Source organism: Ammospiza nelsoni, chromosome 4 (assembly GCF_027579445.1).
Source record: "Ammospiza nelsoni isolate bAmmNel1 chromosome 4, bAmmNel1.pri, whole genome shotgun sequence".
In the NCBI taxonomy this organism is placed as follows: Eukaryota; Metazoa; Chordata; class Aves; order Passeriformes; family Passerellidae; genus Ammospiza; species Ammospiza nelsoni.
Window position 1 is genome coordinate 1,644,261 of NC_080636.1, and position 50,713 is coordinate 1,694,973.

Genomic DNA, 50,713 nt, shown 5'->3' on the forward strand with positions numbered 1-50,713 from the left:
TTGTTCTGTAACTATATGCCCTTGTCAAAAGTCCTGCCCCATCCTTCCTATTAAGATACTGAAGGGATTTAGGTCCTGAAGCTTCTCTTTTCCAGGCTGGACAATCCCAATTCTCTAAACCTTTCCTCACTGGAGAGCTGCTCCATCCCTCTGATCACCTTGGTGCCTCCTCTGGATTGACTCCAGCAGCTCCACATCCTCCCTGTGCTGGTCCCGAGCTGGACACAGCCCTGCAGGTGGGGTCTCACCTGAGTGGGGCAGAGGGGCAGACCCCCCTCACCCTGCCCACGCTGCCTTGGATGCAGCCCAGGACAGGACAGGGCTGGTGTCCGGGCTCCCTGTGCACGTGTCCAGCTCGTGTCCAGCTCTCCATCCACCTGCACCCCCAAGGCCTTCTTGGCAAGGCTGGATTGGGTCTGTTCCTCCCCCAGCCTGGATTGATACCAGGAATTGCCCTGACTCAGGTGTGGCACGAGTACCTGGCCTTGTTAAACTGCATTAGATTCCCATGGACTGAGGGTGTGCAGAGGGCCTGGGGAGGTTCCTCTGGATAGCACCCCGTCTTTCAGGTGTGTCAGCAGCACCACACTGAGGTCGCATCAGAGTGTCCCTGTTTGGAAATGTAGATAAGGGTAAAAAGCCCACCAAATATTTTTCCATGAGTTTGGCCATTTTTGTAACCAATTTGTGCTCATGGCCACCAGGACTCTGTTGCAAAGAGATTGCAGAGGTAGATTTGTGCTTGTACATGATGCATAAACATATATGAAACACAGTTTCCCTGATATCCTTAAACCATACCCAGGTTAACTCAGGTGCTGTAACTCAAATTAATTCTGTAAACACTTCTAGGCTAGATTATCTTTCACATCTACTCCAGCTGTATTATCCCAGTCATCCCAAATGAGGGCAAACAAACCCTTCCCACTACACCCCCTATCACATTTTTCCATACTTTTAGGTTCAGTCTTGGGGATGCTGTTACCAAGTATAGCATTCATTACATGTATTTGTTCAATAAAAATCCGTGGCCATTCTCACATGCACAGAATCATTTTACATAAAACACCACCAGTTCTTCTCCCATTCCATGATCCACAAGTCTTTTTAGGATCTTTTTGACCATTGGAGACTGGAAATGTGAGGAGTTGTATCAGATTTAAGAGAGGGTGAACGTGGAACCATCAGAGAGAAACTGTTTTGTGTCATTCTCCTGATTCCAAAAGAGCCAAAAAAAGCTCCACTGCATCTACAAACGCATCTAAACGAAAATATCTGAATTTTATTTACTTTAACAACATAGAGCAATGCACTCTTGCAGCAGTGCAATAATCCACCATGCAACAGTCTAACTAGCTTAATATTTATTCCAAAAACACTTTCCCCTCACATGTGCTCGGTTTGCAGGCTCCAGGAACGTGCTCCCACTCCTCTCAAGAAAGATGAAGGCATGGAATATTTGAAAGTCCTCTCCCTTCTGGGTTACCCAAAGACATTCTCCTCCTCATGGTGTGCCCTGGAGAAAACAATGTGTGAGGCCAGGAGCTAACCCCACACTTGTGAATTGAGACAATTTTCCCATTCCAGCACATGGCTCTTGCACATTTTGTTTCAAAATGAAATGGTGTTAAGGAGACCTTTGGGAAGGGAAATAAAAAAATGGCATTTTATTTCCTTTTTTGGTTTCCTTTTTTTTTTTTTTTTCTGTTTTTTGCCTCATCCATCAATTCTTCTCAAGACCTCAAGTCCCAGGACATCCTGCCTGACACAATCCAGAGCTGGCCCCTTCAGGCTCTAAACAAAGTCACAGCTTTGGGGGTTCCAGGCAGAAAGTTCACTGGAAGGGCCATAGGAGGGGTTTTGTCCTTCCTAAGGAGGATGAGTAATTACAAGAGAAACCTAGAGGCTGGTTGCAAAGGTAGGAAATAAACTCTTTGAGGAGCAGGAAAAACTCATTAATTTTTTTCTGCTTGTGCCCGTGTTGATGGTGTTTTAACAAAGTCTAATTTAATTTGAGAGTGTTCACAGCAGCTCACAATAGTGACAAGAATAAATGAGCCACGACTTTTCATTCCAAGAACTGTAGATGGGGAATTCATAGATGGGATACTGTGGAAACTCTGAGCTCCCTGCAGGTTCCTCCTCTCTCAGTATTCATCTGAAACACTCATTTTTCAGCTCCCTGTTCTAGCACAGGAACTGCCTCCCCTCACTCACCAGAGAGCCGCAAGATCCTCAAATATTCCTGCATGGGAGCATCTCCTGTGCACCCAAAGGACATCCCTTTCTCCAGACCCTCCCAGAGAGGACAGCAAGCCCCAAATCTGCCTAAGGACATCTCAAAAGGAGGAATGGAGGTGATGCCTCCATGCTTTTCACATTCTGTGAGTAAAGGAGCATGGGAGAAGAACACACTGCAGCTAAAGGTGCTTCTATTTCTGGAGATGTTTCTCCACTTTATGATCGTGTGCCACGTTGCTGTCACTGTGCTGCCACCTCAGTGGTTAGAACTGCTGTGTCTCCAAGCACAACTCTTTAAAGCTTCATGGTGACCCAAAAATCCCTGAAATTCAAAGCCAATTTCTTTGCTCTGCTTGTCTTTCAGATGCAGTGAGAAGGAGGGATCCACCTTGGAGCCCAGTGACAGCAAATTGGCCCATTTCATCCCCACTCACATGCAATCGGGAAATCATTGTCACCTTATAAAAGTGGCCACTTATTCTGAGGACCCAGTAAGTCAGAGCCTGCTTCATACGTGGAGCTTGGCACAGCTTTCCTCCCAACTTTCCTATATGAAATTTTAGGCTTAACACCTTTTTTTCTGCAAAATTTGCTTTTGAGTGTTGAGCTATTTTCCTGCTAAAGTTTGCCTCATGCTGAAATCTAAAAAACAGAGCTTTTTTGGCTAAAAACTAATCGCTGAGGTCAGAAAGTTTCTGCAGACCTCATAAACTCCATGGTCCTAAGTGATTTAAGGCTACAGCCCTAGGATTGCTTTTGGGACAGTCTTTGAACCAGAAATTTGGTTGGCCACTGGTCAGTTCCCTGTGAGACTGTCACTTTAGGAGGAATTTTACAATATGAGGTGTATTTCAAGATGGTGGCTCTGACAGGAGCATCTACTGTGTTGTATGGACTTTAGAGACAAAGGTGACTGCAGCAGGGCAAGAAGGGAGGAGGGATTCCTTCCTGGGCCTCCCTCCTCCATCTCTGGCCCTCAGCATCCTAAATCACTGACTTCCCAAGCCATGCTCACATTGCTCCTCAACAGAGCACTGCAAATCCATTTTTACAAATATTTGCCTCTAATCCCCCTCCTCTCCCACCTGGAGGGTGACTTGCTCACCTCCCACACTAGGATGCTCCCAGTGCAGCCAGCTGGGAGCCAGCAGCCACTCAGAATGCCAGGGCTGTGGTTTCCAGCACAACAAAAATAACATCAGGGCTATCAGCCTATTTCAGGACCCTTCCCTCACGCAGGGCTACCCAGCCAAACTATTCCAGGCTGCTACTGTACTGTACTGGCTGCTGGGCACTGCTGCCTGTGCCCTGCATACTGTACATTCCCTTGTAAGGGCTTGCCCCGTTCCCTGCTCTGCTCTGAGGTGCCATCTGGCCTTTTGCCCCATGGAAGAGCTTAAATGAGAGATGTGGGACTCCAGGTAGCTCTCTAAAATGCAGTTTATTCTGTCTAAGAGGTTACAGCAGTGCAGGGTGGTGGGTGACAGAGCTGTGCCCACAGCTGTCAGCTCCAGCTGCAGGCAGCCCTGCACACCCTGAGTTTAGGTTACAATGCATTATAGACTTTTCTTTTGGTTACAGTGCATTATAGACTTTTCTCTGCTGAGCATCTTCATACAGTAGAACCAATCTATGCCTTAACTTTTATCTCTAGCCTATCATAACTACTGTAATTACCATATTCATGTTACTGTTCTTCAATCACTAAAAGTCAGTACATTACAGTTTAAGCTAGAAGATGTTTTTCAGTTTTCTTGCAGTGGAAAATTCTGAGACCTTTTTTCTACTTGCCACATTTGCTGACTTGTTTTCCTGTGCTCTCTTTCTGCTTGGTAAAAACATCTTGTTTGGGGTGGGTTTATCCTTTGCTCTAAGCCATAAAAACCCCTTCTAACTAACACAGCCTTTGCCTCCTTGGTTATCCAGTGAGCCTGGCTCAGCAATTATTTTCATCTACATCAAAATTTGCTTCCATCTCTGTTCCTTCATGAGACTCTACATTCAAAAATCTTTGTGCTAAGCACACATATCTGTGAGAGTTTCTTGTCAAACTTTCATCCTTCCCAACAGCCCCACACCTGCTGGCAGAAAGGTCCCTTCAACACCCAAAATCCCACTCCCAAGGCTTTCCTGGGAGCTCCCTGGCAGGATACAATGGCTTTGAACAAAGGAAGGAGCTGCCAGGGCAGAGCTGAGGTGCTGGGCTGTGGTCCTGAGGTGCAGGCTGTGGTTCTCTGTCATGCAGAAGTCATGCTTCTCTGTAGGATGTGTTTTAAAACCCATTTTTCTGTACTAGGTCCTCTGCAGTGAGCCAGGGCCTGGAATTAGGGTGAGGGAGGAGGAGGGTGACATGAAACCCAGGTCCAGCACAGGTCCCCAGCTCAGCTATCCATCAGAGATCCTAGAGCTGGAGCTTCTCTCAGGGTTTATCATCATTGATATCAGCAATCCATGACAGCAAACCCAAACCTTTACAAGATTCACGGGAGCACTTTGATCATTGCTGAAGAACAGGATGACAACAAGCTGTGTTGGTGTGAGATGGGATTCTGGGCCTCACCAAGGCCTGCAGGGATGAGCATTGTTAATGATGTTGTCTTGAAAGAGAAATGGGCAAAGATGATGAATAGCAGGCTTTACAAGCGTCAAAGAGTGCTGAGGACTGGGGACTGGAGTCATTCTATCCCTCTGTATTTTTAGTAAGATGTCTCACTGTTCTCACTGTGTTTTCTTACAGTCTGTGGCAACAATTCAAACCTTAGGTCTACAGCAACTCATCTGTTGACTTCAGAGGGAACTTAGGTGCTGCTTCAGAGTTAAGGACCTGATTTAGTGTGTGAACTTAAGCTGAAACCTTCAGTTTAGCACCAGAGATCTCCTCTACGAACATCCCTGTGACACAAAGATGTCTGAGAGTGCTGACCTGTGGAAAACACCTCGAGACCAGGGAAGAACTGCAACCTCCACAGTGAACCAATTGCAGGAAATCTCTGTTGGACTGGGAGGTCATATCCAAAATTCCTGCCATGGCAGAACCATGGAATAATAGAGTACACTGAGTTGGAAGGAACCCACGAGGATCATTGGATCCAGTGCCTGGTTCTGCACAGGACAGTCACCCCCTGTGCCCAGAGCATTGACCAAACACCCCCTGAGCTCTGCCAGGCTGGTGCTGTGCCCACGGCCCTGGGGAGCCTGGGCAGGGCCCAGCCACCCTCTGGGGCAGAACCTTTTCCTGATATCGCACACAAACCTCCCCTGGCACGGCTTCAGGCCGTTCCCTCAGTGCTGGCACTGTCACCACAGAGCAGGGATCAGCGTCTGTCCCTCCCGTTCCCCTCAGGAGGAATTTGTGACTGCACTGAGGTCTCCTCTCTGTCCCTCCAGGCTGAACAGCCCCAGTGCCCTCAGCCTCTCCTCACACGGCTTCCCCTCAGGGCCCTGCACCCTCTCTCCCAGTTGAGCTTTCCAAGGGAACATCTCCTCCCACAGTCTGCACCCATTAAAGATACTGAGCACCTGACAGACACACCAGGAACTTTCAGTGCTTAATTCAAAATTCACATCCCTCAAATCCACCCAGCTGCTGTTTACTCCTGGAGATAGCTGAGATTTGTACAGACATGGCTCCCACCAGCAAGGCGCCTTCCTGCCTGTTAGTGGGCAGTGTCTTCCTTTGTATCACTGTTTTTTTACTTCCCTTTTACTCCTGCTTTAATGGAATAAAATATTTAAATATCCAATTTAGAAATGAGCGTGGTTCTCACCATGTGAGGCCCACCAAGAGCAGCATGAGCAGGAAGAAAAGCACACTAGAAATGCCTGCTTTGCCTATTCACAGCCACAGTCCTTGTGAAAGACTCAAGACACATTTTCACATTGCTCATTTTGGCATTGCTCATTTCTCACACTGCACTCAGAGAAAGTCACGGTGGTGGAAAGTGCTTGGGTTTTGTTCTGGAAACGGATCCCTCATCCATGGCTCAGCAGCCATGACAATACGTGTCACAGGAGGCACTAAACACCTGCCAAGAGCCACAGGAACAGACGGGGCAGTGTGTGGGGCAGCCTTGCAGCAGGAGATGCTTCGTGCTGCCCCAGCCAGCACCCATATCTGAGGAGCTGACTGTGTGACTAACCAACACTGAAGGATGAGATTTTCTGTCTAAGCAGCACCATTTGCTGCAGAACCTCCTTCCCTTTTTCAATGGAATCATAGATTGGCTTGAGTCAAAATGGACCTTAAGGATCACCAGGTCCAACACCCCTGCCATGGACAGGGATGACACCCACCAGACCAGGTTGCTCCAAGCCCCATCCAACCTGAGCCTGAACACTTCCAGGGATGGGGCAGCCACAACTTCTTTGGAAAACCAGTCCCAGTGCCTCATAAACCCCATCCATGGGGTTGAACCAATGAGGATAGTTCAGCTTTCAAACCCAGCAGAAGCTCTGCAGATTTTAAGCAGTACTGTGTGTCTGCTGTCTCTGCAATGTTCCTTCAGACAGGCACAACCTTCAGTCAAAGCACTGCTCACACTGGGCACCTTCAAAATCTCACACAGCAATCCCAAGCCAGCTCACTGCCCCACTGCCTCACACTGAGAGGAGCCACTTTGCAAAATCTGGAAGCTGTTTTCCCTTGACCCATCAGATAAGGCTGCTGCAGGATCCAATTTCCCAGCAACACTCCTGGCCAGCAACTAAAGCAATTCCTGCAGTAGCCCAGCCTGATAAAAATGCTGCTAGATTCCTCCCTTTTTGGCTGAAGATTTAATTTGAGATCTAGCATCCCACTGTGCACTCCCCCAGACTTCCAAAATGTTCTTCTCTAAACAGCCTTCTGTCTTGCTCTGCCAGGCTTTGCACATCTGGACTCCAGACCTCATTGTCACTGACCCAGGACTCACCATAGCTCTCCTCCTCCAGCTCAAAATTAAACACACACAGCCACCCTGATCTGAGCACAGCCCTTCTGCCAGGTGGTGTCAGCACCCCACAGGGCCAGCTCCAAGAGCTCACGTTTGCTTTTTAAACAAAACAGCCCTGGCTGAAGGCGCCCACGCCGAATTCCTGGGAACCCCACAGAACGTCAGCTGTGTCCCCAGTAATTCATACAGCCACATCAGTCTGAGGATGGAATCAGGGAAAATCTCTTATTTGGCTCCTTGCTTCTGCTGAACGTGGAAAACCCTGCAAATAGCCCATGGAAATGGTTTGAAATTGCATCCCCTCAGAAGGACCAGCCAGTCACCAGGTGAATCCCCACCAGTGGGAAGCTTCTGCAGGTGAACATCTGGTGAGTGTAATTTCTGTTCCATGCACTATTTTGGAGCACAGAGCAGTTAGGATCAGGCCACAGGAGCCAGGCTGTCCCCAGCCCCTCAGGAAGCACCAGAATCACCCTCTCCTCCCCTCTGCTTTATGTATTTCAGATAAAGGTACCCAGCTCCATCCCTGCTGTATGCAGCGTGTCTCCTGCCTGCGTGTCACCCTGCCCAGAGCCAGCACACTGACATCTTGGAGCTGTAAGCCCTGAGGATGGCACAGGACCACAGGAAGAAAAGAAAGATCCCTGTCATACAGCTGCTTTGCTCTAAAATAATAACCTACCCTTGCTCCATACTGTTCCCTGCAACCAGTTGTGAATTTGTGTGAAGCTTCTGGTGACCTTCAGGGTGTCTCTGGAAAGATTCCATACAATAAACTTCTGGCAATAAAACACTTTCTTTTGTCTCATCAAGACGAATCCCTTCGCTTATGGAGCTTGGCCCCTTCCAGACATCCAGCTCGTTCCAGCACAGAAACTCTCCAGGTGCAGTTTGTCCTGCTCCTGTTTGAGGAGAACATCCTCATCCTCTCCATCTTCTGCTCTGAATTATCAGGTGTAAATCAGCACTAATGATTCCCACCTGGAAGAGTCTGGTGGAAACACAGACTGGACAGATGTTCTGCTTTCAGAAGACAGCAAGTGATACATCTGTAGGAGCAACTGGCAGGGTGAGAGAAGTGAGGCTGCTATTAGCAACCCTTGGAGGGAAGGGTCAGGACCAGCCACTGTCAATTTGATGCTATCAAGCAACAGGGAGAAGCACAGGGAGATCTGAATCCCTCCTTCAAAAGTTCTTTCCTCTGGTATCACCTAACCCGACCCTTGCTGTATTCAAAACGTAATTTTTGCTCAATTCCTGAATCCCAAGGTCCCATCCATCTCTGAACACTGTGCTGGGTGCCAGGACCATGTCCTGCACATGTGTCTCTCCTCTTTAGCAAACACCCAGAGTTATCTCAGTGCATCTGGTGTTGACAAGATGGGCTTTAACTCTGGAGAGCTCTTGGGTGCCAGAATGACAGCACTGAAGAATGAGATCTTCTGCTGCTGGAACGGGCGCGTGTTCAACAATGACTCAGGACAGGAAAATGCCACTTACTGAAACTCCAGTGCTTGTTTCTCAACCAGCCAAAGCTCTTGGAGGTCTCCCATCTAAATGCTAACCAGGCCTGGAGCTGCATGTCTTTTGAGACCTCACAAGAGCAGCTGCAGTACAAGGAGGACACTGTCCTATTCAGGGCAAACTGGGAGACAGTCAATTTGTAGAAAGACCCTCCTGGAATTTTTAATAGATTAATATTGAACATTTTATTTCAGCTCTCCTGCTTCAAATTTCACTGATCAGTGGGTTGCTGGGCAAAACACACAGGTTTTGTTGGTGCATGAGTGCAATGCTATGAGGCACAGAGTCTGTGACCAGGGAATCTAAAGGAAGAAGGAGGCTAGTCAAAGAAAAAAAATGCTATTACATTAATGAATATGGTAGGGTGGCAGTTTTCTCCTGGCATCATCTCCCAAGGTCTCAGCCTGCAATCTGCCCGCAGTGTGCTTGTTCAGGCAGAAATCTACAATCAGAACATGGGATTTCATCCGTGCTCTCCCTCAGCCCACTCCGAAACACTAATTCAAAATAAATTACGCCAAAAAGAGAAACCCTCCCTAAGAATCGTGCAAGGATTAGCATCGTGCAGGGATCTCTTTAAACCCTTCCCCCAGCCCCACACCCCATCCTCGCAAAGACCCGGACCGAGCTCAGGTTTTAGGGGCCGGAGCTGCCGCCAGCCGGGGAAACGGAGCCGGAGCCGGCGCGGCCTCCTCCGCCCCGCACGGGGCTGGGGCTGCAGCTCGAACCGGCCGCGATCCCGCCTGGAGAGCCGGGAGGAGAGCGGAACCCCCTTCCATCCGCCGGTCCGTCCGTCCGTCCGTCTGTCCGGCACTGCCCTCTGCCGGCAGCGCCGCGGGTCCCCGCGCAGAGCCGAGACTGAGCGGCGGCAGGGCCGGGCTGCGGGCCGGGGGTGCTCGGGGAGGATGGGGGGGTGCAGACCTGGAGGCCTGGGGGTGCTCGGGGAGGATGGGGGGGTGCAGACCTGGGGGTGCTCGGGGAGGATGGGGGGGTGCGAACCTGGGGGTGCTCGGGGAGGATGGGGGGGTGCAGACCTGGGGGCTGGGGGTGCTCGGGGAGGATGGGGGGGTACGAACCTGGGGGCTGGGGGTGCTCGGGGAGGATGGGAGGATGCAGACCTGGAGGTGCACGGGTGTCACAGACACATTTTATGAAAAATCCTTCCCTTAGGATTTTTCCTCCTGAGAAGCTGAGAGGCCTCAGGAACAAAATGCAAACAATGATTATCTGCTGCTGTGGGATGCAACAGGTGCATCTGGGATTGGTCTCATGGGGTTGTTTCTAATTAATGGCCAATCACAGTCAGCTGGCTCGGACTCTCTGTCTGAGACACAAACCTTTGTTATCATTCCATTCCTTTTCTATTCTTAGTTAGCCTACTGATGAAATCCTTTCTTCTATTCTTTTAGTACAATATTAATATAATATATATTATAAAATAATAAATCAAGCCTTCTGAAACATGGAGTCAACATTCTCGTCTCTTCCCTCATCCTAAGACCCCTGTGAACACTGTCACACACAGGGGAGGATGGGAGGATGGGAGGATGCAAACCTGGGGTGCTGGGGATGCCCGGGGAGGATGGGAGGATGCAAACCTGCTGCTGCTGTTCCCGGCTGGGCTTTGGGCCCCTCCCGCAGCACGCAGAGATGCTGAAACCCGACCCCGAGCAGCGAGAGATGCCGCGGTGCACCCACACACAAACACCCGCTGGGATGGTGCAGACACCTATGGCATCCGTAAATTATAAACACACTGGGCACTGTAAAACTAGGAATAACCTCTCTTGAACCACAGTATAAGATCATTTAAACAGCACATTTAAACCATAAGAGCATGTGGATGCTTTCTAGCACTCCTGACACAGTCAGACACAATTTCACATTTATCAGTGCTGGGATTACCAAAAAGGCAGACAGAGATGATGTAGGTGCGCTTAGGAGGCACCCTGGTAACAAATGTTGCTAGAGGGAAGCCAAGATAAACACAAGGGGCTGCAAAAAGGCAGAGCATCCCCTCAAAACACAAGGAAGATGGCTGGTAAAGAAATAAAATTATATAAAAGCAGAGGAGCACACCACCATCATCACCCTTCCCCTTTATGGGAGTCAGCAGTAGCAAATCAGGCATAAATTGGAAAATAGAAGAAGAAAGAGAATGAGCAGATTGGCTCTGATTTTCTCCCTCAAGCCTGGCTATCCTGAGCTGGGTGACTGGGAGGCACCAGCACTCACTGCACAGCACTCACCAGTGTCACTGTGATATTCTCTGAAAAATCCTCTTTGCCCAGGATTTCCTCTCCTGGGAAGCTGAGAAGCCTCAGAGAGGAATGAAAGCAATAATGATCTGATTGCTGCTCCTGTGTTTGCTGCTTTGGAATGTGGCTGGGACATTGCTTACCAACAGGTGAATGTTTGATTGGTTCATGTGAATTGTTTTTAATTAATGACCAATCACAGCCAGCTGTGTCGGACTCTGAGGAGTCAGTCACGAGCTTTCATTATCATTCTTGTGAAGCCTTCTGATGTATCCTTTCTCTTTCTTTAGTATAGTTTTAGTATAGCATGATATGATATGATATGATATGATATGATATATGATATGATGATATGATATGATATGATGATATGATATGATAATAAATTTGCTTTCTGAGAACTTGGGGACAGATTCTCATCTCTCACCTCATCCTGGGGACCCTCACAAACACCACACACCCGCTGTGTGTTTTTACCCTGATGTGTATGGGATTGCTGGAGACTGACCGATGGATGGATGGATGGATGGATGGATGGATGATGGATGGATGGATGGATGGATGATGGAGGGATGGATAGATGGATAGATGATGGATGGATGGATGGATGGATGGATGGATGGATGGATGGATGGATGGATGGATGATGGATGGATGGATAGATGATGGATGGATGATGGATGGATGGATGGATGGATGGATGGATGGATGATGGATGGATGGATGGATGGATGGATGGATGGATGGATGGATGGATGGATGATGGATGGATGATGGATGGATGGATGGATGGATGGATGGATGGATGGATGGACTGGTTCATATGCAACACAAAGCTCTGCTGGGGAAGGACTACAACCTCTTGAACAGGAGGGCCTCCTCCTAAACTTTAAGCACAAGAGAGCAGCTAAGGGCTGAAAGCAGTGCTCAGATCTGCTCCAAAACCTGTTAGCATAATCCCTTATGGATCCAGACTAGTGTTGTGATCCATACAAATATCCTACCTCCCTCTGAATTTTGCTAAGTGCCTGGATTCAGCAATACCCCTCAGCAACACGTTCTAGAAAATGATTGCACTTTCCATGAGAAAACTCTGTGCAGATGCCCCTTGAATGAGGTGTGTGACATTAAAAGAAAACGCAATACAATCACATAAAACAGTGGGAGATCCTCACTTTGGAGAGCAGAGCAACAGCTCATCTCAGAAAGGAAATCCTTGATACTGGGGCCAGGTCCTCAGCCTGGATTTTTCCTAAGCTCTGCACTTCTCTAACCACATAGGCTGGGAAGCACTGTAATTGATAAAAAAGTGAAACCCACTCTGTTGTAGCTCCTCACCCCTCCTTTTCATATGGAAGGAGGCTATTTCGGAGCTGAGCTCCAGGATCTAAAGGCCACAAACTTGGGCAGCGATCAATGGAAAGTCTATCTGAGGGTGTGAAGGAAAAGAAATGCATTCACACAGGGAAATCTGGCATCAGTAGAGGCAGCAAATGAGACAGAGAAAAAGGTTTCCTCTCTCTTGGGGGAAAATGAACCAGAGCTATCCCCACAGCTTTTATGGACCATAGTGCTGTAGCCAAACCTGGAATCTCCTGGCTGCTGCAAAGGACTTTCTGACATTCCCCCAACACACACAGTGAAGTAGCCTGTTTCACACTTGTTCCTTTTGATTTATGTCCACCAAGCTCTGTCTGTTGGAAGACAAACAGAGCCAGTGACAAGCGAGGCTCTCCAAGGAGAGTGCGGCTGTCCTCAGGATTTCCCTGCAGGAAGGGCTTTGGAGCAGAAGCAGCACAAGCTGGATAACCCAGCAGCGAGAGCATTAGTGAGCACACAGCCACTCCTGCTGATCCTTCCATTCCTGCCAGCTCAGCCCAGGGATGGGGCTGGGCTGTGTTTTCTAACCCCAACGTGATTCCTTGCTCGTTGCTACCAAGGAAGCCTTCAAATCCATTAGTTCTGCCTGGTGAGGATGGAACTCTTGCCTGCAAAGACTCCCTGTGGAAATTTCAAGCATCCTCTTTTCTGGCAAATTGAAAAACCCCATGGATCATGCTTCTGTAACCCTAAATTCACTCCTAAAACTGCAAAAGCCAAAGTTAGAAGGTCTGTGAACAGCAGGATTAAACAAGACTGGATTCCCACCAAGCAATGCAGCTAGAGCTGGCTGGCTGAAACTGGGTGGGAAATTATTTACCTTTATTTCTTCCCTGCTCAGAGATCTTTAATTGTTTATGAACTTGTAATACCTTCAACAACTCTCCCCATATGTAAAGTTTATTTCAAAATGGCCATGACCTAGTTGGGGGACCAGCAGGTAGAGGTCACAGTACATAATCTTAGTTTCTTCAGTAAACCTAATGAAAAAAAAAGGAAATAAACAAAGTAAACCTAATGAAAAAAAAAAAATAAATAAATACTTGTTATTCAACTTACCAGTGAGTTGTTCAAGGAGAAAGTGAAAGCCAGGTGCAGGTTACAGCAAAGGCAGCAGCTGAGGGGCAGCCACATCCCCTCTGCCCTGCCCTGCCTGCTGTGGGCATCCCTGCCTGCAGGAGCATCAAAACTGCTCTCATGTTAGAACTGGAACCCAGCCCAAGAGTCCCAACTCAGCCTGAGCTCAGAGATGTCAAAAACCAAACAAATAAACAAACAAACAAACCAACAACAAATAACCCCAAAAATAATAATTAAAAAAAAAAAAAAACAACAAAAAAAAACATAAAACAAAAACAAAAAAAAATAAAACACAAAATACCAAAACCAGAAACCAGCAAATTTTGACCTGCTAAAAGATCCATCAGTTTAAAGCTTCCCCTGGTGTTCTCCAAAGGTTGGAGGTATTCCAGCATGGTTCTCCAACAGGAATGCAGTGCTGGACCTGCAGCTCCTCCTGGAGCAATGTCTGTACACAGCAGATGGATAAAGGGCCTCACCACTCAGCTGCCTCCTTTTTTTCTGGGTAAGAACACACTTTCTTGTGTGCTTCCCTCTTTCCAGGGAGCTGGGAGCACTGGAGGGACTGCAGGCTTGGGGTAATGTGCATTTTACATCTCCCTGTGATGTTCCCATTCCTTTCTTCCCCACCGCCCTTTTATGAGATGATGGATTGAGCACCATTCAGTTCTTGCCTAACAGCTGGTACAGATGGGGAGAAACAGAACCAGAATCAAACCACTCCAGGTGCATTTGCTTCACTCCCAGATTTTGCAGTCATGTTCCTAGCACCATTGGTTGAGAAATATGTTTTTGGCTCACATTTTCACGGCAGCTTTACACTGGGAAATATCTCTGTCAGAGGGCTGAGAGCTGCACAGGAATGTGTTTCATTTGGAGCTCTGCAGGTTGATGGTTGCCAGTTGCTGGGCCCAGCATCAGTATCTCCTCACAGATCCATCAGGGAGTTGTACTACCAGGCGTGACCATTTTATGGCAACTCTGTCTTTTTTTGGACTGCAGAGGGAATTGACAGCAAAGCTCTGATGTGGAAATGCTGTGTGGACAGAGAGAGTGGTGTTCTCCCTGTCTGGCCCACATGTGTTTGGCGTTAAAAAGGATGAGACCTCCAAGCAATGTCAGCTGCAGTGGGGGCCCAAAAGATGTCATTGCACTGCCTTAACCCTGCAGCCAGCAAAGCAGCCCAGAATGGGGCAGGAGGCTTCACTGTCACGTGGGCTGGATCAGGGACAGGCTGCATCCCCTAAGAAGAGTCAGAACAGGCTCACAAGACAAGCTAAAGGGGCCAAGAACAAGTCATGATTGCAAGTATATCCCAAAACAAGAGCAGGAGTGGTATGCATACAATCCCTTCAGAGTCAAGGATTGGGCTGGAGGCCAGAGATAAGCAGAGCTTGGGAAAAATGCTTGGGATTTCCAGGCCAGTGTCCTAACCAGTTGTGTTCTACTTTTCTTTCTCTCTTCACTGATACAGTGATCAGAAAACTCAGAGAGACAAAGCAGAGGCTCCTCAAACGCAGGGAAGAGATTGCTCAGGGACATCAGCCATGGCAGAAGCAGCTGCAGTGCATGGTGATGGGTGAGCTCACACCCTGCTGGGGCATCCATCAGTGCAGCTCCCAGCTGTGCAGGTTTGTGCCTGCAAGGAACCCACCCCTGCCCTCACCTGGGGGGCTTCCCCAGGTCTGTGTGTTGAAGATTGCAATGCAAGTTGTTTTCCCTTACCATCTGTATGGCAGATTACCTTTGTCAAGTGGGCAGTTTGCCTTATCTCTCTCTTTGAGTGACCACATTCACACCTCCCTCCTGATAACAGCTATTGAATGTCCCTGCATGGCTGATAAGAACTGCAGCATCCCATTGGGAGATGTGAGCCCAGAGGGAGGAGCCAAGCATTCCTACCCAGATATAATCCAGAGGTTTTGAGACACCAGCACGGCTTCTCCACGGGATTCCCCAGAGGAACAGCAGCTGCCTCTTCTCCCACTGGATCTTCAGAGGAAGAATCCATCCTTCTCTACAGGATCCTGCTGCAGCAGAACCAGCCCTGACACTGCAGGAGGGCTGAGCCACAATTCCAATGGCACTGCCACCAACAGCCTGACCCACAGGGTGTCAGGTTGGGTTCTGACTCTGTCAGTGTTGTTCCAGTGTACTGCATTGGTTATTTTATCCTTTATTTGTTTTTCTTTTCCCTATTAAAGAACTGTTATTTCCTGCTCCCATATTTTTGCCTGAGAGCCCCTTAATTTAAAATGTATAGCAATTTAGCAATTCAGAGGGCTGGGGAGGGTTTGCATTCTCCATTTCGGGGAGGCTCCTGCCTTCCTTAGCAGACTCCTGTCTTTGCAAACCAAGACAGTGTGTTGTACCAGACTGAAACACATTTCCCCTGTGCCACCCACCCCACCGTGCTGCAGGTTTCACTGGCAGCTCTCCCTCTGCCAGCCCGGTGCAGGTGCAAGGAGCAGCTGAAGCAAAATGCCAGCTGAGAGTGCAATGAGCCACGGAGCAAATCCTCCCTGGCCAGGCTGCAGGCAGGATTTCACAGGGAAGTGTTTTACAGTGTCAGGGTCGATTACATCCTTTGGCTCCAACTGGCTTCTCCACATTTCGCACATTATTTTCACAGGGGGAGAGAGAGATTAAATGGAAGTGCAGAGAGCAGGTTTCCTGCAATTTTTGAGCCTTCTCTTTATTTCTGCACAATGGGGAACCTCTTTTGTCCCCAGACCTCCTCTCCCAAGCTGACATTCCCAATCACCACTCAATGAGATAGGGAAGTTCTAGCCCCAGTGCTCAAACATACCTGAAGACACATCTCCAACTAAATAACAACCTCTTTAAGCTGATAATGCACTTTTCCCAAGATGGAAAAAGTAATTTTTATAATTTTAAATCAGTCCAGAAGATGCTGTAATTTCAGCCATGGTGGGGTTCAGCTTGCAGCTCCTTCTGAATCAAGGACTTGCATTCCCTCCCCTCTGCCCCAGCATCAGCTTTAGCCACAGGGAAGAGTCTGTCCCCAATTCTATGACTTTTTCAAGGCATGCCCTACAAGGAGAGATCCAAAAAAGCCTCAGGAGCAAGGGTGAGTAACCACTGCCCCAGTATCAGTGTCTAATATCATGCAGTAACTAAATTGAAAGGGCAAAATAGAGGCTGGAAAGAACACTCCCTTCCTCCCCCAGGGCAGCTAAATCCATGCCCTGCCCACAGTGGGATCAGCTGCAGCTGAAAACGTCCTGGCTGGAGCTTATCCAGTGCAGCCTTCAAACTTTCCAGTGCTGGAAGGCCTCCCTGCACAATTCACACTAATGGTTCTCTAATCTCACGTTAGAAAAACCTCCTTATTGAACCTAAACCTCCCAGGATGCTTTTTTGTCTGTTACTTTTTGTCTTTTCCCCAGAATGATGCAGAAGGAAGAAGGTAATCACTGTCTCTGCTATTGACCCTTTGCATGCTCTTCTCTGGACTAGCTGGTCTCTGCTTGTCCAAATGTCCTTGTCAGCCACAATTTCAGAGATCTCGGGGGATTTTTTTGCCCTCCAGATTTCTCTGGTGACACAGAGGATTGAGTCAGGCTGGACAGACCTCCCTGCATCAGCCCAGCTCCCTGGGGAATGGAAGGACCAACAACCCGTGTAGCATTGCTCCCTCTAGGGCTGAAAACTGCTCCCTTCCACAGAGCTGCATAACCATGGGATAAAATCCCTTATCTTGAGCTTATCTGAGTCCCTCATCTGAGTCAGAACCCAGGAAATTCCTTTGGCTGCCCTGGAGGGCTCGAGCTCCTGCCCAGGGGGCTCAGAGACCTTGGCACAGAGCCCAACACCCCTGTGCCTTTGGTTTAGCCTTTGGAAAAAACAATCACCAACCTTTGTATAAAGGATTACAAGTCAAAAGAGTTTAAGCAGAATAATAGTTAGATTGTGGCGGGGTGAAAAATAGATTTTTGAAGGTTTTAGAATGGGAGTTCAGGGTCCCAAGATGGAGGAATCTGGGTGTGTCCAGCCTTTCTCCTTCTTCTTCTTGGCCCCACTCCTTCCACTGCCACCCCTGCACATCTTCTTGGTGATGGTGGCACTTTTAGATTGGTTTAGAGTAGAAGCTCACTGTCTAACATAGGTGATAGGTATTGAGAAGTTATGGTAAATAATGCACATGAAGTTTTTAGTATGAAAAGATAACACCAGTGTGCCTCAACCAGACCTGACAGGCAGACCTTGGGGGGTTGGAGAAAGGATGTTATAGATAAGAAACAATAAACAACCTTGAGAATGAGAACAGAAAAATCCTGACTCCTTCTTCAATGGCTGGGCTGGGAAGAAGAGGCTTGTGCGTGTGTCAGAGTCACTGTGACAGCAGAGTGAGATTGAGCTCCACTCGTGTGTTCAGCAAGGAGAGCGGCTCGGTGCCGTGCCCTTCCCTTCAGGCATCCATCCATCCATCCATCCATCCATCCATCCATCCATCCATCCATCCATCCATCATCCATCCATCCATCCATCCATCCATCCATCCATCCATCCATCCCTCCATCCATCCATCCATCCATCCATCCATCCATCCATCATCCATCCATCCATCCATCCATCCATCCATCCATCCATCCATCCATCATCCATCCATCCATCCATCCATCCATCCATCCATCCATCATCCATCCATCCATCCATCATCCATCCGTCCATCCATCCATCCATCCCTCCATCCATCCATCCATCCATCCCTCCATCCATCCATCCATCCATCCATCCATCCATCCATCCATCCCTCCATCCATCATCCATCCCTCCATCCATCCATCCATCCATCCATCCATCCATCCATCCATCCATCCCTCCCCAGCCGAGGTGCTCCGCGCTGTTTGTGAGGATTTTCCCCGTTTCGGTGCCGCAGCGGCGCTAGATGGGGCTGCGCGCCCGCTCCTCGCTGCCGTTCCTGCCGACGGGAAACTCCTCCAGAGCTCCAGCTGGGAGCAGAGCCCGGGCTGCCTGCGGTAACCCGGGGGAGCCCTCCTCGGGCTGCTGCCACGGGCATTTCCCCTCAGCCGCTTCTATAGCACCGCGCAAAATCCAGCGTCTCTTATCTGCCAGCACGGGGGCAGCGTCTGGTACCCAGGTGATGCTGTTGAGTCAGGGATGGAGAGACAGACTCCAGCCTTCAGGTGGATCAGAAGGCTCAAGAAGAATCTTTATTAGCACAAAGTACTGAGCTTTTGTGGTCTCACTTGCTAAGTGGGACAGGATGGGTCTCAAAGTAGAAAACATCTCACATTATTGGTAGCTGTGAATAGTAGGCTGTGAAGAACCATATCTACAAACAAGGGTTACAGAAAGAGAGATAATAATTGCTTGAAATCCTTCATCTAACATTCCTAGGCTCAGCCTGGAGAAATTGTCTCTGTTCTCTCTTTGACTGAACTGAGAATATCCACACCCAGGTATTTGAAATAATTGGAATTTCTAATGCAGCCTGAACTGTTAGAAGCAGTGGCTGGGGATATCCCATTGCAGCAGGAAGTTTCAGCTGCAGAGCTACAAACTCACATTCAGTTCCTTTCATCTGTGAAAGTGGCTTCATAGCAAAACCTGTATCTAATAATAGTCCTAAATTCCCCTTCTTCTGAGCCAAAGTCTCCCTTGATGGTCTGAGAGATGGACCAAGGTACCTGAGAGCTGCTGAGGGACTCACCTGGGTGTCCAACTGCACCTGTGTCCCTTGCCTAGACAAATCAGTCTAAATCAGGTTTCCGAGAAGAGTGAAGCACATTTTAGGTGCCAGATGGGTCACAGAGTAGGCTTAGAAACTGAGCCTGACAAAACCAGGCAGCAGAAATGGTGACACGGTTCAGACTCTCATGACCACGCAGAGGAAAATTCCTTGGGGTTTTGAGCTAAGCCATGATCTGACCCAATTATCTGCTTCTATAAATAGGAATGGGCTTGCTTAAAAATCACCCCAGACCACTCTACCCAGCCATAGAAACTGAAAATGCTCATGGTAATCTTGTTACTTGATGATAGAACAAACCAGCCCTTCTTTGTGAATATTTGCCATTAAAAAGGCAAAATATGAACAACTGTGGCAACCTGTACACTTCTTTCTTGGAGCAGTACAGTGTGGTAAAGCTGCCCAGGACAAATATCCTGATCTTTTCCTACAGGTACAGTAACACCAAGCCCTGAAAAGCCACACCAGCTGCTTTAAATGAGTTTCTGCTCTCCTCAGTGGAAAGGAAAAGCTGGTCAGGAATTTTTGTTGAGCTATTTTGTGGTCATTTTGTTACAGCAGCAAGAGAGGCCCAAGCACACAGTGACACAGAGGGGTGATCCTGGCAGCTACAAAATGCTGCAAACATTCCTAGGGCTGCACTCAGGTGGCCAAATGAGATGTGTGTGTACATTCCTGCCCCTCCACACCTGTTTACCCCAAACCTGCTCCCCACCATATCCCTTGTCCCCCCAAGTCCTGAGAAACCTCTCAGGTTTCTCTGCTGCAGCCACTGAGCCCAGCAGCCAATGCCTTCACACCACCTGACCACAAAACTGCTTTGCAGATTCTCTGTCTGCTCCACCAGCCCCTCACATCTCCTCATCCTTAACTCAGCCTAAAGCAGTGGGAAAGTAATTCCAGCTTCTGCAAAATGGGGTTTTTTTTGGGTTTTGTAAGCTCAGATCAGATAGAAAAGGGCTGGGAAAAGGGGGAAGTTTGCAAATAGCAATGTTTCTGCTTCCCTCCAGACTGGCTTATATGCTGAAGGCCCAAGCTAGGGCTCAAGACTTCCTTGAGCTACAGAATAATTTTATCTACATGGCAGGAACACAAAGATCACTGGGAAGGAAGTGTCTGATGCTCAGCACTGCCACGGCTGCTTGGATTTCCAAGTCTCCTTTCTCAGAGAGATCACCCCAGCTTGTGGAAAATGATTATTTTCTGTAACTTGCCCACCACATTCTATCTGAGGCTTGGCAGCCCCAGTGCCTGGCCACTGCCAAGCCATGTCCTGCAAGTGGAAATGCCTCCTTGCAAAGGCCAGGGCTCCTTGCTGCCCATGAGGAGGGAGCAGGAGTGGCTGCACTGAACAAGGAGCCTTTGTTCTCCTCCATGGCAGAGGCAGGAACTTGGGAAGAAGTTGGTTTTGGCCCAAGCACAGGAGAGGGAGGCTGTGAAAACAAATGATCAGGCAGATGACCCCAAAGGGAGGTGAAGTACGGATGTTCAGCCCTGCTCAACTCTCCAAGTGAGCAGCTTCAGCTCCAGTTCACAGCACAGAAAACACAAGTGTTGACAGGCATGAGAATTTCAGTCACGATTCAGTCACAGGTGTGTTTGGGTTTTTTGTTAAACCACAAAGAGGCGATGCACAAGTGCCTGGAGAAGGAGAAAAGGGTAAATCTGCTGGAACAAGCACTCCTCCACTTGAAAACCCAGCGCTGGCGATTCCTGGCTTTTCACATCCACATGAACCACAGGAGCAGTCACTGCAAAGCTGATTTAACTCCTGCCTCCCACCTTGGCCATCAGAGCAGCCACTGGTGCTGTCATGTCCTCGAGAAAGTCAATCCCATGTGATAGTTTAGAGTGCAGCTTGAGAGGAACATACACTAGCAACCCCCCACAAAAGATCCCTTGTCATCAAGGAAGACATTGTATTGTACTCTTTTAAAAAAATTAAGGGGTTTGTTGCTTTGAGCACACAGGTGGAATAAGCTGTACAGAGAGGAGTAAGGAATACAGGTAGAGCTGGAGCAGAAGGATCCCCTCATGGCAATGTACATGGTCCAACACCAGCACAGAGCTTTGAGCCACTGCAGCTCCTTCCCAGGGAGTGGTGGGGAGGATTGTACATCTACAGAATGTAGGAAGTTTTGCAGCAACCCCCATTTTGGCTGGGAACATGCTGAGGTGCAACTCTCCATGCCCATTTGTAATTCACATCACCTGTGGGACATGGGTGGCTGCTTCAGCCCCTGCTCACAGGGGTGTTTTAGGAATACAATGGTCAGAGAGGCAGAGAAAGGTTTGTGACAAGAAAAGCACCATTTGAGTAGCTCAAAAGGACAATTAGAGACCTAAGGCATTAGGGGCATTAGCCCCTTAGGGACTCTAGGGTGGGTTATCTCCCAGCACCTCAGGAGATGTGGGACAACGGTGATGCCAAATGGCTCAAAACTCTTTTGACCAGGATGTACAAACGTTTCACAGAATCACAGAACAAGCTGAGTTGGAAGGGACCCCCAAGGATCATCCAGTGCAGCTCCTGGCCCTGCACAGCCCCATCCCCATCCCCTGGTCAGTGCCCAGCCACCCTCTGGGGCAGAACCTTTTCCTAAGCTGCTAAAATCAAACATTTGTACAAAACCTGCTGCTGGCAGGCTGGAGGAAGGAAAGCACAGCATCAGCATCCCCTCTGAGCTGTTCTTAACAGAGATGCTCTCCCTCATCTTCCCTTGCACAGGTAAGGGATCAGACTCACGCTACACAGCTGCCTCCCCTGGTGCCCTCCCATTGCCTGCAGGAATTCCAAGAGCACAAGAGCTGGAGCTATCCACACACACCCATGCAGGGAGAGGATGAACTCTCTTCAGCTCCCCATCAGCATCTCAACAGTCCTCATGAGTTTAGCACCCAGTTTTGATACCAACCCAGGACAGACTGCAGTCACCCTTTTTGGCACTTCCCCTTTATGTCTCCTTGTGCAGCTTCCTGCACAGGAACCATGAAAACATTCAGCACCAGAATAGATAAGGCATATCCCTGCCTGGGACAGTTCCTACAAAGAGAGTGACACAGAGGATTTCAATGCAGAGCATGTGGCTTTATCACAGCTCCCAAAATCTTTGTGACTTTTTAACCAAACACTAGTAAGGATGCAGATTCTTTGCAAAGCATAAATCTGTGAAACAGTAACAGAACACACAGAGCTTTGTTCTTATCTCACTTCCAGCAAGGCTGAGGCACAGAGCAGAAGCTGCAGTGTTTATGCCATTGTAGGAAACACACCCCTGATTTTAAGGCCAATGCTATAACCCAGTCCAAAATATTCTCATCCACATTAACTTCAAAATCTTGTAAGCCCACAATTTGGTCAGTGTTGAGAGGGTTTCTCTTTTCCAAGCACCCGACAGATAATTCCACTGACAGGCATTAAAAAGGCATAAACAAACAGAGAAAAAGTTAAAAAGTTCCCAGCTACCATCTCCCCTGTTTTGGGGTATGTGGGATTGCATCAAGACTTCCAACTGGATCAGCAAGACATGAAACTTCCTTAAAAGAGGAGGGAGAACAAATGGCAAATACATAAATAGTGACAAATACATAAATAGAAAGTGGTTTCATCAGTTTATTGCTTTTTGCTGCCATTTCATGGAGTGCCAAGTCTGCACAGACTACCATGGAGAACAAGTTTTTATCACAAGCCATAAAACAGGTAGGAAATCTAATCCTACATCCACACAATTTGCAAATTTGACAGTAAATACAGCATCTCCAAAAAGCTATTGGCATTTACACTAATCAACTGATTATTTTTAAGTTGCTGAACAAAATGAAGTGGCGAGGGACCATGTGCTCAGAAATACAGACTTCTGGTGTATTCAAGTCATCCTCCCAGTACACACATTCTGAAATCTTCCAACATTTCATTAATACTAAATGAAATAATTGTATTCTGCTTCCAGTTTAAATACCAGGAGAAAATAGTTACCACATTTTAATATATTAACTAAAGGACTATTTGTATAAAACTCTTCACACATGAAATATTTTTAAATTAAATAATATAATATACTTACAAAAAAAGAAAAAACAGACTATAAATTTATTGCTAATATAAACATTAATGCTTTTCATGGAAGAGAAGGCTAGATTAACATTATTGCTATGAACATAGTGCCAGAAACAAGAATTCCTGATTTTCAAATTTGTTCAGCCCCCACAATTGACTTTAAAGGACCTGTAGACATGTGGGACTTAGGAAAGATGAGGTCCACAGCTTTACTCAGCTATGGTTCATGATCTGATGTCCTTTTATTGCCTCTCAGTACAACAGGGAGCATCAGTCTGCTGCTTCTGCATGCTAACATTATCATTCATTGGATCTGCTCTCCACAGAATAAAAACCCAGAACACAACCACCCTAATCTTGCATTTCCACATGAGTATTTTTGAAACGTGCAACTACCCCTTCATTCATCTCTATGTCCATAACAAAGAAAAGTGGGAACATTCACCAGGTGAAGAGTCCATGATAAGAACAATGTTTCTAGGCCAACCCTTGATTGAATTGCTGACAAGCTTCCACTGCCAAAGGAAGCTTTTTGCTCATGGTGTAGATTGAGTAACACAACTCCTCAGTGCAAACAGTCACACCTGATACTCTACCAATAACAAAAATATAAACATAAAAACTTAATTACACATCTGCACAGCCCAGTGCCTTTGCAGTGCACTGATTTCCACCCCCAAGAACACACACCTATAGCTTTCCTTTCTCTTTTTGTTTTTTAAATTTGCTGTTTTCAGCAGTTATCTACCTTGTTACTAGATTATGCTACTTTCTTAAAGTGACTTTCTTCTAAACTTATACACTCACCCAATTACTGACTTGGGGAAAACCAACTCTACCTATCCAATTAAATAGACAAAACTGGACTTCAGAAGGGTTATCAGCATTGCAAACTATTAAGGTGACAATATCTATAATTAATTACTTCAGGATCATAAAATTAACCAGTGGAAATTGTAACCTAGTCACAAGTCACAGATTTTTGCTAAATGATTGATACAAACGAGTGTTTTATAGAACCAGCACTTCTCAATCACTCAAAATATAAATTTTTAAAAAGTGGCAGATTTTGTATTAATGCCACTTCTTTAATTAGTGTAACTGAACTCTGCTGGACATCATCCAGTTAGAAACATTTAGGCAGGTCTTCAGGAATGGAAATGACCTGGACTGGGTTAAAGCCTCCTCCTGGCTAAATCCTCTTCTAGAGTGCCCTGGGCCTGAATGTGCTTCACAAAGCAGGATTCTAACCCAAAACATTCATATATCAATGGTTTTAATATCAATCATGAACATCAAAGTACTTACTACTCAGTTGTTGCCACAACAATTCCTTTTCCTTCACTCCTACATTTGTCCTTCACCCCCCAAAAAATGTATGAGCAAAAGAATATAAATATTTGAGGAGTAAATGCAATGCTCAAGTTCAGGACATGCAAGACTTGAGAAGCATATGCCTTTCTTTTCATGGATGCATGAAAAGGAGTCAATATACCAGGAACTGGATCAACAAAGACAGCAGATCAGGAGAAAATAACTCTTGCACATTCTGTTAGACAATTCAGGCCAGCCACGTGTGTTCCATATACATTTGAAAACAAAAAACCTGATTTTATTCAGACAACTTAAAATATTAAATAATTTCAATGGATGTCTTTCAACTCCAAGTTGAATTGATGAGATATTTACACAGCTATTCACAGAAATGTGCAAAGTAAAGTCTCACAGGAAAATTAATTTAGAAGCCTGACAGCTTGAATGGGACATTAAAAAAGGCAGCAGGGATCCCACGTCCATTTCATGTACACTTTAAAGAACTAAAGAGAGGGAAAGGTTTGATCCAGCTGAGCCTCTGGAAGTGGAACAAATCCTGTCCATGGTCACTAGCTGTGTTTGCTGCAGAATTCACAGTGTATCCCTCCAGTGAGGTCTTTGACAACTTGTTCTTTGATCAGTTTTCGCAGGAATTTTGTTTCACCCGTCACATTGTGCATGAATTGTTCTTTCATGGCAGCCATGCAGAGGTTGTTGTAATAGTGCAAAGGTGTGCTGGGCTGATCCAGGTCATATCCAAATCCTGCCAGGCTCACTTCATCACACAGATGTGTGGCCAGAACAACTGCTGTGACCCCAATTGTAGGTACATTCTAAAAAGGGAAAAAAGTGAAATTTGCTCAGTTCAAACATATTGTCCTTTACTTTAGGTTTATAAACACTTTACACAACTTAATGACTTTGTCTATTCCTTCTCCTCACTTAAAACTGAAATCAGTTATAACTACAACTAAAAATCAATTCAATGATCAAGTAAAACTAAAAACTCCAGGACAAAATACCAATACAATTTAAGTAGTTGGCTTTTGGCTGTCAACACTAAATTTTTTTTTTTCCTGTGGAAGCAAGATGCCCTATCACTGTATAGTTAAACTGGAAGTGATCCTTCACTTCAAACAGTCAAACAGCCCCTGACACAGAGTTAAACTTGAAATTTCTTAATGTACACTTATCTAAGTCTTTAGCAACGACAGGCTCTCTAACAGTATTCTTCACAATATGACTTTTCACTGAACAACCTGTGGAAGAGACAAATATACTACAACACCATTAAGATACTCAGCTTGGTATATGTTATTTTGATAAAAGAAATGTGAGAAGATCTTTCAAATATTTGTGCAATAATCTTAAGTGCTTTCACATTTTGGTAAAGAGATGGTGGTTAGTGTTTTTGTAGTTCAAGAGAACTAGTGACATTCAATTCCTCAAACATGCAATTAAAGTAACAAAAATGCAGTGTATAATTAAACCAGGCAATTCATCACTCTGTGCCACTGCTGGAGCAAGGACAAGGAGGGGGGAAATGCCCATCAGCTGCTACTGAGCATTCTCTGGCACACACAGCAACTCCAGCAGCTGGAGGCTGCTTCACACTGCCCTGGCTTCCAGGCTCCTCTGCTTTCCCTGCAGCTGGAGACATCTGGCTACAGCTGATGGCTGCTTTAGCTCAACAGGGCTGGTTTTAACAGGCTTAACATACATCAAATGCATGTTTTTAAATACTGGAATGAGTTCATGTCTCACTGCATCTGAATGCCATTTCATGTCAGTATACAGGCAAAATATCTCATCTAAAAAGGTGAGCTGAAATCTTACCTTGATTTTGCACAAGAAAATACAAGAGTCTTTTGAAAGCACAATAATTTCCTTATTACCTGAAACCAGCTCTGAAACTGCACAGAGAAAGTAAAAAGCCCAAAACATTTTTCAGTTTCTTATTTTATTTACTTGGCATTTTACTGCCTCTTTTTGTTTAAAGGAAACTTCTTACCTTATCCCAACCCCAGAACTTTGATCGAGGCTCAGGGAACTGTAAAATGTCCAAAGCTGTCTCTTTGACAATGACTGGATTCAGAATCCTAAACTGCTTTGATGTGAAAGGAATTTTCTCAGCAACCTCCCTCCAAAAGAAGAGCCGCATCCACAGAGGCTAAGAGAAATAAAAAATCTAGTTCAGAGGGAAACTGAGACAAACACAGCATAGAAGTCACAAAATTCACCAGTAACCCTGAAAAATTTAGCAGTTTACAGCTAAGGTGGTTTGGAAATATCATTGTACAGACCAAATGAGTGACCCAAAAGAGGAAAAACCTTGAAAGCAACAGGAATTGCAGAGAGGACAGCAGAGGGAATAGTTGTTTATTCTGAATATCTGACTGCACTTTGTGTTTATCAGTCAGCATATTCACCAGCACCCATGGGTTCTTCATTTCTTTAAATACTGCAGCCTGTCCCAGCACAGTTTCCCACAAACATTAACCAGGCATTCTGAAGCAAGCACCAGATTTAAAACAATTGTGCTCAAACTCTGAAGTGAAGGGCTGTTGTTTGACAGCATCCATCTAGTGATAAATGCAATCCTTCAGAAGAAGATTTACACAGGACTCAGAAACCCAGACTCTGATCTCACTGCAGTCAGTCAGATGCCTGCTAATGGAAGAAGAAATACTCCATCACACTAATTCTGCAAGTCCTTCCATGAAATGGGCAACATTAAGCAAATTAATTTAATTAAAACATTAAACTGATCCAGCTCCAACACAGACCTGTATTTTTTTAAGTATGCTTTAAGGAACAACAGCTTGAACTGATCAAATGCAGGTTGCAGTGCTCCTGCTCTCCCAGCCATGCTCTGGATCAGTTTACTTCAGTGCCAGTGCCTGCACAGAGAGCTGAGCCAACTGACAGCTGAGTATTTGAAGGAAGTAGGGCTGCAGCTCACAGAATCACAGAGCCATGAAGTCAGACAGGGCCTCTGGAGATCACAGGGCCCAACTCCCCTGGCCCAAGCAGACACCTCAAGCCAGATGCTCAAGATCATGTCTGGATGATTTTAAGAAAGACGTCCATGGATATTCAACCTGACAAATTCCCTCTTGTCCTATCACTGGGCACCACCAAAAAGAGCCTGGCTCCATCCCCTCTGCGCCCTCCCCTCAGATATTTATTTATGTGCATTAATAAGATCCCCTCCAAGCCTTTTCTTCTCCAGGCTAAACACTCCCAGCTCTATCAGTCTTTCCTCATGGTAGAGAAGCTCCAGTCCCTTAAGCATCTTCCTGACTCTCCAATGTAGCAGTAGACAGCCATGGTCAAGATTAAACACACCTTCTCATACTGTAAAAATCACAGAACTGAGAAAGGAATTTGGAGTACCCAAACTAGCAGAGATCAAACTGTTGAATGACTTGACAGGCTGCCTTCTAAATCTCTCTCAGTAACTTTTACTTGTTGAAATTATCTGCCTGCAGATTAAAAGAAGTGGAAGCCACCAGCTCACATCAATTTGGAAACATCAAGCCTTTCCATCAGCTCCTTAGAAATTTCAGCACTTCTATAAATGTTTAGTAAAAAATAAGGAACCTCATAACAAATGTTCAATTACACATTAATTCCTTGTATGCCCATTGTAGCAGTACAGACTTTAGCAGCTAAAAAAAATGGACTAGCATTCAGAAATCTCATTTCTATTTTAAGCTCTGCAGACTTGGTCAAGTCACTTAAACCAAATGTGAAATGAATTCCACTTCAGCAAATGCTCAGTCTGTCACGTAGCCTGGTGCAAACCACCAATATCTCCACAAAAAAAAAAAAGTGTTACTGTCAGCATGGGGCTGCAACACAAATGCTGGTCCAACTGTAACTAGGAGACAGAGCTAAAAAACCCACAAGGTTGTATAAAGATCCTCAGCACAATAAGCCAGGAAGTAACAGATCAATCAGCTTCTTTAAGCATTAGAAAACAAAACAAACAAATACAGGTACATGAGACTGTCACATTACATACCAAGGTTTCATTTTTTACCATGGCTTGAAGCCAGCTGAAATCAACTCCTTTAAAGAGGACAGCCACAAACAAGCTTGCAGGAGGATACTCATGCTCAGAAAGGGGGGCTCCTTCGGGGTACGTCATCCGTATTGTTGTTTTGTTACCAACATGATCCGTGTAGCCTTGAACTGGTGCATCGTTTAACCTGGGGAAACAAAGCCACAATGGAGGGTATTAAATAAACAGGTTACAATCTCATTAGAGTATCAAACACTAAGCAAAACCTTGTTATTTGGCCCACAGATTTTTAACAGAGCAGACCATGGTGTTTTCTCACAGCCCACATGTTCTTGCCTCACGCACTCTTGCAGCCCATTTATCTTTGGGAGGAAGCCAATTCTATTTCTAGATTAAATGGCACAAATGCAGAACTTGGGAAATAAACCTTGAAGAGTAAAGTGACTTAAGACATTGCAGAACTTCCTATCTCTTGCTTTGTGTCAACTCAAAGAGGCTTAAAAGTGGAAGAGGAAGAAAGCACACAGTTGCCTGTGTGATAAGTTTTCACACATATATATTTATACATACACACACACTCATGAGTGTTCCACACAAAAAAATCATTCAAATTATCCCTCCAGTGCAATGCATCCTGTGGGTTTATATAATTTCCAGTTCACCAAAAAATTCAGATGCTGGCACACAGCTGACAAGAACAGAATCATCACTCTCCATGAGTTCTGCAGAATAGCTCAAGCCCTGCAGACTTTTCTGCATCAACAGAAAAATCACCTTCATCCTGCCATCCCTAATTTCAGAGGACACCTAATGCAAGTTCTCTGCCCCTCCACATGCTAACAAGGTTTGTATACCTTTGAATAAGGGCTATTGATTCAATGAAATATTTCCTTAATAAGATGAGCAAGCCTCAGTTTACAAAACAAGTTGAGAAAATGCTGGTATTAATTTTATTTGTGACTTCACATGATTCCAAATCAGGTGGTTCAAACTGTAATGTTCAGAAGGCACAAATACAGAGCATATAATTCAGATATCAGAGATTGTGGCAATCAAAGAAAACGGTCACTGACCTCATAAAGATAAGGGAAGATAAGTGTGCTATAAAGTGGGTAAGCAAACTGTGTACTGAAACACCAATTAATGTTTATAGTGTTTGAAATAGCTGTCATAAAAAAATCTTTCAAATAAGCAGCCAAACTAGCCATGGGGAAAAAAGCAGAGGTGAGTCCTTAAGTCCTGAAGTTTAAGATTTGAAAGCTTTGAAATGTGAAGGGATAAACCCAGTACTGTCTACTTGTCACTAGTTTCCGTCTAGTTTCTGCCCATGTGATTTTTGTACCTGAAGTCCACAAATAATTACACTAAATTCCTTTCCTGTAAACATGACATTTTATTTTGCTCCTAAGACTTCAAATTCCACCAAGTGACAAATAAATTTCTCAAATGCACTTTCAGAAACAGTGTTATGAGTTGCATCAGTGTTGGAGATATTTTCCCCTAAAAAACAATGCTGGCTCATAAAGTAATGAACAAGTTGGAGTCCTTAAGTGGAAAGGACATACCTGATAACAATGTCAAACTGATTCAATAAGTGACCCAGCTCTGATCCATGGAGAATTCCACCACTGCCAACAACAACACAGCGCTTACAGTGCTTAGACTTCAAATCTTCTGGTAAATCATGCTCAGGTAAGAGCTCAAGGAGATCTTTAAGTTTATCAGAGAACTTGTGAAATCCAAATGGAGGTTCATATTTAAATAAAGCTTCATCTTCATTCATATTTTTCCTTGCAAAGGGAGGTATGTCCATGCTGTATTTCTCTGCAAACAACTTCTTCATCTCTTTCCTGGCATAAGAAGGTCGGCACTGCTCCTGCAGCACAGTGCTGGCAAACTGCTGTGACCTCTGAAACAAAACACACAGGATTCAGCCAGGAAAGCCAGCTGCAGGAAGGCAGCAAGTCCCCAAACTGTGGGCCACCAGCTAACCACCAGCAGTTTAGCAAACCCAGAAAGCTTCAGCGTGGAAGTACAACAAATTTGAAGCATTTACTCAGAGGTAGATATGAGCCAGTGCACGGTGAAAACCTGCAGAGGAATTCCTCTCCACTTTATCACTTAAATTTGGATGTGAGGTTTTCTGAAGAATATATTAGGTAGTAGAAGTGCTAAGTGAAAATGAGCTGTTTGTACCACCATTTGCAACACCAAATAAAAAAAACCTAGACATACTTCTACCTGTCTAATTTAGCAGCAAGTGGAATTCCACTCTGCTCAACTGCATGACCTGAGTTCTGCTCTGAGATTCCATCAGAGACACATCCATTGGGTAAAAGTTCTGTGCAACAGCAGCTGGACTTGTTACTCATCAGAATGAAGCAACACTTCTTCCATAAATATTGCTAAAGTGCTAACGACTAAAAGGAGTGCTAGGTGGGGGTGTTATGGGCCTTCTCTCAAAGACTAGTCACCAAAATAAGAGACTAGAGTTCTGTATTGCATAAAAGATTAAAGTGACAGACAGAACTACACATTGATCCATCTCATATTAAAAACAAAACACTATTAGTGCACGCGTTTAGGAATCTGTAGTGGCAAGCTGGTGTCTGATGTAAAAAGAGAAAAGCAAAGGTTCCTCCAGTGTAATTTAAAAAAACCCATGAGAAAACACAGGAGTCAAAGACACAAGATTCAAATCTACTGCTAATTTAGTCCTCCTCTACTGTTAAGGAACAATAGCCTGTATTTGAAGGAGCAGGGAGGGAAGTTCTGCTGCTGGTTTTTTTTGGGTTTTTTTTTCCAACCAAGATTAACCTACAGAACTTCCTCTCCCACCATTATGAAGGTTTCTGCATGAACACCACTCTGGGCAAAGCATGACTGAACAACTTCCCAATGTACTTTTTGAGATAGCAATAAACACAGTCCATGAAGCCTTCAGGTTTGCTTGGTTTAATGTGGTTGTTCTTCAGAATCAGAAGTTTTATTGAAAAAATAAATAAGTCAAATGAGAAAAAAGGGAAGGCAAAGAGGTTTAGAAGGGGAAAGATAAGCACTGAGGATGATGGCAAGTGGGGGAGGATGCACATGCAGAAATGCTAAGATTAGACTGTCTTAATCCAGGGTTTCTGCTAGAAGTTGCCTGTTAGCATTGAGACATTCAAAGACAGAAATGTAACAGCCCTAGGGCAGGTAAGTTCTGTTGTAAAGTGCAAATAGGATAAGTAGCAAAGGCTTCAACCTCTTTAAAAACTAAAGAAAGTAGCTGCTACCTTGAATGAACAAATGGAATAATAGTTGTACTCTCTTGGACATTTGCCCTGTGATTCCAAAAACATCTGAGCAACTACAAGGCAAAGCAGACTGGGAAACTGGCTTAGGTAAAAAAAAAAAAAAAAAAAAAAAGCCCTTTGGTTTAATATATTACTTTTGGGTGTTTTTAATATGTGACTTTTCATTTGCATCAATGTTCTGCTCACCAGTGTCATCTGCACTGACAAAATGGGATGATGACATGTTCTTTCAAATTTTAAAGTCACACTTATCTAATTTTACCCCCAAAAACTCAGTTCCTCTATGTGCTTCTGCTGTCATTTTACAAGAACAAAAAACAATGTTTACAGCATGAGTTGAAGCAAAATATACTTCTGCTCAACACATAATTCCAGCATTTTAGTTCTTTGTTGTAGAGCCCTCTAAGTCTTGTATTGTCAATTAATAACATTTTTTAAAGTGAAATGAAAAAAAAAAAAAAAGGCCAAAAAATACCAACCTTTACACGATCAAGGTCCACATATGGCATTTTTGTTCTGTCACATTCCTCAGGGTCAAGACGCAATTTGAGTATATAAAGGAAGCACCCTCCAACCACAAACAGTGCAAGAATTCTAAAAAGCAGGACAGTGGGAGGTAGGAGAGAAAAACAAAAAAAAATTTTTTCTGAAGTTCAATCAACTATTAAATCAATATTTTTAAGCAAATTTAAGACAGTTGAATTTATGTGAATACTTGCATTTGAATTTAAAAACAACTCTTTTGCTTTGTTTACTTCAAGTTTTGTGTAACTCTTCAAAGTTATCTGAACAAAAGTATGAACACATATAGATGCCTAGATAAGCAAAATGCCTGCCTTATATATTTTAAATGCATCTCTGATGAGTCAAACAATTCTCCTCACATAATGAAACCAACAGTGACCTTTTTTCCTTTAGAGGTCATATCTTAGAAAACATATTTCCATGCAAGCTGAGAAAAAGGCTGGAACTTCAAATTGGATGATTTTGGGCCAATGGCCACCACTGAAACAAAACTTTCAACTCAGTGGCAGGCCAGAATGCAGAACTTAGATGGTCAGGCTGAAAAGCCTTAGTTACTCACAGCCCCAAAACATGCAGCAGAAAAAGTCCAACCAACTTTGAAGAACACAGACTGTTCATATTTTTGATCTACTAATTTCTCATTCCTGAAGAATGCCACTGCTGATATCCAAAAAGTCACTTAGCTCATTTCATGTTTAAACTCATCTGTAGAATATTTACATCATTATTTGGTTAAAGCTGTGGTTCCTGCTCAAGTGTGTAGTTTGAGCTTTCTTATTGATTTTCATTTCCTATTGTTTCCTAAGCACTGGACATTTGTTTAAATGTCTTTTAAAAATGTACAAGTTATTAAGTGCCCAATGCTTCTTGAAACTCTTTCAGATAAAGTTAATACAAATTTCCAAATTTTTTTTAAAAGCTTGCACTATATGCACTAACAGATGCAATTCCAGCACTCAGTGTACAGTAGAGGATGCAAACAAGGTGACCACTGGAAAAGCAGGACTGTTCTCATATCTCACTTAACTAAATTACATTTTCCACTGAGAGGTGATCTAAGAGCTTCATTAGCATGTTAGGCAGCAGCGCCTGGAGATCAGCCAACAGGCAGAGAGCAGGAGATTCACAGCTGACAAATGAGGCTGGTTTTCCTCCAGAAGTTTATCAAATATCCCCAGATCCAGCTGGGGTTGCACCATTCAGGTTATATTCTCCTGTGCATGTAACACTTTATTTGGGTTTTCTAGCTTTAAGACCTAAAAATTCAAATGGCATCACAGTAGTGAACGTTTTAGGTATAAAATATGGTCCTGGATCAATGTGTGCACACATCCTTTAATTCTAACTTGATGTCAAGCTATAAACAAAGGAGTAAGGTTTTTGATATAGCATTCCAGAAGCCTTCATAACAAAATAACTACATGAAAATACCTCCCCAGGACACCCACTCAACATCCTCTGGCCTTCCATTCCCTCAGTTACCAGACTGTACAGAAGTCTCAGCATTGTTATTTATCTGCATGCAAAAAAGATTGGAAATACTTGTGAGTGAAGTACTAGGATCTCACTTTGCCTTGGGAAGACAGGTACTACAACGAGTTATCCTGGGCTCCACCAAGTGTTTTCAGGAAAGCTGTGTGCTCAGCCCTCCATTCACAGCCTGTGGTAATCCCATGCCTTGATTTCTGCATCCATTTTGCAATTGCCCAGGCTGGGGGCAGAACAACTGTCCTCTGTGCAGCTGTGACAATGACACTTACTTGCGAGTACCTTTTAGAAACCAGCTTGGTCTTCTCATCTTCATGTGCAGCCACCTTACACCATTGCACAGGAGGTGAATGATCACTTTTCAGCTTCCCAGAGTTACTGTCACTCAGCATTGCTGTAAAAAAGAAAGAAAAAGTCATCATAACTTTTGCTGAATTGAAGAAAAGTTCACAGGACACCCATGGAGTGACAACTTTGTTTCCCAGAGAAGACTGTGATTCTTAGTTATGGTGCCAGGAATACTGAATTGCTCCTGAGCTCCTTGTGATCAAGAACTTGCTCATTTCAGCTGCATCACCAAAACATGATTCTAAAAATGTTGCCAGGTTTTTGCATGCTTCATAAGCCTGAAGTCTAACACTTGCCAATTACATCAATTACCATCAAACACTCTAAACAATATGCTCAGGGTATTCAGGATCCCTGACTCAAAATCAAATCCCTGTGCTGTGCCCCCCACTAGCTTCAAGGATGCTCTCAGCATACAAAACCCATACAAGCCATCTTCAAAACAGGAGCCCATGTTTCAAATAATCTCCCCAGTTTCCCCAAAGCCAAACAAACATATCTCATCATCACTGCTCTGAATCTACCACTGACCTCTTCAGCAGCCCCAACAACATGGCCAGCAACTCCAACAGCAGGCACCAGAGAGGGTGAGGAGGGAATTTCTTCCAGGCACACTGCAGGACCAGGAGGCTGCCAGCACCAGGGAAGCACAGCACAGCTCCCTGCACAGAGCATGGGATAGCCCAGCAGGACAGCACAGGGCTCCCTCACAGATGGGCAGGGCACTGATCCTTAGCTGATAAGAAGCAATCTTGCTGCTCCCACAATTTCTATCAGCACGCTCCAATATTCATTTTGGGAAGATAAATGCATGCTGGCACATCTCCTCTCCCAGGCTGCTGCCAGTAACCAAAGATGTGAGGGTGGAATGCCCAAGAAGAGCCCACCTGTATGAGCCTGCTGGTTTTCCCAGGCAGAAGGAACACAGGCAAAGGTTTTTCCTGTCCTCCCCACCCAAAGCAGCACTCCCTATGATCAGCCAACCATGGAAAGGGGCAGCCTGCTCCTCCAGAGGGGAGGATTTCAGCCCTGCTCCTTCCTTTGATCTCAGTACTTGACCCTCTCTGCTCTCCACTGCAAAGGTGTTCACCTATTCTGTTCTCCTGCCAACAGCTCTGTCACAAGAACTTCTAAAAAAAAAAAACAGGACTAAGGGAAGGCTTTTCTCTAGGGATGATCTTCCCTTGTTCTCCTTTCCACCTCTTTTCACTGCTTATGGTGATATGACCCATTTGAACCAGCCTGTACAGCCACTTGAAAACTGCTTGACTGGACAAACAACCGATGTTCTTAAACACCAGGATGAAGGAGCTGAGGAGACAGAAGTACCCCCTCCAGATATCAAATCCAGATCACTGAAATTTCAAGGCTATCTAATTCAGAAGATGATTCAAAGTCAGCCTCTCAGCACAGAGAGAAATTACTGATAATCACAGCAGAGGGTCAAATGCCAAAAACCCCTGTGAGAGGGTGGGACACAGACAGACAAAGATCAACAACAGCATCTGAAGCTCTTTGAAGAGCAGGCAGCAGTCAAGTCATGCTTTCAGGGTCACATGCAAACAATTATAACCCACAAACACAGCAACACAGGAAAACCCTAATGGTTTTAGCCAGCAGGAAACGTGATCACTTACCTCAAAGTAACTTGGTTATTATGGCATCACTAAGAACCTCAAATTCCCTACCTGACAATTTACTAATTGCATAGACTCTGAGCTGTCACACCTATTTGCTGGCCTTTGTTCCAGCCCCTTTGAGATCTGGAATAAAATCTGAAGTCACTACCATCATGGCTGTCTTGAAAAGGGGTAAACTGAAATTTAAGGGGCAGGTTACATCCCCCAGTCCCCCAGAATTCTAGCAGTTAAGCTGGAAATCAAATCCAGCTCTCATCTACCACACAGCCTGTCAGGACACAGGACCAAAGAGCAGGTCACAGGGAACCTATGAAGCCTTAATAGCTCCTCATTTTCTCAGAGCAACACCTCATCTTTTTACTGGCTGCATCTATACCACTGAATAAAACCAGCACTGGGGTGCAAAACTGGGTGTTGACAGCACCACCCCAGTCATCCACAGCAGTTTGCTCTGAGATACCAGCAGCAAATCATTCAAGTTCACATGGGTAAAGATGTAAAAAAATGTGTTACAAGGACCATATCCCAGGGCCAGTTATGGATCACCAACTTGAACTGCTCTACCTTGAGATGTTCAGTGCCAGCCCAGCAGGACTGGTGCTGTCACCTTCACAACACACATCCTTCCTGCCACTCTGCACGGAGAAGTCAACTCAGCAGCTCTCATGTGTCGCAGACATCTTTCATGTGAAATCCCTTCCTTAGGATTTTTCCTCCTGAGAAGCTGAGGAGCCTCAAGAACAAAGTGTAAACATTGATTATCTGCTGCTGTGGAATGCAACAACTAGATCTTTGATTAACCCATATTAGATGTTTGTAATTAATAGCCAATCACAGCCCAGCTAGTTCAGACAGAGCCGAGCCACAAACCTTTGTTATCATTCTTTGCTATTGTATTCTTAGCCAACCTTCTGATGAAATCCTTTCTTCTATTATTTTAGTATAGTTTTAATGTAATATATACCATAAAATAATAAATCAAACCTTCTGAAACATAGTCAAATCCTGGTCTCTTCCCTCAACCTGAGACCCCTGTGAACACCCTCACACTCCTGCAGCACCTGGACAGCAGCACAGCGCAGAGGTGACAGCCATCCACAGAGGTGCCACTGCCAGGATGCACAGGGACAGCCCCAGCTCATGGAGCAGGATCACACCAGCTCTGCAGGACCAGAGGGTGCTGCACAGAGTGAACACAGCCTGCAGAGCGTGTGGGAGCCCCAGGAGTGCCCCACACAGAGCAGAGAGGACATTCCATCGATCACCCCAGAGGAGGCTGCCCCACACCAGCACAGACAAGAGGCACTCAGCAGTTTGGGAAAGGGATGGGATCACTCACCAACACCGATGGCTCACAGCAGGGATGGGAGCACTACAGCACAAAACAAGGCAGCAACTGCATCTGTCAGCCCCACAGCTCTCCACAAACACAGCTGGGGAGAAGCATGAAATGGGACCTTTTTAAAAATGAAAAAGCAGGAAACAAGCTTCACCCATTTTCACCAGAGAACAAAGCAGGTTTTAATTCGTTCTCAAGTAAACAGAAAGAGGTAACTTGATCACAGTCCATAGGAATCTAGGTCAGAATGGATTGTGCATAAAAGAATCAGTCAAACTTGGTACCAGGCTGCAAGAGATCTGAAAGACAGAGAAGGAACCGAAGAGGTGGAGGGTGATGAACACAGAAGGGAGTAAAACAAGAATACAAGACTGCAGTAAGTGCTATCAGAAAATAATTCCTGTCTCTGAGCAAAACAAATTCCAGTTGTTCCCTGATTCACTCATCCTGGATGTGCAAAAAGAAACAATGAAACAGAGAATTTAATTAATCACCTCAACACATCCTTTCCAAGTCCAACTATTAGTATGCACAATGATTTTTTTTGTTATTTTATATAAGTGACATAATGTCATTTTCATTTCCTTTGCAACAGTTTACTTCAATTTGACTTCTGTCAGTCATGATCATGACAGATGATTCCTTTCTCAAACAAGTCAATATATATAGACCAACACAAGTAAAATGCATCTGACCAGCACAGCTCTTTGTTTTTTAATTACCTAGGGTTGGATCCTGCTCCCTTGTTCAAGTCCAAGAGCCCTTTCACTGGCTGGAATGGTGCTAGACTGCCCAAAGGGGCAAGGTGGCAGTAACAAACACCTCAGAGTGCACCTTTCCCACAGTTCCTGAATCAAAGTCTCCGAGTTTGCAGAGAGAACCAGAGCAGTCAAGATCCCAGGAGGACCAAAGAGATGTTGCATACAAACACCATGACATTCTTTCAGAAAGGGGCCCTGCTGCAGTTGTTTTGAGAGCCATAAATGCAAACGGCTCAATTTGTGTACAAAACACAGCTCAGCAATGTTGTGGTGGTATGACCACATTTTGCATTGACACTGTTATAGTTACTCATTGTGGTGCAATTAGTGAGGAATCAAGGGATTTAAATTTGTTTCATCTACTGAACTTAAGTGATCTGTGCAAAGCTGCTACTAAGGCTAAATTGTCCATTAATACAATATACTCCAAAGCTTTTAGTGGTGTTATTCTTTTCACCATGATTTACTTTTGCCTCATTGTTATTCTTATGTAGACAACATTTCCACACTTGGAGTATTTCAGAAGCAACTCATTTAAGCCTTCAGGAAGTCTTTTCATGTGGGAATGCTAAAAGCTAAAAAGCAGCATGTGTCAGGTTGTATACAAGCACTGCCACACCCTGGAAAATGCATTTCAGCACCTGGATTTACCCAAAGCCAAGGTCCCTCAGCAGGCACAGGGAGGAAAATGCATTTCAGCACCTGGATTTACCCAAAGCCAAGGTCCCTCAGCAGGCACAGGGAGGAAAATGCATTTCAGCACCTGGATTTACCCAAAGCCAAAGGCAAGGTCCCTCAGCAGGCACGGGGACAGCAGCAGACAGCCTGCCCATGAGTGCAGGATGATGCACACACTGCATCCTCACCACACTCCCATCCAACCCCCAAAACCACAGCCCCACACAGGTGATGCTTCCACTTTTCCCCTCTCACAGAAGCCCCAGAAGCAGTGGGAACAGCCAGCTTTACAAGGCAGACAATAACAAGGTCCTGCTGCACAGAGCAGCCTTTGAAATTCTCTAACAAAATGAAGAAGCTTGCAGGGAAAGCCCCCAGAAAATGGAACCCAAAAGTCACACTTACGTAAAGGAATTACAAATCATGAATGGTGGGGGTCATGCAGGCATTGAAACAAAAATGAAAATTAATGCAAAAATACCCAAAAAGCACTTGCTGACTTCATGCCTCTTCCCCTAAATCAGAGACACCTAAGTTACTTGAGCATATTTCCAAAATCAGGACAGGACAAGACAAAAGATACTTTGTTTTAAGCAACATATGTTTCAAAAGAGAAACACAAAGTTTGAAAGCAGAGAAGGTGCTTTTACACAAAAAAACTTGAGCAAGGCGCTTTTTATTGAGATGTAGTTATTGTTCAGTAATGAATTCTGTATGAATTTCCTGTTCTGTGGCTTTTAAACAAGACAAAAAAAAAAATCCCACAGATATGCCACAAAACTGTATGCAAGAAGTCAGAAGAGAATAACTAAGAAAACTTTAACTACACATCAGTTTTGGACACATTTGGAGAAAACAAATGGCAAAAACCGACAACTCCAACATTAATGTGTGTGACTACTTGCAAGAGTTGAGCCCATGAAAAGATTACACATTTCAATCTAGCCTCATTATTGACCAAACTGACAATTTATTAACTTTAATTAAGGTTTTCAAAAATGATAAATTATTTTAAGAGAAAGTTATTAATTTATCTCAAAACATGAAAACCAGTTTGGTGACATTTACAGTTAGGATTGATTTTGTTTGCTTCTGCAGGAGTGAAATCCACAGCAATCAAAAAGTAAGGGCTGAGACATTGAAAAAGGGAATTAAAGGAATGATTAATTAGGTGGCAGGTTTTTGGTTTATGCTTCAAAGCCAGTCACTAAGCAGAGCTTCTCAGATGATACCTAAAAATATGAAAAATACAGAATTCTTCATCTTCTGTTCTATTTTAAGTCCATCATTACAAAATTGATTCCAAAATCAGTATAAAACTCTCCCAATTCTTTCCTACATCCACCCCACAAACTGTTCAAATCTCTTTAATTGGCAAACCAGTCTTGATTTAGGGAAATTTGATTCAGGATTTTTTGTCAATGAATACAACTGCTAATCATCAATTCTAATATTGGAAAGAACAAAGTAACTTAACTGAGGAGTAAACACTGTCTCTTACCAGCTTACCTACTGTGGCATGGGAGCCCACAAACCCCCCAAGGTTTCCCTACTCAGGGCTCTCCCTGTCAAAGCATGATACCTTCAGATCCTTCCCACGTGTCTTGGTTTGCAAAGACAGGAGTCTGCTAAGGAAGGCAGGAGCTTCCCTGAAATGGAGAATGCAAACCCTCCCAGCTCCTCCGAATCGCTGTAAATTTTAAATTAAGGGGCTCTCAGGCAAAAATATGGGAGCAGGAAATAACAGTTCTTTAATAGGGAAAAGAAAAACAAATAAAGGATAAAATAACCAATGCAGTACACTGGAACAACACTGACAGAGTCAGAACCCAACCTGTCACCCTGTGGGTCAGGCTGTTGGTGGCAGTGCCATTGGAATTGTGGCTCAGCCCTCCTGCAGTGTCAGGGGTGGTTCTGCTGCAGCAGGATCCTGTACAGAAGGATGGATTCTCCCTCTGAAGATCCAGTGGGAGAAGAGGCAGCTGCTGTTCCTCTGGGGAATCCCATGGAGAAGCCGTGCTGGTGTCTCAAAACCTCTGGATTATATCTGGGTAGGAATGCTTGGCTCCTCCCCCTGGGCTCACATCTCCCAATGGGATGCTGCAGTTCTTATCAGCCATGCAGGGACATTCAATAGCTGTTATCAGCAGATGTCCCCTGTGTGATTGTGATCACTCAAAGAGAGAGATAAAGAAAACTGCCCACTTGACAAAGGTAACCTGCCATACAGATAGCAATGGAAAACATCTTGCATTGCAATCTTCAACACCATGCTTTCAAACATCATCATCTCTTCAGTGGAAACAATAAACCATAGACAAGAAACCTTCAAATAACCTCTATCTGTTTATATAAAACATGATAGACAAATCTTCTTAAAACAGTGGATCAAGCCTCATCCCAATAACAATTAGGTGGGAACTGCAAAGTAAAAAATGCTGAAGCTAAGCAGAGTTACTTGTGCACCCCATTGAACACAAGCTACAAGTGTTGTACACTTAAACTGCTGCCTTACAACTGCAATCCAAGGTATTTTTATCCATCCAAAGCACAAAGTATTTCTTAATACAAAAACAATTTGGAAACGTATTCTCCTGTGACATGAAGAATTTGTTATTACAGAACAACCAACCTCGAAAATAAAAGAACATCCCCGAGCAAGAGGCACCCCAGAAACTGCAGTGTACTAAAGGACTGCCTGGCTTTCATGGAATCAAGGATTATCCAGCTCCAACCCCTGCCATGGACAGGGACACTTTCCATTGTCCCTGCTGCTCCAAGCCCTTTCCAACCTGGCCTTGGACACTTCCAGGCATGGGGCAGCCACAGCTGCCATGGGAAACCTGATCCCAGAGAACACCACCACCCTCTGAAGTGTTAACACTTCTTCCTGATATCCAGTCTAACCCTGCCTCTGACAGTCTGAAGCCATTCCCACCTGCCCTGTGACTCTGTGCCCTTGTCAAAGAGCAGGTCATGCCCAGCCTCTCACCCACAGCACCCCCAAATTCTCCTCAGGGCTAGTGCCAGCCCATTCTCTGCTCAGCCTGGATTTGTGCTTGGGATTGCCCTGGCAAAGGTGGAGGACCCCAATGGACTTCATAAGGTTAACTTGTCAATGACTTCTGCAGAAATGAACACAAATTTGTCAGCTGAATTTTAAACGCAGGTTTAAGAGATCGGGAAAGCTAACAACCTGCCCACATGTTGAAATTGCATTTAAAATCTATACAAGGAAAGTAAAAAGCCTTTCACCTGGATGGCCCATTTGCCCATATTGACAAAATACTCAGGAAAAGTGGGGAAAGAAGAACAGACATGTTATCCCAAAGGAACTGTGACTGATTGGAAAATCTCCTATGACACAATGAATGCTGAAATACCTTCTTAAAGGATTTTTTGTTCAATGGTGCATGATGAAAATCCCTTTAAAAGTGTGAGGGAAAATTCCAGTAATATTAATGATCCAAGGGAGACTTACTAGGAACAGGCATGAGACTTCTGTGTCGTGATTTGTAGCAATATGTTCACTCTTGGATGTTTATCTTCAGATAATTTCCTGATCACCATCCTACCACTTCCTATCGCAAGACATAATGAGAGCATCCAGGGAGCTGTGGCAGATTAGGGACTGACATCTTCTCACCACAGGAAAAACAGGAAGCTAAATTTAAAAATTAGAGACTTCTACCAATTATTTCTTCATCTACCACAACATAAATCCCACAGTAAAGTTGGCACTTTAATATTTAGACACTTGAGAAATTTCCCTTGAATGTTATCTCCTTAGTGCCTGTTACTATTGAATGAAAAAAGCATTTGACATCTGTTTAATGAACAGAGTCAGTTGTTTTGGTTAATTGAAGACTACATCCATGATAGCAGAAAAAAAGTTTAGCCTATAAAATGGTTATAAGCAGCTACAACATACATCTTAAAAAATTAACTTTAGCCAGAAAGGCTTTTTTATCAGACAATAAAAATTTGAAACAATGTTGTCTGTATGGTCTGCAGTTCATTTGGTCAAGATCTGTCTCCTCAGAAAATGAGAACTTATTACTGAACCCTATTTGTGTGGATATAGTTGGTAAAAAGTGAAACAAGGAGCACATGAGAATTTCAGAGCAGCTGACAGAAGCTCTCAAAGGCACCAACAGGATGACAGGTGAAAACTATTTTTTCTGGAGCCAGGAATATCACAAAGCAACATTAGTGACCTAGAGGCATGATGATTTTTCTATCCTTGCCTTGTGACACTCGTGTTTTCTTCTAATTGTTTAATGGGTCATTCCTATATCCTCTTTGCAACATCAACCAGCAACTCAAAGTCATGAACAACCTTACATAATTGTGTCTACTTGAGCACGCTTTTCCTTTAGGAAGGATACACATAGTTAGGCTACAATTTGCTGTTAACCTTGGGTCATCCAGCTAGAACATCAAAAGAAATGGTTTCAGCTCAAATACAGCCCCATTATCAGCTTAACTATACTGTAACTTAACTGTTACACTCTGAGATACTCAGAGTGTAACACCATCACTTCCTCTCAGCACCATTCACAGGAAGCTTTTTGGACACGAGCAGTCCAAAAAAATCAAAGCAGTCCTGCTAAAATAATATTATAGGGAAAGAACTCTTACTGACGTTCTAAATGATAGCTCAGTGTTCAAAACAGGGATATTCTCTTCATTTCACATCTTAGCACCCTCTAGTCAAACTTTGCAGGCTTTTCTCTGAAACCTCCTTCAGGTGCTCTCAAGTGAGTAACAGCAAAAAAACCATAAAACAAACACAAGAAACATCAACAAGATGTGCTTCAACACTTCAGCAGGCTGCTGATGCTTTGTGACACACAAAAGCAGCATCTGAACATGGAATTTTTCTGATTCACAAGTGAGCCACAGAAATTCAGTGTCCCAGCCAAGCAGGAAGAAACGGGTAACTTAAATTATTGCTGTTGTGAACAGCGTGCTATTAAAAATTTCAGTTTATTTCTTACAAGGGAAGCTTTTAGAGTGGTGCAAGGAAGAGTGGCCTGCCTGCCTGGGATGCTCAGAGCCTGATGTCAGCCACCCCTCAGCATGTGCTGGAGCCCACAGACAGTGAATGAGCTGCAGTGTAACAGCATTTTGCTACCCAAAATCCCCCCTCTGCACATCTCATCCCTTTCTCATCCTCCTCCCCAGACCCACAGATCCACACTTGGGGAACCTCCTCAGCACCTGCAGGGAGAGCCACAAGAGCCAGGAAGAAAGCACAGGGCACCAGGACATCCCATCTTGCACAAGTGGAAGAGATTTCTGAGCCCCTGCAAGGAAGCCAAAACAAATCGGGTCTTTCCCCTTACATGGGAAGTTTGAGGGAAAAAATCTTTCCTAAAAGAAATGGTCTGAAAAGGCAGGGCATAGAATTAATCTTTGCTAAGGAAACAAACAAACTTAACACAGCCAAGATGTTTCATATGACATCTGAATTATGCAGCAGAATAGCACCAAAAAACTGGTGGTTATGAAACAATGTCAATATTACAGCAGCATTTTTACCACACTATCATCTAACATTCCAAGACATCACAGTAAAATCACACTTGAGCTTACAGAAGCTAGAGAGGAGATGCCAAAAGCCTCCCATAAAGAAAAGGCAAAAACTAAAATTGCAATACAGTAAAAAACATCGCTGTAAACAATTTTAATGCTTAGGTTCTGAACCTAAGGCCTCAGGACCTTAAAGGCTGCAGAGTGCTGATGGGATGGGTAAAGAAGAGCCTCTCCCAAGGGGAACAGAGAGCTTGGCTTGTCCAGATTTGCAAAACAAGAACCGAGAGTTTGTCCCTAGATACACCAAACATGTAAATACCACAGCCAAAACAAAACCTTTCAAACAAAAGCATAATGCTAGCACACAGGAAAAAGTGGACATAAACAAAGAGGGACTACAGCAAAAGATTCCTGAGCAGCAAAGGAACAGCCTTGCCATAGGAGCAATGGAAAATAACAGACTACAAATATTTTAAGGAAGGCTTTAATAATTTATGAATGGCATTATCAGTGAGAGCTGCTTGTGACAGGAAGACTCCTCCATAATCCTGAAGTCCTGTTGGTTTTGAAGCACTGGATGTGCCTGCTGGGGATGCTTTAACCTGTCCTGTTAGGGTAAGTTCCATTCAGACTCACATGGAATTTGAGAATTACACCATGACAAGTTTGAATCATTGCCTGGGTCTTTTTCAGTTATTTATCCTTTATTATACCTCAGGAACTACTGAAGTCTTCCACGGTCTTTTAATCTAAACAAACAACCTGCCCACCAAATGCTCCAACTCTGCAGCAGTCTTGGCATGCTTCACATCTGATGTATGCAAAGCAAACAAAACTGAACAATTTTAGCTCATTCTCCTCGCTAAAGGGAAGTTTCTGCTACCACACTTTGGCCAAATGACTGACAGGCAGTTAGGAGCAGGATGTAGGAAGCCAATCTGCTGGAACTCTGCGGAAGGAAGGATGCTAAACCTCAGAAAGTTGCAGAAAACCGGAGGAGAGATGAGCTCATTTCTCATCATCCCCACGGAAGCAGACAATGCACCAAAATGCTTTTGTGACCTAACTCTCCAGCTGCATTTTGACCTCTTAAAAGAAATTCCCAGAGTCTGGCTAGCAGAGTGCCTGGGAGATAGCTCAAGGTTTCCTGCTGCATGATCCAAAAGGGAGACAGCAACCTCACTGCAGTGTAACAGATGGAATGGCACAGTCGGCATGGAAAACAGCCCTCTAAACTGAATCGGCACAGTCCCATTGTAAGCTGCAGTTTAAAAAGATGCATCCACTCCAGAAGCATAAAAGAGCACTTATCTTAATGAGTTTTCTTTAGGGAAATAATGAATATACATCTTTATCTACCCTTTTCCCCAGAATGACACAAGGCCAGTCATTTTCCACCGCAGAGCTGTTTACATTCAGTAATTTAAAGAACATTTCCTAATCATTTGCCTAACTAAGGAGAGCTGCAGAATAAACATCCCTCCTCCAGCAGCCTCACAGTTTGATTTTACTCACTGAAACAGAAAAAATAGATACAAAACAAATCTCAGCACAAAGGGGGGGGGAAAGGAAACTCTTTTTCGTGAGTGGCGCTGAAGCAAACAGAAAGGTTTTGGCAGCAACAGCAGAAGCCGTATCTGGTTTGCATTCACATCACTCCAAGCATGAAATACAGAATCCCTCACAAAACGCCTATCGGAACCCGCAGAGAAGCAGAAGCCTGTACATTTTATTCCAGAGGAACAACTCAAGCCAGCCGCAGCTAACACACCCTCCTCTCCCTCCAGCCCAAGGCAAACCCGCCTTCCACCGCCCCCATCTCCCGCAGAACTCGCAGCCCGCACCTCCCCATCCCCGCTGCTCCCTGCCTGGAAGGGAGGGAGGGAGAGACCTGGAAGCTCCGGCGCTGGCGGTGGGGCACATCCTGCCGACTGCTCCGGCCCGAGCCCGCAGGCCCGGCGCCGCCGCATGGGCCTGGGCCGGCGCGGTCCCCGCTGCGGTGCCGCGGGCGCTGCGGGCGCTGCGGGCGGCGCTGGCGGCCCCGGCGCTCTGAGGCGCGGGCGCGGCGCGGCCCCGCCGCAGGTAGCGGAGCCGGCGCGCGGCGGGGGCGGCACGTGGCGGCGCGCAGCCAATGGGGGCCGAGCGCGGCGCCGCGAGGGGCGGGGGCGCCGCCCGCGCTGAGGGGATGCGGCAGGGCCGCGGCCCCCGCCCCGCCCCGCGGCTTCCTTGCGGTGGCCGTGTTACAAATAAGCGCTTTCTTCTCCTTTCTCCCCACCGCAATAAATCGTGGGCTTGGAGATTTTCTCTCCCCCCTACACACACAGCCCCCCCCAGCCAAGAGACCCGGGCCCACTGCCCCGTCCTCATGTCCGCCCCCTCCTCATGTCCGCCCCCTCATTTCGCTGCCGGTGCCTTCACTCGCCCTCTGTGGAAAAACGAGGTGGATCCCCTCAAGTCAAAGCGTTTGAGCTGTTTTTATTGTGCCGTATACTCCCAGGAGCTTCGGAGCTTTCAGGCCTCTCCGCAGCTGTTTTAGGGAATCGTCATTTTTGTGACCCGACGCGCTGCAGAATGTGTAAAAACCCCCAAAAATCTGGTTTAGTTGTAGACCCGTGTAAGCGGCTGCTTGACTCGCAAGGGAGGGAAACGACCTTGCAAAGCCATCTGAGCATGGCCTTAGAAGTCACAAGTTGAACCACCAAATAAAGAGCTGGAAAACCACTGGAGCGAGAAGCGAGGAAGCGTGGACACCGGATGAGGGAAAGCTGATGAAGCAGAAAAATGGATTAAGTCATTACAGCCTGTCTGATGCTAGGAATTTTTTTTTTTTAATATCTGACTTATTGCTATGGTATCTACAAATGATTCCCTAACCTAGATGATTAATGCAAAGCAATCAGTGATTCCAGGCACTGCTGATTATTAGTGCTGGTAGTACAGTGCATAACACACGGCAGAGGCCATGTCCGGGGAGGCAGGGGAAAGCTTGCCCTTAAAGAAGGTGGGATAAAACTGGCTCTGAGGTGCCATTCTCAGTTAAAAAAGAGTGATATGTTTCAGTGAGAAGAACACAAGGAGATCTGAAAACAACCTGCTTTTTCTGACCAGTGTATAAATGTTCCCTCACTGTAAGGGATAGATGAGCACGTGTCCTGAAGTGGAACAGTTTAACTGCTTTCAAATTTTATACAAGATAAACATAGATATGTTTTCTATCCTTATAATGGTCATTTCTTCATAGTTCCTGTTAAACTACACCTCATTTTCTACAGTGGATAAGATATTTCTTTTCTGTTTTGTCAGATGTTTGATGGTTTGAGTTGTAGTCACTGCAGATCCTTGATCACTTTTGGTATGATTCAAGAGAAAACATATACAAGTCAGAAACAAAATATTCCCTGCTCTGTTATTTCAGCTGTTGACACAATTGAGGATTAGCTCTTATATTTAGTCCTCCTCCATAACTGCAAGCAACTGTTCATTAGTTTGGACTCTCAGATGAAGCCAGATGTAAATAAAGACCCTGAGTGTACAGCCATTCATGAACAAGGGTGTCACAAGGCCTGTCACATTGGGCTTTGGCCAGGAGACAATCAGGCTTTGCAAGCAGCTGCAGCAAACATGCAGCAAAGATGCACTGTGCTGATATTTTGAAATCTGATAGGAAAAGTGAACAATCAGTTTTGATACGTGTTGTATTTTTGAGGCAGGACGAAGCATGACAGTGGATGAATGATGCTGTATTTTAAAGAAAGCTTAGAGGATTCTCCAATTAGCAGTTAATTCTGTCAATAAATAAGGTTTCAGTAGATTGAAGTCCCAGAAATAAATAGGAAAAATGCAGTACTAGGAGTGCATCACCAGTCCAGCTAACAAGGCAGGAAGATCAGAGCCTGAGAGGCAGAAAACACAATTGTGAGTTTAAGAACTCAAATTAAGTTGGATAAATGTCACAGGAGGGAGTAGGGCTGGAGCTAACATTTCAGGAAGTATCTGTGACTGCTTCTTGGGAAGCCAGAAGAGGAAAAGCAAACCCTGGTCTTAAAGAGTGTCATATTATTGACAAAGACCCACGCTGTAGCAGAAACCGTAACATGCTTGGTTTTGACACCCTTGTAGCACCATGGCAAAGAAAATCAGCAATGTTCTGCTTTCTTTTCAAAAACAGAGGAGCAATATAAAACAAGACACACCTTTCATTAAAATGGGGTAAAAGAAAGGACTTGTAACCTCTGATGGGTTAAGTACAAATTTATGAGAAGGATACAGAAAGAAGTTTCAAGACCAGCTTGCAAAAGTTATAAAAATAATAGCAAGACTTTCTAGAACAAATCAGAGAGCCTGTTGGAGTTTGACAGCTCTGTAAGGCAAATAGATTGTTTCATACACAGAAGAAACATCTGGAGAAGATACAGCCAGGAAAAAAAGACTGAATTTATTTTTGCATTTGTGAATGGGATAGATGAGCGTGGGTGAACTCCAATAATGGGAAGCTTCTTTAAGGGGAATAATTAGGAAAACATGTCTTGGATTACAGTGCAAGTACGAAAGATGAAAGAACACATTAACAAGTGAGCAGCAGCCAACTGCTGAGACCAGATGGTGTTCAACCACAGGCTGAACAGCAGCTTAAAGTGCTTCAGGTACTAACTGCTGCCTCTGACTTCTCACTTAAAGTTACCTGGGCATCAGAGGGGTCTGGAGAGTTGCTATTGCGACACCAGATTTTCTAAAAGATTTTGGAGAAGATTGTGGAAGCTGTAGACGTGGAAGGCCAATCTCCTTGATAGACAAATAAGTAGAAATTGTGCTGAAGAAAAAACTTAGTGGCCACACAGGAAAGATGACACATTAGGGAAAGTCATTATGGCTTTTTGAAAACAAAGTAGTGTCTCAGGAAAGCTTTCTTTGAAGAAGTCAAGAAGCTCATGGACCATGAAGATTCAATTAACTCTCTGTGATGGTTTCCAAAAGCAACCAGTGAGATTCGTCCCCAAGGGAAGTAAAAAACAAGGCTGCTAATGGATATGAAACTTAGACAAATAACTGATAGAAATGGAGGCCAGTAGTGATTTACAAAATGTGTTGCTGATAATGAGCAATTCAGGGTAGGGCTAACTGAGAAAAACTGAGTGACTATGCTACCAACAGACTCGGTGGCAAAATGGCAGATGAAATTAAATCTGATAAATATGAAAGGCTGCCATGTGAGAAAAAAAAAAAAACAATCCTGAATTTCACATATATACTGAGGAACTTTGAGTTGGTTTTTACCAGTGAGAAAAAAGGCTCTGAGGTTGTGAAAGCTGGTTCTGAGAACCAGCTTTCTCTGGTTCTGTTCTGTTCTCTGAGTTGAGAACATCAACTCAGCAGTGATCAAAGTAGAAACTGAGAACTGTTAAGATTATTGTTAAAATGTATTTAGAGAGAAACAGAGATGAAAAGGGTCATTGTATCAATCCCCGTTTGCACCTGCATCTTTAATTGCCTGTGCCGTTCTAGTTTGAAAATAGCATGGTAGAACTGGAATAGATGAAATAAAAATCAATACAATTATCAGAAATAGTAGGAGGGCTTCAAAAGGGATCGTTGTTGACTCAGCTGGGTTTTTCCAGTCTGCAGGGAAGGGAAGATAACATCAAAGTCTATGGATCCAAGTAAGAACCAGGAATCTAGACTGCTCGCTGACTTATCAGACATGAGAACTGAGCTACAGCAAATGAAAGGAGAACTTGGAAGGTTCAAAACAAACAAAAGGAGATAGTGCTTCATTCAGTCTATACTTAAGGCAGAAGTCTTTGCTTCAGGATACAGTGGGTACCAAAACTTTGCATGAGCTTAAAAAGCAACTGGAAAATCATCAAAGACTCTTGATCTAACTCAGCAAGTTCTTGACTTGTAAGTTGCTGGAGCTGAAAAAAACATTTTGGGGAAGTACAGAACGTGTTTTCCCAGTTCTTTCTGTCTTCCTACACACATCTGTCTGAAACTGCTGGGCTGGGTGGAGCTTTCAGCCAACCCAACATCAGATTTGTAGATTTAAGATTATTTTTACCTCCCAACTCCAGATCATCCAGCTGTCATAATCATAATCTCCCCAGACTATTTCTGGTCATTAAGTAATTGCATAGGGCTTTTGCATTGCTTTTTGTTTTGCCTTTCACTGTATTCACTGCTTTTAGCACTATATTTTAGCCCACATTGATTTTTGGCACTGCCTACTATTTTGAGAAAAAAAAACTCTCATTAAAATCTTTAATGTGTTCTTCCCAGAAGCATTAAAAACAGATTATCTCTTGTAGGTGTAGTACCTTTCTCATTTCTGGGAGAATGCAAGTCATCAGTGCAATCCTAAGTACAACCTATGTGGGAGGAGTGATGTTGTAGGCAGTGTGCTGCTCTGGAAACAAACAATACACTCTATGGTGGAGAAGCCAGTGGTCTAAAGGGGTGGATGCAAAGCACGTTGTTATTGTTCAGCCATCTAAGCTGGCTTTGTGAATTATTGTTAAACAGAACAGAAATATTCTTACTTCCCATTTCAACTTGTG

At 44.6% G+C, this 50,713-nt stretch overlaps 1 protein-coding gene across 6 annotated transcripts; it reads right to left on the reverse strand.

Moving 5' to 3' along the window:
• Positions 1 to 22,750: 22,750 nt before the first annotated feature.
• Positions 22,751 to 46,216, reverse strand: ST3GAL5 (ST3 beta-galactoside alpha-2,3-sialyltransferase 5). 6 transcript variants are annotated; one of them, XM_059470262.1, is made up of 7 exons: positions 46,054 to 46,216; positions 34,131 to 34,252; positions 32,325 to 32,439; positions 30,115 to 30,458; positions 28,550 to 28,736; positions 26,534 to 26,692; positions 22,751 to 25,355 (listed from the first exon to the last, which is right to left on the reverse strand). In XM_059470262.1, exons 2-7 carry the CDS (start codon positions 34,172 to 34,174, stop codon positions 25,092 to 25,094), a joined length of 1,113 nt encoding a protein of 370 aa, XP_059326245.1. In that variant the 5' UTR covers positions 34,175 to 34,252; positions 46,054 to 46,216; the 3' UTR covers positions 22,751 to 25,091. The 6 variants fall into 6 exon arrangements, with proteins under 6 accessions (XP_059326245.1, XP_059326242.1, XP_059326243.1 ...); XM_059470259.1 differs by having other exon boundaries at positions 34,141 to 34,252; positions 46,054 to 46,210; XM_059470260.1 differs by having other exon boundaries at positions 34,141 to 34,252; positions 46,007 to 46,196.
• Positions 46,217 to 50,713: the final 4,497 nt, after the last annotated feature.

Bases quoted from the DNA above. Each gene is read 5' to 3' on its own strand.
- ST3GAL5 (XM_059470259.1), bottom strand. From the start codon at position 46,132: ATGCGGCGGCGCCGGGCCTGCGGGCTCGGGCCGGAGCAGTCGGCAGGA. The intron at 32,440-34,140 runs GTACTCGCAAGT...CCTGCTTTTTAG, and splicing joins ACCAAGCTGGTTTCTAAAAG to AATTCTTGCACTGTTTGTGG. The intron at 28,737-30,114 runs GTATGTCCTTTC...TTGTTTCCCCAG, and splicing joins CAGTTTGACATTGTTATCAG to GTTAAACGATGCACCAGTTC.